Raw genomic sequence first — 72,089 nt, forward strand, 5'->3', positions numbered from 1 at the left:
TTGCCGTCTTGCATGATACGACTTCGGCACGCGACTTGTGCTCAGATGTTCTTGAGGGGGAACTCCGCGCCAAATTTTAAATAAAAAACCGGCATGGGTTCCCCCTCCAAGAGCATACCAGGCCCTTGGGTCTGGTATGGACCTTGAGGGGAACCCCCTACGCCGAAAAAACGGCATGGGGGGTCGCCCCCAATCCATACCAGACCCTTATCCGAGCACGCAGCCCGGCCGGACAGGAATGGGGGTGGGGACGAGCGAGCGCCCCCCCTCCTGAACCGTACCAGGCCGCATGCCCTCAACATGGGGGGTTGGTGCCTTGGGGGAGGGGGCGCGCTGCGGCCCCCCACCCCAAAGCACCTTGTCCCCATGTTGATGAGGACAAGGGCCTCTTCCCGACAACCCTGGCCGTTGGTTGTCGGGGTCTGCGGGCGGAGGACTTATCGGAATCCAGGAGCCCCCTTTAATAAGGGGGCCCCCAGATCCCGGCCCCCCACCCTATGTGAATGAGTATGGGGTACATGGTACCCCTACCCATTCACCTAGGGAAGTGTCAATAAAAAAAACCACAGTACACAGGTTTCAAAATTAATTTATTGGGCAGCTCCGGTATCTTCTTCCGACTTCTCCCGGTGTTCCGCCTCTTCTCCCGGGCCCCGCCGCTATCTTCTTCCAGCTGTATTGCCAGCGAGGGGCCCGGTCTGCTGCCGCTGTCTTGTCGCCGCTGTCTCGCCGCTTCTTCTCTTCATCTCTTCTTCCGATGTTGACACGACGCTCTCCCCGGCTGGAATGCTCTCTGTGCGCTCTGCTCTGACTTATATAGGCGGTGACCCCGCCCCCTTATGCCGTCACAGTCCCTGGGCATGCTGGGACTGTGACGGCATAAGGGGGCGTGGTCATCACCCGATGACCACGCCCCCCTTATGTCGTCACAGTCCCAGCATGCCCAGGGACTGTGACGGCATAAGGGGGCGGGGTCACCGCCTATATAAGTCAGAGCAGAGCGCACAGAGAGCATTCCAGCCGGGGAGAGCGTCGTGTCAACATCGGAAGAAGAGATGAAGAGAAGAAGCGGCGAGACAGCGGCGACAAGACAGCGGCAGCAGACCGGGCCCCTCGCTGGCAATAGAGCTGGAAGAAGATAGCGGCGGGGCCCGGGAGAAGAGGCGGAACACCGGGAGAAGTCGGAAGAAGATACCGGAGCTGCCCAATAAATCAATTTTGAAACCTGTGTACTGTGGTTTTTTTTATTGACACTTTCCTAGGTGAATGGGTAGGGGTACCATGTACCCCATACTCATTCACATAGGGTGGGGGGCCGGGATCTGGGGGCCCCCTTATTAAAGGGGGCTCCTGGATTCCGATAAGCCCTCCGCCCGCAGACCCCGACAACCAACGGCCAGGGTTGTCGGGAAGAGGCCCTTGTCCTCATCAACATGGGGACAAGGTGCTTTGGGGTGGGGGGCCGCAGCGCGCCCCCTCCCCCAAAGCACCAACCCCCCATGTTGAGGGCATGCGGCCTGGTACGGTTCAGGGGTGGGGCGCTCGCTCGTCCCCACCCCCATTCCTGTCCGGCCGGGCTGCGTGCTCGGATAAGGGTCTGGTATGGATTGGGGGGGACCCCCACGCCGTTTTTATCGGCGTAGGGGGTTCCCCTCAAGGTCCATACCAGACCCAAGGGCCTGGTATGCTCTTGGAGGGGGAACCCATGCCGGTTTTTTATTTAAAATTTGGCGCGGAGTTCCCCCTAAAGATTCATACCAAACACAGTGCCGGGCATTGGCGGAGATCCAAGTCGGATCCCCGTTCATTGAAAATCGGACACATGCCGGCTTCATGTCGCAGGGCAAAGTCGGATCCAAAGTAGGACGGCTGTCGTGTCGCACCAGTGTGAACCCAGCCTAAAGGTGCACAGAGAGATCCACCTGGACCTCCCATGGAGGAATCAATTTGTGCACCCTTTGGCTGAATAAGTTTCAGAGCAGCTTTTACAATGGAGTGTGGCTTCCTTCTATCTTCATATTCAGTGTGTTATTGAAGCAGATTGTGGACAGCTGGTGGATCTAGGTCAGAGGTGTTGGGGCATGAAGGTCTGTAGCACAGCTCTGGATCGTTATATTTACCAAACTCTTTAGCTGTTTGAATGTTCTAGCTTTTCATTATAAGAGATGATCTGCAAATAAAGGCAGCACATTCCCAAGAAGAACCTAACAAAACCAAAGGAAAAGTATATATGGGACTTTGACTGTGTGATCTCTCAGTAAAAGTACATAAAATCACAAAATTATATTACATAAGGCAAAAGGGTAAACACCCAATACAATCATTAATTGGCATTCGTACTGCCCCAACTGAGTCTAAACACAACAACCCTGTATTAACCAATTAAAATATAAAAACAACCTCAGCAGCACTCCATCACTTAACATCACTAAATTACATGCATGTAAATACCCTCCAAATATATCCAAAGGATATATACAAGATGACACAGGCAATATTGTATTCACCCTGTGGGGTTATATTGTCCTCATATATCTACCACTAGAAACCAGATAGATTAATAAGCATGAAGCGTCTATATAGACGCTATAAAGCACCTCCAAAGAAATCTGTCATGTCTATCACCAAAATCACCACGAGTGGGTCCCAATCCCCTTAAATTCAACACTCACCACAATTGGGTAAGTATGAAGCATATATCTCTGGTGTCACTCTACAATCTTTCCTTAGGTAGGTCCTCCATACTTTCCAGTGTTATAGCACTCGCCAAATGAAGCACAGCACCATAGCGAAATCCCATACATAAAAGTGTATTGCAGACCATCCCCCCTTTAAAATTGCACTTACAGACACGCAAACAGCGGTAGTGGTAGATATACGAGGACAATATAACCCCATGGGGTGAACACAATAGTACCCCCAGCCGATATTACCAGCATCGTCTGGGGGTACTGGAGTCAAAGTCATCCCACTAAGGGAACCACCGGCGGAAAGGATATAATCAGCACCCATTTAACACACCAGCAAAATGTCCTAAATCTGGGAGTATCAAGATACCTATGGGTGGTCACAGCCAATGCCTGCGTGGTATAGAGCAATCCGGATATATGTGCTGCAGTGTGTAGCCAGCTGACTATGAGATGTAAAATATTGTTTATGAGAGATCACACAGTGAAAGTCACATATATTCACATATATATATATATATATATATATATATATATATATATATATATATATATATATATATATATATATATATATATATATATATATATATATATATATATATATATATATATATATATATATATATATATATATATTTTTTTTTTTTTTTTTTTTTTTTTCTTTGGTTTTGCATGTTCTTGCTTGTTTGCCTCCCTAAAACCTCTTTTACCATTCCCCTTCCTGTCTGTGCATAAAGGTTTTAAGAGCTATCCTATCTAGACTCCACCTGGATGTTTTGCAGCTTGATAATTAAACAGAATTGCCCTCGGAGATTTTTGAACAGTTGGGAATCATTTCCTACTGTGTGCACTTGCGTAACCTTATTTTGGAATGCTCTGCTGTCTTTATTTCCACAGCTGAGGAAATGAAGCCATTGTTTTCACAATTCATTGTTTGTGGAGGTCAAATGTAAATCAGTTGTGTCCAAACTAGACATAATTTTTAGTTGTGTGAACTTAGCTACCAAAGCACAAAATATTTATATACATATGCAAGCAGCATAGCTTGTTTTATATTTTTCAGACATAAAATATTGTCACATAAAAAAGCAACTGAGCTTCAGCACTTTGAATCCAGCATTCCACAGAGAATAACATTACCATGTAGGTTCTGTAGTTCAGCAAAATGACAGAATTGGTCAAGTTTTCAAAAAAACGTTGCACTGCATACCAGTATATTCTTGCAAGTAATCTTGGGGCTCAGCTACCTACGGTTTAATAATTGCTTCTTTTAATCTTAAAACTCACATAAGTGTTAAAATGGTAACATTTTCTTCTTTAGCAGCTACTGAAACTTAATGTGAATAGTTCCCATTTTCTGTAGCTAATGGCTTGGAGTCTCCCATTGTGCTTAGTTTGCAGTATATTATTATACGCCTTCTCAACCAATTTACACTACTTATCAGAACTTGTGCCTACCTCTCTGATGTCAGGCAACAGTATGAAGCAACACTGATTACAATGTTCCTTGATTTTCCTATGTTGTGCCCTTTAAATGGATAATCAAACAAAAAGCAATGCATGCATGTCTGAGCAGGAGGGTAGCCTTAGAAATAGGATGAGGATGATTCGGCAGCAAAGCTCTTGTATCGTGACTTTTAAAAGAAAAGTTATGACAAAGTAGGATATTTAGTAATAATTGAATACATGGTCTTTGCGAAAAAGTCCAAAATACTTTGAATATTTTGTAATAACTTATGACCTCCAGGTTAATTTTTTTAATGATTTGACTGCAGTGTATAGCACAACACTGTAGTACTATATATGACTGCACTTTACATTTAGGACTAAAGTGTGAAGCTAAGGGAAAGTGTGCTGTAGTGAAGTAGGAGAAATTTGGGTTTTCTTCAAATAGCTAATCATGTTTAGGAGAATTTCAGAAAAGAGATTTGACATTTTACATGCAGACAGGTACACTTTCAAGGAGAAATTTAGCTCTGTGATGTTTTCGTTCCACTGCTCCTCACTTGCACCACCATCTTCCATGTGCGGAGATGTACCAAAAGTCTCTGCCAGATTTTTGGGACACGGCTTAGACATACGGCACGTCCGCACATGAGTGGGAGATTTCTGTTCAAGAGCACACTTGTGGCATCTGGGACCTTGACACTTGCAACATCTGCATGCATGCATGGGGATCCCCGCGCTTGTGGTGTGCTGAAGGTCTTTGCCATGCTCCAAAGACCTGCACCACATCTGTGCATGCACATATTCTGCAGCGCGCAGCACTCACTTATCAGTAAAACTGCTTCTTGGGTTGTGTGATGTGGTCATCCCAGCAGGTAGTGGGCAATCTGTTTGAACTTTGTACAATATTTGCGTGGCAATCTGTTTAAATTGTGTGAAATGAAAACTAGTGAAATGGGGCGTAACTCATGACTAGTATGATTCTCTGCAGAATGGATGTATCTGAATAAAATGTGTTTAGGACATAAATAAACATAGCATTCCATGGTCTACTGTAAATATATTTGTAAGTTACTCTTCAGGACAAACAATAGCTATATCTCATCATTTATTTTTTTGCAGCTCATATTAATGAATACGACTGAAGCAACATTTAAACAGGTATTTGTTTCATAAAGGGGAGAAGATAATTCTTATTTACCATTTCTGGCAGATCAAAAGGTGATTTTCAGTATTTGCAGTAGTAGCAGATAAAACATGGAGAAATGTGCATGCATAGAGATGTACTGAACATTTTTTTAGCGCATTTTAAGTACTGTTTTATAAGTGTCCATTATTTTGGCAGAAACAGTGTAGGTTATTTGTGATTATTAAAGAACATGTAGAAAAACATTTACAATTGTGAAAGCCCCCAGAAATTCAGGCCATCAAATCAGATCTATAGTTGCTAGAGAAGTCTAATGCCCCGTACACACGGTCGGATTTTCCGATGGAAAATGTCTGATCGGAGCGTGTTGTCGGAAATTCCGACCGTGTGTGGGCTCCATCGGACATTTTCCATCGGATTTTCCGACACACAAAGTTGGAGAGCAGGAGATAAAATTTTCCGACAACAAAATCCGTTGTCGGAAATTCCGATCGTGTGTACACAAATCCGACGGACAAAGTGCCACGCATGCTCAGAATAAATAAAGAGATGAAAGCTATTGGCCACTGCCCCGTTTATAGTCCCGACATACGTGTTTTACGTCACCGCGTTTAGAACGATTGGATTTTCCGACAACTTTGTGTGACCGTGTGTATGCAAGACAAGTTTGAGCCAACATCCGTCGGAAAAAATCCTAGGATTTTGTTGTCGGAATGTCCGAACAAAGTCCGACCGTGTGTACGGGGCATATAAGTCTATAATTTAAGGTTATTGTGAGCTCTCTTTTTATAATTTTTTTTAAATAACAAACCGTTTTTTTTACCTGCACTGTGCAACAGAATTGTCGCCCCGAGCCTCCTATTCTTGGGTCCCCCAATATTGATTTTTCAGCAACATTTTTCAACATCTCATGATTGTGGTAAAATCTATTTCTCATATCTCAGATATGGATCTCTTAGCCAGCTCTAGAGTTAATGTTGATCTATTGGCTAATTTCTAGGGTAAAACACTTTTTACCTAATAAATGAGTTTTGGTGGATTGGTTTTTCTAGGCACAGGTTTTCCACATTCATACAATTTTTAATATTAGATTTATTGGTACCCCAAAGGATGTTTTAAGTTAGGAACCAACAAAATTCTTGCGGGTGATTTGCCAGAAGGTTACCTCAAGCTTGTTTTGGTAGAACTACTCTACTCTGATTATGCTGTTTGTTTAGGTATGTCCTCTATCAAACATGGGGGCCCTCCAGAAAGAGGTGTATTGAGTTCATGTGAAATTGTTATTGTATGCAAGTGGACTCTAATCAATAAATTATATTACTGAATGCAGTTAGTTGATTTCCCGTATAGTTAAAATGTTTAAGTTGTTAAAACTGGAAGCTGTGCCAAAAAGGACAAAGTGGGCAAAAAAATAGTCACTAGTATTGCCTGTGATCTCCCTGCAGCTGGTCTTTTCCCCATGACCGACTTACCATTCTTTGTTTTGTACATTGCCTCACCATGAAATCAGCCATCTTGGTAGAGGAGAAAGAACTTGCTTCCTCATGCTAGATCTTTCTCCAGTGACTGGTGATCTGAAGACTGGTGGTATATTGATCAAAAAGCAGTAGGAAATGTGGCGGAAGTATATTTCCACAGACTGACTAAAGCAGGAGCAGGGAGATCCTTGTTCCTTGAGTTGGCCCATCCTTTGCAGCTATAACAGCTTCAACTCTTCTGGGAAGGCTTTCCACAAGGTTTAGGAGTTTGTCTATGGGAATGTTTGACCATTCTTCCAAAAGCCCATTTGTGAGGTCAAGCACTGATGTTGGACAAGAAGGCCTGGCTCGCAGTCTCCGCTCTAATTCATCCCAAAGGTGTTCTATCGGGTTGAGGTCAATACTCTATGCAGGCCAGTCAAGTTCCTCCATGTCTTTAAGGACCTTGTTGGTGCACTGGTGTACAGTTATGTTGGAACAAGAAGGGGCCATCCCCAAACTGTTCCCACAAAGTTGGGACCATGGAATTGTCCAAAATGTCTTGCTATGCTGACTCCTTAAAAGTTACCATCACTGGAACTAAGGGGACAAGCCCAACCCCTAAAAAACAACCCCACACAATAATCCCCCCTACACTAATTGATTTGGACAAAACTTGGTGGACATGATATGCACATGTTTAAAGCAGTTCTAGTGTCATAGCACACACTTTAATTTTGTTTACAACATCAGCATTGTCTATTTCAAGAAATTTTTCAATCATATTTTACAAGGTAATCACTTCCCCGATGATATGCTATTAGCTAATTTATCCCTAATCCTAAAACCACATAAGGAACATTCCCTCCCACAAAATTTTCGGCCCCTTTTTGGTCCTCAATAATGAGTTAACCTCCCTGGCGGTATGATTATTTCGGATTTTAGGTGCTGAAAACGGTACAATTATTTTGCATGGAAATTTGGCGTTTTATATTGTAGGTCTGTAATTCTTAACAATAACACACTTAAATCTGTCCAAACAAGAGTCTAGTAGATATCCCGGGTATGATAAAGTTTGAAACACAAAAACATAAATTATAATATAATAAATAAAAATAAATAATAAAAAAAAAAAAATTAATAATAAAATAAATTTCCCCACGATTCACTATCGCTCAATTCTGCAAGTGTTCTAATTTACTATTGCTGTTTTCTAGCTGGTCTAAAGCCACTTTTGATGTAAAGGGACACTTTTTGGTTGCTATGGACAATCTCCAGTTTCCAGGCAGAAAGAATGTACACTTTTTTAAATTTGCCGCCAGGCTCCGCCCCTGTGCGTCGCGCCGCTCGCAGGGAACGGAGCCTGGCACGGCGAGGCTTCGGAGGAGGACGGAGCCCGCAGACACAGCGGGGGACATCGCAGGATCCCGGGGACAAGGTAAGTAAAGCCACACCAGGATCCTGCGATGTAATCCCGAGTGTGGCTCGGGGTTACCGCTAATGGTCCTGAATTTTAACCCCGAGCCACACTCGGGAAAACCGCCAGGGAGGCTACAAATCTTTGGTAGAATACTAGCAGACAGACCTGGGGTTGTGACATCTCTGATCCATACAGACCAAACCAGCTTTATACCGGTAGACAAATAGTAGACAATATCAGGGTGGTCTCAAATATCATTCAAGATACTAACCTGTATTCACGCCCGGTTAGTTTACTAAGCCTCGATATACATAAGGCATTCAATAGCGTAAATTGGTTTTATCTAAATCACCTACTCCCTAAATTTGGAATTTCTGACAAATTTATACATGGGTTCAACTCCCTCAGAGCAAGGGACGTTTGTACACATATTCTGGAGCTGTAAATTTCTGAAACCAATATGGCAAGTTGTGGCTAGCAGAATTAAAGAAGCACCAGGCAAATCAATTGAACTTACACCCAGAATATGTCTTCTGCTTGCTTCTATACCAAATATTCCAACACCATGCAAAAGATTAATACATTCACTGTTTAGCTCCATACAATGGATGATTGCTTATAATTGGAGATCAAACAATCTTATTTGATCACAGGTTCTATCCAGGATGGAAATGATGAAACTTACTGAGAGAATTCACCACACACTTCACGACAATATGTTATTATCTTCAACAAACAATGGTCATTTTGGGACCTGCCTTAATCACTCAGATCTCTCCAACCATCAATTTGCTATTGTAATTTTAATTTCTCGGTTCATATAGTTAACTTTATGTGATATTCCACTGAGTTTATTCACAACATTATTTTAATGTGATTTATTGTACAACATTGTATTACTGTTTATAACGATTCGCTGTGTACCACTTTTTACAGTCAGGTCCATAAATATTGGAACATCGACACAATTCTAAACTTTTTGGCTCTATACACCACCACAATGGATTTGAAATGAAACAAACAAAATGTGCTTTAACTGCAGACTTTCAGCTTTAATTTGAGGGTTTTTACATCCAAATCAGGTGAACGGTGTAGGAATTACAACAGTTTGCATATGTGCCTCCCACTTTTTAAGGGACCAAAAGTATTGAGACAGATTAACAATCTTCCATCAAGCTTTCACTTTTTAATGCTGGGTTGCAAATCCTTTGTAGTCAATTACAGCCTGAAGTCTGGAACGCATAGACATCACCAGACGCTGGGTTTCATCCCTGATGATGCTCTGCCAGGCCTCTACTGCAACTGTCTTCAGTTCCTGCTTGTTCTTGGGGTATTTTCCCTTCAGTTTTATCTTCAGCAAGTGAAATGCATGCTCAATCGGATTCAGGTCAGGTGATTGACTTGGCCATTGCATAACATTCCACTTCTTTCATTTAAAAAAGTCTTTGGTTGCTTTCACAGTATGCTTCGGGTCATTGTCCATTTGCACTGTGAAGCGCCGTCCAATGAGTTCTGAAGCATTTTCCTGAATATGAGCAGATAATATTGCCCGAAATACTTCAGAATTCATCCTGCTGCTTTTGTCAGCAGTCACATCATCAATAAATACAAGAGAACCAGTTCCATTGGCAGCCATTCATGCCCACGCCATGACACTACCACCACCATGCTTCACTGATGAGCTGGTATGCTTTGGATCATGAGCAGTTCCTTTCCTTCTCCATACTCTTCTCTTCCCATCACTCTGGTACTCTGGATCTAAGTTGATCTTGGTCTCATCTGTCCATAGGATGTTGTTCCAGAACTGTGAAGGCTTTTTTAGATGTTGTTTGGCAAACTCTAATCTGGCCTTCCTGTTTTTGAGGCTCACCAATGGTTTACATCTTGTGGGGAACCCTCTGTATTCACTCTGGTGAAGTCTTCTCTTGATTGTTGACTTTTACACACATACACCTACCTCCTGGAGAGTGTTCTTGATCTGGCCAACTGTTGTGAAGGGTGTTTTCTTCACCAGGGAAAAAATTCTTCGGTCATCCACCACAGTTGTTTTCTGTGGTCTTCTGGGTCTTTTGGTGTTGCTGAGTTCACCGGCGCATTCTTTCTTTTAAAGGATGTTCCAAACAGTTGATTTGGCCACACCTAATGTTTTTGCTATCTCTCTGATGGGTTTGTTTTGATTTTTTAGCCTAATGATGGCTTGCTTCACTGATAGTGACACCTCTTTGGATCTCATATTGAGAGTGTACAGTAACAGATTCCAAATGCAAATAGCACACTTGAAATGAACTCTGGACCTTTTATCTGCTCCTTGTAAATGGGATAATGAGGGAATAACACACACCTGGCCATGGAACAGCTGAGCAGCCAATTGTCCCATTACTTTTGGTCCCTTAAAAAGTGGGAGGCACATACATATGTATAGAACCAAAAAGATTAGAATTGTGTCGATGTCCCAATATTTATGGACCTGACTGTATATGATGGATCTTCCAATAAAAAACTTTTGTAAACTATAACATCAGCATTGTAATATAAATATGAACAATAGTTATTTTTATCTATAATCTTTGTTTATTGCAAGTTCCAAATTATTACAAAAGTCAGAAAAAAGTACAAAAACAGTGATATCGCCAATTCAAAAGCGTATAGAACCTGTAAACAAAGTACAACAGATGTGTTTGTATAAAACAGCATGTAATTTAACAGATCAGAGAACATAAGGTTCACACCATATTCAAGAGTAACCAGAAAGCTTGTGGCATATAAGCCCAATAAGGAAAGCGAACCTATAAGGCATCTGGCATCAACATGCAAAACAGCAAGGAAAAATCGTCAAAATGAAACAAAAGAACACTCAAGACTAAATCCCACAGAGACCAAATAACAATCATGCAGGTTTTTATAGCTCAGTGTAGATACACAATTATAGAACAAAAGCAACAAAAGCAAGAAGTTGCATTAGAAGAACAGGATAGGGCAGAGGTAGGCACTACCAGGGACCAGCAAAAAAAGAGGTTTAGGCTTAGGTTTAGACTCATGAGTATAAATGTTCTGTCACTCATGTAATGTTGAAAAGGGAAGAGAGATATAGAAGGGAGAACAAAAAAAGGGGGGTGGAGAGGGGAAGGGGCGAAGAGGGCAGAGCCCCAATATGCGCACCCAAGACTCAGTGGTAGGAAAAGAGACCAGAGGCATGGGGGGGAGCAGAGGACTGGCTCCCATACTTTAGAGATTGTGAGAGAATTTTGCTGAAGCGTGGATGTATTCCCATTGTGTCCACACCATCAGAAATTGTTCCAGTGGGTTGTCTTTGGCATGAATCATCCTCTCAATGGACTGAAGCTAATTGATCTCACATACCCATTCTGCTATACCAATAGTTATTTTGACAATTCAATAAAATTTTACTTTAAAAATCTCCTTTCATGTTGTGAATGCAGCCTATATGCTGGTCATCTCTTTCCAAAACACTGGTTTCCATGAATGCTTTGCAGCTTCTCCTCTGCTGTTTACTTGCAATTTCTAAGGAATACATATCCCATAGTACCTAGCTGCCTGCAAGCAGTGATGCCTGTTCTGACTCCGCCTCCTAAAACTCCTCCTCTCAGCACCTCCGTAGTTCAGAAGGCAGGATCAGTGAAATGTGCGACACAGCAGTGCCTCATCACAGGGCATAGTGAGTATTGTCACAGATATCCAGAAAGTAAATGTGTGACAATCTTCACAAAGAAAGTTTGCAAACTTCAAGATCATTCTGAATATTAGTAGTAGGCTAGAAGTAAATATGAACAGTGATATAATGATTTTACATTTACATGATTTGACCATATAAATGCTTTAAAAACACACCAAAAAAACCCACATACAGTGCCTTGAAAAAGTATTCATACCCCTTGAAATTTTCCAGATTTTGTTAAGTTACAACCAAAAAATGAAAATTTATTTTATTGTGATTTTATGTGATAGACCAACACAAAGTGGCACATAATTGTGAAGTGGAAGGAAAATGATAAACGGTTTTCAAAATTTTTTCACAAATAAATATCTGAAAAGTGTGGCGTGCATTTGTATTCAGCCCCCCTGAGTCAATACTTTGTAGAACCACCTTTCACTGCAATTACAACTGTGAGTCGTTTTGGGTATTTCTCTACTAGCTTTGCATGTCCAGACAGTGACATTTTTACCCATTCTTCTTTGCAAAATAGCACATGCTCTGTCAGATTGGATAAAGAGCATCTGTGAACAGCAATTTTCAAGTCTTGCCACAGATTCCCAATTGGATTTTGGGATGGTCTTTGACTGGGCCATTCTAACACATGAATATGTTTTGATCTAAACCATGCCATTGTAGCTCTGGCTGTATGTTTAGGGTCATTGTCCTGCTGGAAGTTCAACCTCAGCCCCAGTCTCAAGTGCTTTGCGGACACTAACAGGTTTTCCTCTAAGATTGTCCTGTATTTGGCTCCATCCATCTTCCCATCAACTCTGAGCAGCTTCCCTGTCCCTGCTGAAGAAAAGCATCCCCACAACATGATGTTGCCACCACCATGTTTCAGGGTGGGGATGGTGTGTTCAGGTTGATGTGCACTGTTAGTTCTCCGCCACACATAGCGATTTGCTTTAGGCCAAAAAGTTTAATTCTGATCAGAGCACCTTCTTCCACATGTCCCCAACATGGCTTCTCGCAAACTGCAAACGGGACTTTTTATGGCTTTTTTTCAACATTGGCATTCTTCTTGCCACTCTTCCATGAAGGCCAGATTTGTGGAATGCACAACTAGTAATTGTCCTGTGAACAGTTCCTCCCACCTGAGCTGTGGATCTCTGCTAGCTAATCTAGAGTTATCCTGGACTTCTTGGCTGCTTCTCTGATCAATGTTCTCCTTGCTGGGCTTGTCAGTTTAGGTGGACAGACATGTCTTGGTAGGTTTGCAGTTGTGCTATACTGTTTCAATTTTCAGATGATGGATTGAATAGTGTTCCGTGAGATGTTCAAAGCTTGGGATATTTGTTCATAATTTAACCCTGCTTTAAACTTCTCCTCAACTGTATCCCTGACCTGTCTGGTCTGTTCCTTGGTTAGGGGTATCCGAGTAAAGGGGGCTGAATACAAATGCACACCACACTTTTCAGATATTTATTTGTAAAAAAAATGTGAAAACCATTTATCATTTTCCTGCCACTTTACAGTTATCTACCACTTTATGTTGGTCTATTAAATAAAATCCCGATAAAATATATTTACATTTTTGGTTGTAACATGACAAAATGTGGAAAATTTCAGGGGGTATGAATACTTTTTCAAGGCACTATAAAACACATACAATCACTTTTTATTGGTGTATAAGGAAATGGTTTAAAGTTTGTTTTGCTTTTTTGAGTAAAATATTTAGGTTGCTTTCCATGTTAAAGCACCATACTAGGTCTCTGTAAATATATTCTATATTGCTAAAAGTATTGGGACGCCTGCCTTTACACGCACATGAACTTTAATGGCATCCCAGTCTTAGTCCTTAGGGTTCAATATTGAGTTGGCCCACCCTTTGCAGCTATAACAGCTTCAACTCTTCTGAGAAGGCTGTCCACAAGGTTTAGGAGTGTGTCTATGGAAATGTTTGACCATTCTTCCAGAAGCGTATTTATGAGGTCAGGCACTGATGTGAACGAGAAAGCCTGGCTCGCAATCTCTGCTCTAATTCATCCCAAAGGTGTTCCGTCAGGTTGAGATCAGGAATCTGTGCAGGCCAGTCAAATTCCTCCATCCCAACCTCGCTCATCCATGTCTTTATGGACCTTGTTTGTGCACTGGTCCAAATCATTTGATGGAGGGTGGATTATGGTGTAGGGTTGTTTTTCAGGGGTTGGTCTTGACCCCCTGGTTCCAGTGAAGGGAACTCCTAAGGCATCAGCATAGCAAGACATTTCGGACAATTTCATGCTCCCAACATTGTGGGAACAGTTTGGGGATGGCCCCTTCCTGTTCCAACATGACTGGGCACAAAGCAAGGTCCATAAAGACATGGATGAGTGAGTTTGATTTGGAGGAACTTGACTGGTCTGCACAGAGTCCTGATCTCAACCTGACAGAACACCTTTGTGATAACTTAGAGCAGAGACTGTGAGCCAGGCCTTCTTGTCCAACATTAGTGCCTAACCTCACAAATGTGCTTCTGGAAGAATGGTCAAACATTCCCATAGACACACTCCTAAACCTTGTGGACAGCCTTCCCAGAGGAGTTGAAGCCGTTATACCTGCAAAGGGTGGTCCAACTCAATATTGAACCCTACAGACTAAGACTGGAATGTTATTAAAGTTTATGTGCATGTAAAGACATGTCCCAATACTTTTGGTAATATAGTGTACCTCTAAGAGTAAGGAGCCTCATAGGATAACTTTTGCTGCTATTAAAGAATATTTTTAAAGCAAAGGATAAAATAATCTGTATAACTTAGATATCTAAACGCTACCTCTTCTCTTTAGTTTATCACATGTACAATACTAAAGTGCTAAGCAGCGGGGTATTGGATTCCTGAAGGAATCTAAAGTACAGTCTGTGATCTTCCTAACCTCTCCCTAATCATCACCCTCCTCTATCCCGAGTACTAGGAACAGCCAGCTGCAATATCTGTTCCGCCTCCACACTTAGGTGGAAGAACTTCTAAAGCAAGCTCTGCGCTCATGAAAAACACTGGCAGAACTTAAAAAAGGAAAAAGCGACAAGACATCAGCCCAAGGTAAACCTTTCTTTTCAGTGAGTACTGTACTTGGAACAAAATGTTACTTCGGAAATACAGCTGACCATGCTGAGAGACACAAAACTTGAGGTCACCCTCACTGTGAATGAAAGAGCATGTTTGTACCAAACATTGAGTTCTTTGCTCAACTGTTTTTCTTTTTTGGAACATTTTGGAAATATAAATATTGTTTCTTATTTGTTAGCCTGTGTGTATAACAAGCATCATGTGGTGTTCTTCATTTTGTCCTGAAACTGTGGGCCTTGATTGATGAAAGTCACCATAATTACATTTTGAGGACTTTTTATTTTTAAGCTGACCAAATAGCACAAATCCAGAGCAATTTCAAAAACCTATAGCTTAGCTGTGTAGATGAAAAAACCCTGCAGAATATTTAAGTTTCCAACTGTCATACACGTGTAGAGTTAAAATGACATCAAACTTCAATTTATAAAAAAATTATATATAAATATATATATATATATATATATATATATATATATATATATATATATACACAGTATCTCACAAAAGTTAGTACACCCCTTACATTTTTGTAAATATTTTATTCTATCTTTTCATGTGACAACACTGAAGAAATGACACTTTGCTATAATGTAAAGTAGTGAGTGTACAGCTTGTATAACAGTGTACATTTTCTGTCCCCTCAAAATAACTCAACACACAGCCATTAATGTCTAAACCGCTGGCAACAAAAGTGAGTACACCTCTAAGTGAAAATGTCCAAATTGGGCCCAAAGTGTCAATATTTTGTGTGGCCACAATTATTTTCCAGCACTGCCTTAACCCTCTTGGAAACGTTTACCCCCCTTCATGACCAGGCGATACAGCACTGAGTTACCTAAACTGACAATTGCGCGGTCGTGTGACGCTGTACCCAAAAAAAAAGTATATTCTTTTTTTCCCACAAATAGAGCTTTCTTTTGGTGTTATTTGATTACCTCTGTGGTTTTTATTTTTTGCGCTATAAACAAAAAAATACAGACAATTTAAAAAAAAATTTTTATTTTTTACTTTCTTCTATAAAACATATCCAATACATTTTAAAAAAAAAAATCTTCATCAATTTAGGCCAAAATGTATTCTGCTACATATTTGTGGTAAAAAAAAAAAATCTCAATAAGTGTATATTGATTGGTTTGCACAAAAGTTATAGAGTCTACAAACTACGGGATATATTCTTGGGATTTTTATTTATTCATTTTTTTACTACTAATTGCGGCGATCAGCGACTTATGGGACTGCGATATTGCGGTGGCCAAACCTGACACCTAACTGACACTTTTGACACTTTTTGCGGAACCAGTGACGCCAATAGAGTGATCAGTGATAAAGATATGCACTGTCACTGTATTAATGACACTGGCAGGGAAGAGGTTAGCATCTAGGGTGATCAAATGGTTAAATGTGTGGCCAACACATGTTACTGTGTACTGTGTGAGGGGTTTTTACTAAGCCATGTGCTTCTTTACAGGAAGGAAAAAACAGCGCATTTCTGTTTCAGAAGAGAGCCCTGTGTTTGTTTACCTACACTGGGTTTCCTTTAGTAATCTCTGAAGCTGATCGTCGGGTGCCAGCGATAAATCAGCAGCTAGCACCTGCTGATTGGTTCATGCTGCAGCCAATCGCAGCACAGCCTATGTATGCGATCCTGTGCAGGAGAACTGCCTTACCGTCATACATGTACTGTATATGGCCGGCAAGTGGTTAACTCACAAAGTGCCTTCTATTGCTCTCAGCCTACTCGTAATCTGTAAATTCCTTTTTTTTGTTGCTGTGATCTGACTTACTGTTAGAGGGTGGCTATGTTCACTGTCCATGGTCGCACTGTATATATTTAGTTTATTTCTGTCTTTAGTAATTGAGTACACTAATTGGGTGGTTGCAGTGGTTCCATATCATGTTTATATTACATTATATAGCAGCACATGAGTCTATTATAGCTATTTCCTTATGAAGGAACGTAGCTGTCCTCCTCTTTTGCTCACATCTGAGATGGACTAGGGACTATGGACTATGGGATCTGTAGTGTGCATAGAGCAGTGCACGTGACCACAACTAACATGCCCTGCTTGTTCCAAACATGGAGGAGAAAGGAGGGAGGAAACAATTAAGTAAGAAACAATTATATGAAAAATACAGGACCATTAACCATGTGCTGACTGCCCTATAGCAGTTTTACTGCAACAGGGCGGCAGCTGTGCACCGGATCATGTATATATGTGATCCGGCTCTTCTGGGTAGTGGGCGAGAGTGCGCGCCACCGCTGGCTCGCTCCCACTATAATTATACAGAGTGGGAGAGGATCAGAGGGTATCTCGGACTCAATGTCCATCGGCACCCGCCGATCATCCTGCAGAGACACAGAACGCCGCTCCGCGTATGTAAATAAGGCAGATCGCCATTCTGTCAGTAGGGAAGGCATGGATTCTGTGTTTCTGCAAAGCAGGGACTAGGATCCGTGTCTTCCCCTAGTAAAAGCACCTCCCACACTGTAGTAAAACACAGGATAGGCACACAGTTAACCCTTTGATCACCCCTGGTGTTAACCTCTTCCCAGTCAGTGTCATTAGTACAGTGACAGTGTATATTTTTAGCACTGATAACTATATTATTGTCACTGGTCCCCAAAAAGTGTCAGTTAGTGTCCAAAAGTCCGTCGCAATATCGTATTCCCGATATGTCGGTGATCACCACCATTACTAGTAAAAAATAAATAAATAAAAACATTCTATTGTTTGTAGATGCTCTAACTTTTGCACAAGCCATTCTATATACACTTATTGGGATTTTTTTACCAAAAATTTGTAGTATGATACATATTGGCCTAAATTTATGAAGAAACAGATTTTTAAAATTTTTTATTGGATATGTTTTCTTTTTCAAGGATTTTATTAGAATTTTTTCCAAAGAATACAAGTTTACAACATACACTGCCAATGTGGCAATTAATTAAAAATATTCGGTTATATACAGTTAGGAGAACAGAAAACTTCTGGCAAGTAATCAACAATATCAAGATAACTGAGTATTGTCATATCCAAAAATGAAAAGGTGACAAACATATATAGACGTCATGTTACATCTATCTAAAGAGATGTCATAGAGTGTCTCCTTATGGGACAGGGGAGGAGGAGAGTAAGGGGGAGCTTGGTTGTGAAGTACATATGTGCTGGGATTCCGAAAAAAAAAATGGAAAGGGACTGGATATACCAATGATTATGTAAACCTATGAGGATTCAGAGGGTGTGAGGGACGTCTCATTGTTTCGACGTCTCTGGAAATTATGTTTTAGGGAACTTGTCCAGCGTCCAGCGCCGGCCTGGGAGTTGATCGCGAACTATCAACACGTAGCGACTCTTGGAAGTCGAGCCAGCATGCTCACATACGTGTAAATTTAGAGGGATCATCGCGCGCCACACTGATCATCTCCTCCATCTCCACTGTCTGACGGATACAATGATACCATTCTGCATGCGTTGGGGGAGTAATGGAGTTCCAGCGTACAGAAATGCATCGTCTGGCAGCATTTACAAGATGTAAAGCTAGTGACTTGTGATACACAGATTTCGGTAGAGAGGATATTGGATATGTTTTATAGCAGAAAGTAATTCAAAATTGTTGGTCTTTTTTTTGTTCATAGCGCAAAAAATTAAAAATGGAGAGGTGATCAAATAACACCAAACAAAAGCTTAATTTGTGGGAAAAAAGGTGGCGCATGACCGCGCAGTTTCAGTTACAATAAACCAGTGCCGTATCGCAAAAAAAGACGTAGTCATTAAGGGGGTAAATCTTCCAGAGCTGAAGTGGTTAAATAACTATTTTGTTTAGTGTCACTTTAAAAAATAAAGGCGCAACTCTTTCTCTTTGACATGACATTTTTTTTAACATACACAGATAGTGGTAGAGTTTTGAACAGTGTTATGCCCTTTGAACACGACTGGTCTTTCCGATGGAATTCCGCTCAAGCTGTCTTGCATACACACGGTCACACCAAAGTCCGACCGTCCAGAACGCGGTGACATACAACACGTACGACGGGACTAGAAAACGAAAGTTCAATAGCCAGTAGCCAATAGCTTCCGTCTCGTACTTGCTTCAGAGCATGCGTTGTTTTTGGTACGTCGGAACAGCACACAGACAAGTGGTTTTCCTGATAGAAATTGGTTCTGTCTGAAATATTTAGAACATGTTCTCTTTCTAGGTCCATCAGAATTTTCGACGTGAAAAGTCCGATGGGGAATACACGCGATCGGAATATATGAGGAAAAGCTCCCGTCTGACTTTTTCTGTCGGACATTCTGCTTGGGTGTACGCGGCATAAGTCATCAATTAACGTAGAATGCTTGCGAGAAAATTTATAAAGGGTGTTACAGAGTCCCATCAGGACGCAGCACTGAAAGCATTGCAGCATGCAACTGATTCATGTACCTGTCAGTGAAATCATGATTAAGTGTCAGTGGACGTGAAACGCGTTATTCTGGTTCCTCTGTTTAGCTGTGTTGTGATCCGAAGGTTTTAATCACTCTAAAGACGCTGAAGTTCTATTTATTTTTAAGGTGTTTGGTAATTTAAATAATTATCATCATTAATAGAATAAGAACTCATAATTAACCACTTCAGCCCCGGAAGATTTGGCTGCTGAATGACCATGCCATTTTTTGCGATTCGGCACTGCGTCGCTTTAACTGACAATTGTGCGGTCATGCGACGCTACACCCAAACAAAATGAACGTCTTTTTTCCCACAAAGAGAGCTTTCTTTTGGTGGTATTTGATCGCCTCTGCGGTTTTTATTTTTTGCGCTATAAACAAAAAAAGAGCGACAATTTTGAAAAAAACTCATTATTTGTACTTTTTGCTATAATAAATATCCCCATTTTTTTAAAAAATAGCCAGTTTTTTCCCAGTTTAGGCCAATATGTATTCTTCTACATATTTTTGGTAAAAAAAAAAATCGCAATAAGCGTATATTGATTGGTTTGCGCAAAAGATATAGCGTCTACAAAATAAGGGATCGATTTATAGCATTTTTATTATTATTATTTTTTTTTTACTAGTAATGGCGGCAATCTGAGATTTTTATTGTGACTGCAACATTACGGTGGACACATCAGACATTTTGACACATTTTTGGAACCATTGGCATTTATACAGCGATCAGTGCTATAAACATGCATTGATTACTGTAAAAATGTCACTGGCAGTGAAGGGGTTAACACTAGGGGGCGGAGAAGGGGTTAACCCTGGGAGGTGATTCTAATTGAAGGGGAAGGGAACTAACTAGAGGAAGTGAGGGATTGTGGTTCCTAGCTAATAGTAACACACGATCTGTCACTCATCTCAGAACAGAATAGGGAAGTGTGTGTTTACACACACTCGTCCCTGTTCTGTCTCTCATGCTCACGATCGCTCGTGGCCGGCGGTCATCGCGACCTTCGGCCACGAGCATCGCCAACCCCTGCTGAGCATCCTGCTATCCCGACCCCGCTAGCCGACATATAGCTACGACGGTTCGCAGGATCATGCTGACCTGCCGCAGTAAAATGGAGGCGGCTGGTCGGCAAAGGGGTTAATAACTTAATAACATTGATAGAAAGTATTATTGGTCCATATGTGACTTTTATAGCTTCTTAAACCTTGTGGGTGGATCCATAGCTAAAGATTATTATAAAAAATTGAGTCTCCAATTTACAATTCATTTTTGTATCCTTGTACAGTGATCTGTTTACAGTGTAACCAAAGCCATGCCTTTTTTTCCTTAGCTTTGGATAGCATAATAAAGTGTTAAAGTGGTGGTGAAACCACCCAAGTGATTTTTACCTAGATAACCAGAGGTAAGCCTATAATAAGGCTTACCTGTAGGTACAGTAAATATCTTCTAACTGTGGACCGTTTAGGTGATATTTACAGTAGCAGCAGTCAGTGACGTCACCGGTGCATGCACACTGAGCTCTGAATAGACGGTGCCGTCCATTCAAAGCTCTGTGCGGTTGGCCATGACTCTAGTGCGCATGCGTGGGAGTGACCTCACCACGGCTCAGCCAATTTAAATGTCCAGAGCCTGCAAACCTCGAAGGGAGACCAGGTGAAGATGAAAGCCCTGACAGCTTCCTTCATTTTAAGGTAAGTCTCTCATATTGTGCTAGTATGACATTATCTTGCAGGGGCCAATTTATTTATTTTTTCTTGTTTTATTATCGCTTTATAGCCCCTGTCAGGTTTCCCCTCAGGTTTCTTCTTACTTGTGAAGTGAAGGAAAATCTAAACAGGACACAGACGGTAAAACATTTTCAGGGATTCTAACCACTTCTTTCTCTATCAAGCAAAACATGGCCTTAGATATACAGTACTTTCTGGACTGTATTTTGGACAGGAAATGTAGGAAAATCTTAACAGGACACAGACACAGATAAAAATATGTCAGGGGCTCTAACCACTTGTTCTATCAAAAAAAAGAAATAAATCTTCACCATAGCAGAGCAAATGTGGGTTGCCACATTCTTATTAGTGAAATGAATAGATTTCCCACCTATGCGGGACTTTGAATGAATGAATGATTTGTAAAGAGCTGCAAATGCGAACTGAATCACCTCAAGGTGCTAGATCCATTCTCTGACGGAAGAGCTTTCCATAGTCGTGGTCCTTGGACTGCGAATCTTCGTTCTCCCTTTGATTTGTAGCGGTATTTGGTAATGAGGAGGAGGTTTTGGTTAGATGATCGAAGACTGCGATTGGGTGTGTAGTGTTTTATTTTCTCTTGAAGGTATTGAGGAGCGTTTCCTCGTATGCATTTGTGGGTGAGGCAGAGGGTCTTGAATGTGATCCGATTCTTTACAGTTAGCCAATGCAGGCTCCTCAGAGATGGGGAGATGGATTCCCAGAGTTTTTTTCCTGTTAGCAGTCTTGCCGCCGTGTTTTAGATGAGTTGTAAGCGCGCAAGCTGATATTGGGGTAATCCTATGTAGAGGGAATTTGCGTAGTCGAGTCGGGAATTGATGATAGTTCCAACTACTGCTGCTTTGTCCTCTTCTGGGATGAAGGGGATGAATCTACATAGCAGGTGGAGGAGATGTGAGATCCGCTAACTACTGATCTTATTTGTGCATCCATTGACATTTCTGAGTCAAAGATGATTCCGAGAATCTTGGCTTTGGTGCTTGGAGAGATGGTCTGTCCAAAGATGGTGGGAGGTGTCCACGGGATCTTTGTTTTGGAATCTTGGTTAGCGTGTAGGAGAAGAAGTTTTGTTTTTGAACCGTTGAGTTTGAGGGAGCTAGTGCTCATCCAGTCGTCTATCAGAGTGAGGCATTTCTCTAGTTGCTGATGATGGTCTTTTTGTCCGGTGATGCGGAAGTAGAGTTGAGTGTCATCAGCACAAGGGTGGAAGCAGAGGTCCGATTTTCTGATGATTTTGAGGAGTGGTCGGATGTAGATGTTGAAGAGCACTGGTGACAAGGGTGAACCTTAAGGGACTCCACAGGAGATTGTGCAGGTTTCCGAGGTGAATGTTCCTAGTTTCACTGTCTGAGAACGATCAGAATCTGTGGCTCCTGCTACTTCTGTGAGCCGGACGAGCAGAGTATTGCGGTCCACTGTATCAAATGCTGCACTGAGGTCTAACAGTACCAGGAGACATGATTCTCCGTCATCTGCTGCTTCGAGGGCGTCATCCCATATTTTGAGAAGTACCATTTCTGTGCCATGGCCTGGGCAGAAGCCTGATTGTAGAGGGTCCAGGAGTTTGTGTGTGTCCAGGTGGCGTTGTAGCTGTTGTACTACTGCTTTCCCCATAATCTTGGAGATGGTGTTGAAGCTGGTTATCGGTCTGCGGTAGTTAGGGTCCTTAGGGTCGAGGTTGGGTTTCTTTAACAGGGGTTTGACGATGCCTTGCTTGAGGGTGTTTGGAACAATCCCTTCTTTGAATGACTAATTTATGAGGTGTGTTATCGTAGGAGCCAAGATGTTGGAACATTCTTTCAGGAGTTTTGTGGGAATTATGTCGTTTGGTGATGTGCTGTCTCGAAGGCTTCTGATGATGTTTTTGGTGGTGTCAGTGATGACTGGGGTCAGGGAGAAATTCGGTGATTGTGTGATGTTTGTGTTGATATCCTCTTTTTGTTTTGGTTGAGTGAGGTTGGTTGTTTTTTTGTGTTGAATTTTTTCCCAAATGCTGTCAATTTTGTCGATGAAAAAATTTGATAATTCATTGCAAAATTCTTGAGTTTCGTTTGCTGGAGGTTCTAAGCAGGTTGGGTTCATCGACTGGGAGACTAGTTTGAAAAGTTCCCGCGGCCGGTTTAAGGCAGTTGAGATGGTGTTTCGAGAAATGTTCTTTTTTGGCTTTGAAGTTTGCTTTGTGGTATTTCACAGTGAGTGCTTTGTAGTTTGTATGGTTTTCCTTGGTAGGATTTCTTCTCCATGCTCTTTCAGCTCTTCTGCGTTCTTGCTTGAGTAGAGTGAGAGTGCCATTAAACCATCTCGAGTTTTTTTTTGCGGATGAGTGTTCTACGTTTTGGCGCCACTGAGTCTGCTGTTTGTAGTAATGCCTTGTTTAGGGAGTTGAGTGTTTGTTCCGTTAAGAGGTTTAAATTTATCAATGGTATTTTGTTTGATAATGTGGTTTTGAAGAGTTCAGAGTGTAGTTTCTTCTGAGATCTGTTCCAGTGTGTTGTTGTTACATGTTTCCGTTTTTGGAGGACGGTGTTAGCTGTGATTTTAAATTTGATAGCATGGTGGTTCATCCATGGTAGTGGTATGTTTTCGGATATGTTGACGTCCATATTTTGTTTGAAGATGAGGTCCAGAGTGTGTCCTGAACTGTGCGTGGGAGCATTTATCAGCTGCTGAATACCTAATTCTTCCAGTTGGTTAATGCAGGCGGTAGCGATAGGGTCCTGGGTAGAGTTTGGCCAGAGGTTAAAGTCCCCAAGTGCCAGAAAGTTTTTGGTTTTCAAGGTGTGCATTGAAATGAATTCAGTGAGTGGTGTAAGGAGATTGGTCTTTGGTCCTGGCGGTCTGTAGCATAGTAGTATGTGGATGGTGTCTTGGGGCGTTGTTTGAAGATGAAGGGAGAGTGTCTCCATGAAAGGCACTGAGTTCTGTAAAGTTGGTATGGTGAACACAAGGTGCGATTTGAAGATCACTGCTAGGCCTCCTCCTTTTTTTCCTATTGTATGCTCAGTTAGGATACTGTAGTTCTCAGGCACCAATTCAGTTAGGATGGTGTTGCAGTCGGGTGTAAGCCAGCTTTCTGTGATGTAGAGGCAATCTATGTTGTTTTTAATGAAGTCGTGGATTTCCAGTCTGTGCTTGACTGCAGATCTGGTGTTGATCAGGGAGCATGCTAGTTGTTGTGGTTGGATTGGTGTCTCCCTGTATTTGATGGTTGATTGTAGGTTGGTCCTTAGTAATTGCTCTTCTTTTTAGTCTTTTTTGAATGGTGGTCGGTAAAGTTGAGGCAGTGTTTCTCAGCCTGTGGAGGGCATCCGCTGAGTATTTGAAGTTGCACATTGTAAGAACGACAAAGTTGCTGAAGGAAGGGTGATCTGATGATGGTATTGATGTAGCGATGACGAGCTTGCTGGGGATGGAGGGATCAGATGGCTGCCACTGCTACGGGGGTGGTGTTGTTGACGGTCCGGATGATGGTGTGGAAAATTTTGGAGGATGTGATGAAGGGGGCGTCTGCTGACCTACCGCCCTCCTGTTGATCCAGAGGAAGGCGAAAAACCTCTAGCTGAGCTTGCCAATTGCTGCAGCGGAGGAAAAAATTCCTTCCTGACCCCCCCGAGGGGCCGTCGGACTCGAGGACCCTGGATCAACTGCTGGGTACCCTGGTGGGCTTATCTGATCCAGGACGATCCAGAATAAAAGGACGGGGGAGGAGAGATGGGGGTGGGGGCTGTGGAAGGGGTGAAGGGGGATCAGGGCACTGCTTACTGGTTCTGGTACTGGTGCTGCGGCTGTGTCTGAGAGGGTCTAAAGATGGACGCCGGGCAGGGCCAGAGCCGTGGATATCCTGGCCTTTGGAGTCAACCTGTGCCCCTGCAGTGAGATCCAGTAGCAAGGAGGGGGTGTTCCAGGCGTAGGGGGCATGGGGGCCCGCTGAAACAAGGTATGGGAGGGATAAGAGGTGGCCAGCTGGCCGGAGCTAGGCCGCAGCCGCGGTCTGCCCCCGAGTCTAGCGGCTAGAGACGGGGCGATTGGATGGCGGCTGTGGTGGGTGCCCTGGTGGGGGCTGTAGTGGGTGGTTCCGGGACTGTGAACAGTGAGGGGGGTCCGTGGGATGATGGGTCCTGCCTGGAGGTGATGGGATGCTCTCCGAGGGCTGGTGGAGTGCTGTGTCCTCAGGAGGGAGGACCAAGATGGCCGCTGGATAGGCCTGAGCCGCAGGCTGTCCGGATGCTAGGGAGGACCAAGATGGCCACCGGCTAGGCCCGAGCCACGGGCTATCCGGGTGCTATGTTCCGGTGCTATGTTCCTGGTCCGGCTGACGATGGATGGTGATAGAGGATGGAACCGGTCAGAGGGGTCTGGCTGCCGATCGGCTGTGGGAGGTGAGGCTGCGGTTCGGCCCTGGCCGGAGCTAGGCCGGAGCCGCGGAGTCTCCTGCGGGATGTGCAGCCGGCAGGCTGGAACGCGGCGTCCGGATGGTGTGGATGGCGCGATGGATAGGTGGGGGGTCCCGGTACAGTTCTGCTGGGGGAGTCCAGGATGAGTCCTAGGTGGCCGGATGGCTGGAGCTGCTGCACAGAGGTCTGCTCTCTGCAGCGTCAGCACTCAGACTGCAACCAATTGATTAATTGGCAACCAATAGACTCATAAGTAAAAATTTATATTTATTGAAAAATGGATAAAAATTCATCAATGACAAATATGGTGATTATTAAAAACACAACACAAATAAACAATAGACATATTTTCTTGCAAAATAGAGTGGAGGTGTATGTATCAAGAAGTTACTCTCCAATGCCCGAGAAGGATTCTTCAGCGCTCTCGGTACCCGACGTGTTTCAGGCTCAAAGCCCTTTCATCAGGAGTATTTATATGGAAGAATTTGTATTCTAATAGATAACAAGAAATAAAACATAACAGTATATACAGTGCTCAGTTTGAAGCTGTGGAGCTTGGTGTAAGTGGAGCTGGATTAAGTGGGAGTTATAAACAAGTGTTAGAGTATACAAGTCTTGCTGTCTGTTGGTGTTTGCTGTCTGCTGGTGTGTGTATTGCTGCTGTCTGTTGGTGTGTGTATTGCTGCTGTCTGTTGGTGTGTGTATTGCTGCTGTCTGTTGGTGTGTGTATTGCTGCTGTCTGTTGGTGTGTGTATTGCTGCTGTCTGTTGGTGTGTGTATTGCTGCTGTCTGTTGGTGTTTGCTGGGTTGCATTGTGGGGACTTTTTCCTTTTAGTTTTTAACTTGCCTTTTGCTGTCACTTTTTAAATAGCTTTTTTTTTTTTTTTTTTTTTTTTTTTCTGTTTCATCAGTCTATCAATTAAGGGGTGTGGTTAATTGCTCCCAGGTGCCTATTTAACTTGTTGTAGGACTCAGTTGAGCGTGCTCAGTTTGAAGCTGTGGAGCTTGGTGTAAGTGGAGCTGGATTAAGTGGGAGTTATAAACAAGTGTTAGAGTATACAAGTCTTGCTGTCTGTTGGTGTTTGCTGTCTGCTGGTGTGTGTATTGCTGCTGTCTGTTGGTGTGTGTATTGCTGCTGTCTGTTGGTGTTTGCTGGGTTGCATTTTGGGGACTTTTCCTTTTAGTTTTTAACTTGCCTTTTGCTGTCACTTTTTAAATAGCTTTTTTTTTTTTTTTTTTGTTTTTTTTTTTTTGTTTCATCAGTCTATCAATTAAGGGGTGTGGTTAATTGCTCCCAGGTGCCTATTTAACTTGTTGTAGGACTCAGTTGAGCGTGCTCAGTTTGAAGCTGTGGAGCTTGGTGTAAGTGGAGCTGGATTAAGTGGGAGTTATAAACAAGTGTTAGAGTATACAAGTCTTGCTGTCTGTTGGTGTTTGCTGTCTGCTGGTGTGTGTATTGCTGCTGTCTGTTGGTGTGTGTATTGCTGCTGTCTGTTGGTGTGTGTATTGCTGCTGTCTGTTGGTGTGTGTATTGCTGCTGTCTGTTGGTGTTTGCTGGGTTGCATTTTGGGGACTTTTTCCTTTTAGTTTTTAACTTGCCTTTTGCGGTCACTTTTTAAATAGCTTTTTTTTTTTTTTTTTTTTTTTTTTTTTCTGTTTCATCAGTCTATCAATTAAGGGGTGTGGTTAATTGCTCCCAGGTGCCTATTTAACTTGTTGTAGGACTCAGTTGAGCGTGCTCAGTTTGAAGCTGTGGAGCTTGGTGTAAGTGGGAGTTATAAACAAGAGTTTAAAACAGGAGGTTATAACAGGGGTCATAGTACCTGTGTAGTGTGAGTATCTGAGTGTTGTCTGAGTAGTGTGTGTGGATCGTTAGTACTTGTGTATTGTGTACCTGTGTATTGTCTTGTCGTGTACCTGTGTATTGTCTTGAGTGTTAGTGCCAGGAAGCTAGTTGTTAGGTAATTTGGACAGGGTAAAATCCCCAAATCCTCACTAAATTTAATAGGTACGATGCCCGGCGGGTGTGGAGAGGCGACTCTTTGTACATCTTGCCGCATGTATGCGTTCCTTGATCATCCGATCGAGGGCGAATACTGCTGTGCAAAATGTAAGCACATTGTTTCCCTGGAAGCCCAGGTTCTGAATCTGGGGAAGCAACTGTCAGCACTGAGAAGTCCCTCCATACTAAAGGTGAGCCAGGAACGTACACGGCAGGTGCCGGCAGGGGCCAGCACAGAGGCGGGTGGAGACAAAGAGGTGCAGGCACTAGCAAAGAGTAGATGGGTGACAGTCAGGAGGGGTAGAGGGGGAAGTGCCAGGGAGGCCGATCCAGGACTGGAGCATCCCAATAAGTACGCTCCATTGAGTGACATTGGTGTAACCAGTCAGGGACCAGCACTGCTGGAGTTGAGGGACTCTCCTAGCTGCCAGGGGAAGAACTCCTCCGGTGAGAGTGGGGGGGCAGCAAAGGGAAAGGAAAGACAGATTCTGGTGGTAGGGGACTCAATTCTTAGAAGGACAGAGAGGGCAATCTGTAACCAAGACCTGAAGCGCCGAACAGTATGTTGTCTACCGGGCGCTCGGGTTCGGCACATCACGGATCTTGTGGACAGATTACTGGGAGGGGCTGGGGAAGACCCGGCTGTCATGGTGCACGTTGGCACCAATGACAAAGTCAGAGGCAGATGGAGTGTCCTAAAGAACGATTTTAGGGACTTAGGAGCTAAATTGAGGAAAAGGACCTCCAAGGTAGTGTTCTCAGGAATACTACCGGTACATCGAGCCACACCAGAGAGGCAGAGGGAGATTAGGGAAGTAAACAAGTGGCTGAAGAGCTGGTGTAGTAAGGAGGGGTTTGGGTTCCTGGAGGACTGGGCCGACTTCTCAGTCGGTGACCGGTACTATAGAAGGGACGGACTGCACCTAAATGAGGAGGGTGCAGATCTGCTGGGAATGAAGATGGCCAAAAAGTTAGAGGGGTTTTTAAACTAGGAGATGGGGGGGAGGGTCCAGAGACAGTGATAGCCAGCGCGGAAGATACTCCAGAGGGTAATATTGGGGGCATTAGTGGTAGGTTAACCAAAGCACAAAAACGCAAGGTGAGTATAGTAGCAAGTCCAAGTTGCAATCTTGAAACACCCAATACGAGGACAATATGCGACCGGTCTAAACTATGTGGCATGTTCACCAATGTCAGGAGCCTGGCGGACAAGATGGGTGAACTAGAGATACTGTTGTACAAGGAGGATTTGGATTTTGTGGGAATTTCAGAGACCTGGTTCAACAGCTCTCATGATTGGCTGGCAAACATTCAAGGGTATACCCTATACCGCAAGGATAGAGAGGGTAAAAAAGGGGGAGGGGTATGCCTATATATCAAGAATAATGTACAAGTGAATGTGAGAGATGACATCACTGAGGGGGCTAGGGAGGAGGTGGAATCTTTATGGGTAGAGCTTCAAAGGGATGAAGCTAAGGGGAAAATAATACTGGGAGTATGCTGTAGGCCCCCTAACCTGAGGGAGGAAGTGGAGACGGATCTCCTATCACAAATTGGATTAGCAGCAAGGATGGGAAGTGTTATCATAATGGGGGATTTTAATTATCCAGACATAGACTGGGCGGAGGGAACCGCGCATTCATTTAAGGCTCGCCAGTTCCTTAATGTCTTGCAGGACACTTTTATGGGTCAGATGGTAGACGCACCAACTAGAAATAAAACATTACTAGATCTACTGATTACCAACAATACAGACCTGATAACAGATGTGGAAATACGGGGCAATTTAGGTAACAGCGATCACAGGTCAATTAGTTTCAGTATAAATCACACAAATATGAGACATGAAGGGAACACAAAGACACTGAATTTCAAAAGAGCCAACTTCCCTAAACTACAAACCTGGCTAAAAGGCATAAATTGGGATAAAATATTAGGAACAAAGAATACAGAGGAGAGATGGGTTTGCTTTAAGAGCATATTAAATAAGGACATTAGCCAATGTATCCCATTGGATAATAAATTTAAAAGAGCGAACAAACATCCTGGATGGCTTAACTCCAATGTAAAAATGCATATAAAAGCAAAGGAGAAGGCCTTCAAAAAATACAAGGTTGAGGGATCATCCACAGCATTCAGAATTTATAAAGAATGCAATAAGAAATGTAAGGGTGCAATTAGGATGGCTAAGATAGAACATGAAAGACACATAGCGGAGGAGAGCAAAAAAAATCCCAAGAAATTCTTTAAGTATGTAAACAGTAAAAAAGGGAGGACAGACCATATTGGCCCCATGAAGAATGAGGAAGGACATCTGGTTACAAAGGATGGGGAGATGGCAGAGGTATTGAATTTATTCTTCTCCTCAGTCTTTACGAGTGAATCGGGGGGCTTCAGTAACCAAAACTGCAGTGTTTATCCTCATGACACAACACAGGAAGCACCTACATGGTTAACAGAGGACGGAATTAAAATTAGACTTGAGAAACTTAACATTAATAAATCACCGGGACCAGATGGCTTGCATCCGAGGGTACTTAGGGAACTCAGTCAGGTAATTGCCAGACCATTGTTCCTAATTTTTACAGACAGTCTATTGACTGGAATGGTACCAGCTGATTGGAGAAAAGCCAACGTAGCACCAATATTTAAAAAGGGCCCAAAAAACATCCCTGGGAATTACAGACCAGTTAGCCTAACATCAATAGTATGTAAACTCTTGGAGGGGATGATAAGGGACTATATACAAGATTTTAGTAATAAGAATGATATCATTAGCAGTAATCAGCATGGATTCATGAAGAATCGTTCTTGCCAAACCAATCTATTAACCTTCTATGAGGAGGTGAGTTGCCATCTAGATAAAGGAAGGCCCGTAGACGTGGTGTATCTGGATTTTGCAAAAGCATTTGACACAGTTCCCCATAAACGTTTACTGTACAAAATAAGGTGCGTTGGCATGGACCATTGGGGGTGAGTAAATGGATTGAAAACTGGCTACAAGGGCGTGTTCAGAGGGTGGTGATAAATGGGGAGTACTCAGAATGGTCAGGGGTGGGTAGTGGGGTCCCCCAGGGTTCTGTGCTGGGACCAATCCTATTTAATTTGTTCATAAACGACCTGGAGGATGGGATAAACAGTTCCATCTCTGTATTTGCAGACGATACTAAGCTAAGCAGGGCAATAACTTCTCCGCAGGATGTGGAAATCTTGCAAAAAGACCTGAACAAATTACTGGGGTGGGCGACTACATGGCAAATGAGGTTCAATGTAGAAAAATGTAAAATAATGCATTTGGGTGTCAAAAATATGAATGCAATCTATACACTGGGGGGAGAACCTCTGGGGGAATCTAGGATGGAAAAGGACTTGGGGGTCCTAGTGGATGATAGGCTCAGCAATGGCATGCAATGCCAAGCTGCTGCTAATAAAGCAAACAGAATATTGGCATGCATTAAAAGGGGGATCAACTGCAGAGATAAAACGATAATTCTCCCACTCTACAAGGCTCTGGTCCGGCCGCACCTGGAGTATGCTGTCCAGTTCTGGGCACCAGTCCTCAGGAGGGACGTACTGGAAATGGAGCGAGTACAAAGAAGGGCAACAAAGCTAATAAAGGGTCTGGAGGATCTTAGTTATGAGGAAAGGTTGCGAGCACTGAACTTATTCTCTCTGGAGAAGAGACGCTTGAGAGGGGATATGATTTCAATTTACAAATACTGTACTGGTGACCCCACAATAGGGATAAAACTTTTTCGCAGAAGAGAGTTTAATAAGACTCGTGGCCACTCATTACAATTAGAAGAAAAGAGGTTTAACCTTAAACTACGTAGAGGGTTCTTTACTGTAAGAGCGGCAAGGATGTGGAATTCCCTTCCACAGGCGGTGGTCTCAGCGGGGAGCATTGATAGCTTCAAGAAACTATTAGATAATCACCTGAATGACCGCAATATACAGGGATATGTAATGTAATACTGACACATAATCACACACATAGGTTGGACTTGATGGACTTGTGTCTTTTTTCAACCTCACCTACTATGTAACTATGTAACTATGTAACTATACGGTAATTCAAGAGAAACATTGGCATAGCATAATGAATAGGGTACATCCCAAACTCAGGAATAACCTACCACTCTACAGTGAATGCCGCAGCACCCAGATGCAGAGATGTTCAAGAAAAATATATAGAAAAATGGAGTTATCACTGTCGATGGATGGCGCATTAGGAGGTCTGATCTAGCCTTCATTGCAGTCTCTCAACCTACAGATAATGTCGAGGCAATCTCCCCCAAAGTGAAAAGTATTGATAGGTGACAGGAGCTATAAGTATAATAGACAAAGGCAAAGACAGAGGTGAAATCTATCTAAAATATCTTCCCATCAGCCATTTTATATGAGTATAGCATTGTGTAGGATTGTGCAAAAGTTTTTGCAGTCCATGACGCAGTGGTTTTTCCAATAATACAGTCCTATGTTTTTCATATACTAGGATCGCATATTACCTGGGAAGCTAAGACAAAAGAATCTCTCAGCAAGGGCCGGGCCTTTCCGTGATCCTTCATTGTAGAGGGAAATAGGGGTTATGCTGAATATTGTTTTCACTCCCTGTACTGCAGGAATAAAAAGACATTCTATTGGTCTTTTGAATATCATTACCTATAGATATAGGCATTTGCAGATCCTATATAGACAGTGCCTCAGTATAAGAGAACAAAAGTTAGAAGGGGAAGTGAACCAATACCTGTGTTAGGGTTCCGTAGATTCACCACTGCACACAGGAAGTATGGCGCCGACCGCCCACGCATGCGCACAGCGATGTGGTTACCACGCATGCGCGGGAACTATCCAGTAGATCGCCGCCCTGTGGAAAGCATGGCACATCCCCCCATAGCTGGGGGGGCGTTGCAGACACTGCTAGGACGGATGGTGGGACCTACGGACCCCTAACACAGGTATTGGCTCACTTCCCCTGCTAACTTTTGTTCCATACAGACCACTCTTATACTGAGGATTTTTGAGGGACGCCCACACAAATTTTTTTTTTTTAATTTGGTTCGGGGTTCCCCTTAATATTCCTACCAGACCCAAAGGGCCTGGTAATGGACTGGGGGGGACGGGGGGGGACCCATGCCATTTTTTTCAATGAGTTTTATCTATATTGCCGAGACCCGACAATTCATTACAGCCGCGATGTTAAATTACAATTTTTCCTTTCGAAATGTCATTTTGCTGTGGTACTGTTCTAAACACGGGAAAAATTCGCCACTTTACAGGCAAACTATAGACACCCCCCAGGCACGATATTTAAAGGAATATTTCATTTATATTGTCTCACTTTAAGCATTATTAAAATCACTGCTGCGGAAAAAACGGCCATTTTAAAAACATTTTTTTGCATTGATCCATGTCCCCTGGGGCAGGACCCGGGTCCCCAAACACTTTTTATGAAAATAACTTGCATATAAGCCTTTAAAATCAGCACTTTTGATTTTTCATGTTCGTGTCCCATAGACTTTAATGGTGTTCGTCCAAATTTTTTGCCTGTTCGCAAGTTCTGGTGCAAACCGAACCGGGAGGGGGGTGTTTGGCTCATCCTTAATTATGACACTGATAATCAGTGCCCTGATTATCAGTGCTGATGTCCCTTTTGTTGTAGAAGCCGGTTATCAGCTCTCTTCTTCTCTCCTCATGCTGTCAGCATGTTGAAAGGACTGCCAATAACCAGTTTCTGTTCATGTCTCTGATTGGACACAGCTGATCACGTGGTAAAGAGACATTGATTGGCTCTTTAGCGGGTGTGCATTGGGTGCGATCATGGGACGCTGTCATATGACGGCATCCCAGAACTAGTCAGCCACGCTGTAGCCCTAATTCAGCTATAGTGTAGTCAGCAATGGGTTAATATCAGTGATTCGTTTAAAGACTTGGAACATACACCTTCACAAACAAGGATGCATTGGAAGTTTTCAGAATCTCACAGATTATTATTAACATAAAAATTATGAAATTATAATTGCTATTTTTTATTTCTGATAAGCTAGAATTCACTTTCATTTCATTCTTTTACAGAAAAGTATGGAGAGAAAAATACTGTGGGCATGCATTGGTATATTGTTGTTTCACACAGCATGTCTTTTTCCTATGACGTCGCATTCAGACCATGGCAATGATTTTGGATCGGCTCAGTTTAATGCAGAAGATCCCCATTTTGTAATAGTTGGTAAGTAAAGTGCCATATCTTAATATTACCATTCGTATAGGTTTAGGTTTACACCATTGTAAGATGAACCCATGGTATGACTATATGCATTTAAGTTTTTGCATACCCTAAACAGTAAACAAGCAATAAATGAGCTTTTGAAAATCCACTCCTTCATTCACCTCTGTAATTGTATGTACTGCGGAGCAATACATCCTTAAAGTTCATGCAGAAGCACTGACACAGTAGTGACTTAAGAGCAGGTGGGAAAAACCACACCTCCCAGTGGGGAACACACTATTTGACACACCCAGTAGTACCCTATTGCTGCAGCATCCGGAACTCAAGAAGACAGCAAAGATTTACTCAGCAAAGATAGAACACAACTGAACTCATTCAGCTATGCCCCAAAGAAAGCACAAATCAGTAGTCAGCAATATTGCCTGTGGTCACTGTGCAGCTGATATCTCTCTATTTATGATTTGCTGAGGGAGATTTACTAATTCTGGTGCACACAGAATCTGGTGCACCTGTACATAATAACCAATCAGCTTCTAACTTCAGCTTGTTCAATTAAGCTTTGACAATAAAACCTGGTTTCTATGCACAGCTGCACTATATTCTATGTGCACCTGTTTTAGTAAATCTCCCCAACTGTGCCTTGTTCTGCAAAATTTTTCTCTGTGTGAAGGCAACCATAATGGTGGAGACAGGACTCTACTTCCTTTGCTGGTAAAGAGACAGTGAGAGGCAAATCAGTGAAATCACTAAATCTCACACATCTGTTAAAGGAGTTGTAACAGATTTTTTTTTAAAAATAAAAAACATGTTATACTTACCTCCTCTGTGCAACGGTGGTCCTGATCCTCCTCTTCTGGAGTACCCCAACAGGGAGCCACTTTGCATGGGGGCACTCATGCGGGCGCCCTCCCGAGTACTGCTGCAGAGTCCTTTGACACAAACAGCAAGACTCGGCCCCGCCCCCATCTCCCAAATCACTGGATTTGATTGACAGCAGCAGGAGCCAATGGCTACCGCTGCTATCAATCTATCCAATGAGAACCCGAGACAGCAGTTGGAGCTGCTGTGCTTGTCCCTGTTGATGAAACGATCGGGTTCAGGTAAGTAAAAGGGGGATCTGTGGGGGTGCTGCACTAGAATGCATTAAGGTGAAAAACCTTGAGGGTGTACAACCCCTTTAAGACTAGCAGTAAGAAGCAGTAGTGCCTGAGACCTTACATTGCAGAAATAAGATGCTACAGGTACAGAAGTGCCCAGGCACGCTCACATACCAGGAATAGGGATGAGCTTCGTGTTCGAGTCGAACCCATGTTCGACTCGAACATCGGCTGTTCGATCGTTCGCCGAATTGCGAACGTTATGGGCCGTTCGCGCTAAATTCGTGTGGCGCGTCACGGCCCATAATTCACTGCGGCATCGCAGTGCATTGCTGGCTGATGATTGGCCAAGCATGCACTATGACCCGCATGCTTGGCCAATCACAGCGCTGTCAGTAGAGAGAGCTGTAATTGGCCAAAGCCAGGGTGGCTTTGGCCAATTACGGCTCAGGGCATTTAGTACACACCCCACACTATATAAGGCCGCCTGCACGGCGGCCCTGTGTAGTGTGTGTTCCGGTGTGCTGAGAGATAGAGAGAGAGAGAGACAGTGTCATTTGATTTGAGTTAGATAGATTAGGCAGAACAGTCAGTCAGTTAGCTGCACTTACAGTGTATTGTGTATATATATGCATCCCAGGTGTTGCATATATATATATACACTGTATTCAGTTTAGCTAGATCCGTTCCTGTTATCTTCTATCTAGACTATTTACATTTAATGCAGTGCGTCCTGCTCACAGTGTTCAGCTAGATCCGTTCCTGTTATCTTCTAGACTATTTACATTTAGTGCAGTGCGTCCTGCTCACAGTGTTCAGCTAGATCCGTTCCTGCTATTTACATTTAGTGCAGTGCGTCCTGCTCACAGTGTTCAGCTAGATCCGTTCCTGTTAAATTCCTACTGACCGGCAGGCTTGTCTGGTTACAGTATATAAAGCTACCTGAAGAAAATTACAGGTGTTCTATTTGATCCTATTAGTACCACGGTCAGGCAGCTAGACTATTTACATTTAGTACAGTGCGTCCTGCTCACAGTGTACAGCTAGATCCGTTCCTGTTATCTTCCTACTGACAGGCAGGCTTGTCTGGTTACAGTATATAAAGCTACTTGAAGAAAATTACAGGTGTTCTATCCCAGCTTAGTGCAGCTACAGGCCATTAGTATGTCTGGAAGGCCAAGAAGGAGAGGGACAAAAAAGTGAGGTGAAATCTTCTGAAGAGGAGGAAAGACAGCAAAACAAATGTCACAGGGGTGATAACCCTTCCCTATGTTTTCCAAAAAGCTTAGAAAAGATTTTTTGGCTGGAGCTAAACACGTTAAAAATGTTCAAAATTACAAACAGATTCTACTTAACAACAAACCTACAGTCCCTGTCTTGTTTGCACCGCCTGTATACTGCTGTTCAGAGTATATAGGGCCTGGTGGCCCCACACCTTTCCTTATTTTAATTTGGGTGCGGGGTTCCCCTTAATATCCATACAAGACCCAAAGGGCCTGGTAATGGACTGGGGGGTACCCATGCCGTTTGTCTCACTGATTTTCATCCATATTGCCATGACCCGACATGACATTAAACCCGCAAGCAGTTTTAAATGAGATTTTTTCCTTTAAAAATGACATTTGGTGCAGGGACTGTTCTAAACATGGGAAACACGCGTCACTTTACAGGCATACTATAGACACCCCCCAGGTACGATATTTAAAGGAATATTTCACTTTTTTTTTTTTACTTTAAGCATCATTAAAATCACTGCTCCCGAAAAAACGGCCGTTTTTAAAAGTTTTTTTTGCATTGATACATGTCCCCTGGGGTAGGACCCGGGTCCCCAAACCCTTTTTAGGACAATACCATGCAAATTAGCCTTTAAAATGAGCACTTTTGATTTCGAACGTTCGAGTCCCATAGACGTCAATGGGGTTCTAACGTTCGTGCGAACTTTCGGTCCGTTCGCGGGTTCTGGTGCGAACCGAACCGGGGGGTGTTCGGCTCATCCCTAACCAGGAAGTGCACTGCTCTTATATTAGGGGAAATTCTAAACAAAAGGTACATTTTATGACACTACTTAGGCACAATTAACATTTCCAGATGTTCACTAAAAATAGCATATATTCACTTTTTGAGTTTAGCACTTGCAGATGGGTAAGCATAAACCTTTTTACAGGGTTAGTCTAGTCTCCTTTCGGCTAGCTAGGGATAGGGTTGATTTTACTGGCTTGTAAGTAGAACTGTTACAGGCTGGAAGTGAGCAGTTGTGAGCAAGGCAGCCATCAGAAATTTTTTGGGCCCCTTACACAGCTTTAGGCCTGGGCCCCCGCACCCCCCCCCCCCCAAGCCCTGACCACCAACATTCCCCAGGGCTTGCCTATGGGCCATCCTACCGAATCCGCACACCGGCCACCTCACCTGTACGAACTCAGCCCCCCCTCACCCAATCCTGTATATATATCAGCCCCTTACACACACCTGTATATATATCAGCCCCTCACACACACCTGCATATATGTCAGCCCCCCCACATGCACACACCTGTATATATGTCAGCCCCCGCCACACACACACACCTGTATATATGTCAGCCCCCGCCACACACACACACCTGTATATATGTCAGCCCCCCCACACACACACACCTGTATATATGTCAGCCCCCCCCCACACACCTGTATATATGTAAGCCCCCCACACACACCTGTATATTCTTCAGGAACCCCCCACACACACCTGTATATATGTCAGCCCCCCCCACACACACACACACCTGTATATATGTCAGCCCCCCACACACACCTGTATATATGTCAGCCCCCCCACACACACCTGTATATATGTCAGCCCCCCCCACACACCTGTATATATGTAAGCCCCCCACACACACCTGTATATTCTTCAGGAACCCCCCACACACACCTGTATATATGTCAGCCCCCCCCACACACACACACACACCTGTATATATGTCAGCCCCCCCACACACACCTGTATATATGTCAGCCCCCCACACACACCTGTATATATGTCAGCCCCCCCCCCACACACACACACACACCTGTATATATGTTAGCGCCCCCCCCCCCACACACACACCTGCATATATATGTCAGCGCCCCCACCCACCCACACACACACACACACACACCTGTATATATGTCAGCACCCCCCACACACACACACCTGCATATATATGTCAGCGCCCCCACCCCCACACACACACCTGTATATATGTTAGCGCCCCCCCACACACACACCTGCATATATATGTCAGCGCCCCCACCCCCCCACACACACATACGCCTGTATATATGTCAGCACCCCCCACACACACACGCCTGTATATATGTCAGCGCTCCCCCACGCACACACCTGTATATATATGTCAGCGCCCCCACACACACACCTGTATATATATGTCAGCGCCCCCACACACACACCTGTATATATGTCAGTTCCCCCCACGCACACACCTGTATATACATGTCAGCCCCCCCACACACATCCTACCGAATCCGCACACCAGCCACCTCACCTGTACGCACTCAGCCCCCCCAATCCTGTATATTTGTCAGCCGCACCCAAACCTGTATATTTGTCAGCCCCCATCACACCTGTATATATGTCAGCGCCCCCACACACACACACACACACACACACCTGTATATATGTCAACCCCCCCCACACACACACACCTGTATATATGTCAGTGCCCCCCACGCACACACCTGTATATATGTCAGCGCCCCCACACACACACCTGTATATATGTCAGCGCCCCCATACACACCTGTATATATGTCAGCGCCCCCACACACACATCTGTATATATGTCAGCGCCCCCACACATACACGCCTGTATATACGTGTCAGCCCCCCCCACACACATCCTACCGAATCCGCACACCAGCCACCTCACCTGTACGCACTCAGCCCCCCCAATCCTGTATATTTGTCAGCCGCCCCCAAACCTGTATATTTGTCAGCCCCCATCACACCTGTATATATGTCGCCCCCCCCACACACACACCTGTATATATATGTCAGCCCTCCTTACACACACACACCTGTATAAGGCAGCCCCCACTCACACACACCTGTATATATGTCAGCCCCCCACACACATGCCTGTATATATGTCAGCCCCCCACACACATGCCTGTATATATGTCAGCTCCCCCCACACACACACCTGTATATATGTCAGCCCCCCCCCACACACACCTGTATATATGTCAACCCCCTCCCCACACACACCTGTATATATGTCAGCCCCCCACACACACCTGTATATATGTCAGCCCCCCACACACACCTGTATATATGTCAGCCCCCCCACACACACCTGTATATATGTCAGCCCCCCTCACACACCTGTATATATGTCAGCCCCCCTCACACACCTGTATATATGTCAGCCCCCCCACACACACACACCTGTATATATATGTCAGCGCCCCCACCCCCCCACACACACACCTGTATATATGTCAGCCCCCCCACACACATGCCTGTATATATATCAGTGCCCCCCACGCACACACCAGTATATGTCAGCGCCCCCCACGCACACACCTGTATATATGTCAGCGCCCCCACACACACACCTGTATATATATGTCAGCGCCCCCACACACACACACCTGTATATATGTCAGCGCCCCCACACACACACCTGTATATATATGTCAGCGCCCCCACACACACACCTGTATATATGTCAGCGCCCTCCACGCACACACCTGTATATATGTCAGCGCCCCACACACACACACCTGTATATATGTCAGCCCCCACACACACACCTGTATATATGTCAGCACCCACACACACACACCTGTATATATGTCAGCCCCCCCCACACACACCTGTATTTACGTCACCCCCCCCACATACCTGTATATATGTCAGCCCCCCCATACACACACACCTGTATATATATGTCAGCGCCCCCATCCCCACACACATACACTTGTATATATGTCAGCCCCCCCACACACGCCTGTATATATGTCATCGCCCTCCACACACACAGGCCTGTATATATGTCATCGCCCCCCACACACACGCCTTTTATATATGTCATCGCCCCCCACACACATGCCTGTATATATGTCAACGCCCCCCACACAAACACCTGTATATATGTCAGCCCCCCTCACACACCGGTATATATGTCAGCCCCCTCACACACCTGTATATATGTCAGCCCCCCACACACACACCTGTATATATATGTCAGCGCCCCCACCCCCCCACACACACACCTGTATATATATGTCAGCGCCCCCCCCACACACACCTGTATATATATGTCAGCGCCCCTACCCCCACACACACACACCTGTATATATGTCAGCCCCCACACACACACACCTGTATATATGTCAGCGCCCCATACACACACCTGTATATATGTCAGCGCTCCCCACGCACACACCTGTATATATGTCAGCGCCCCCACACACACACCTGTATATATATATGTCAGCGCCCCACACACACCTGTATATATGTCAGCGCCCCCACACACACCCCTGTATATATGTCAGTGCCCCCCACGCACACACTTGTATATATGTCAGCACCCCCCCCACACACACCTGTATATATATGTCAGCACCCCCCACGCACACACCTGTATATATGTCAGCGCCCCCCACACACACACCTGTATATATATGTCAGCGCCCCCACACACACACCTGTATATATGTCAGCCCACCCACACACACCTGTATTTACATCACCCCCCCACACACCTGTATATATGTCAGCCCCCCCACACACACACACACCTGTATATCTGTCAGCGCCCCCACACACACACACCTGTATATATATGTCAGCGCCCCCATCCCCACACACATACACTTGTATATATGTCAGCCCCCCCACACACACGCCTGTATATATGTCAGCGCCCCCCATACACACACACGCCTGTATATATGTCATCGCCCCCCACACACATGCCTGTATATATGTCATCGCCCCCCACACACACGCCTGTATATATGTCAATGCCCCCCACACACACACCTGTATATATGTCAGCGCCCCCACACACACACACCTGTATATATTTTAGCGCCCCCACACACATCTGTATATATGTCAGCGCCCCCCACACACTCCTGTATATATGTCAGCGCCCCCCCCACACACAATGTAGATACTTGCCAGCACACCAAGGATCAGCACAGGATGGTGTCCAAACGATTTAGTTTATTGCAACGTTTCAGAGTCACGCAGATCCCCTTCGACAGGCACATGCCTGATGAAGGGGTCCTGCGTGACTCCAAAACGTTGCACCTCTTTGTGTTGTGATCATGCAATAAACTAAATTGTTTGGACGCCATCCTGTGCTGATCCTTGGTGTGCTGGCAAGTATCTACATTGTGACTTGAACCAGTATCCAGCTGGTTGTTGCTGCAGCACCCAACCTTTAGAGCTTATACCAGGAACGTGTGCGATGGGAATATGAAACATTACCCCCCCACACACACACACCTGTATATATGGTAGCCCTACACAAATCTGTACACACACAAGCCTCTGGCCCCTCCCTGTACACAAACAGCCCCCATCCCTTACCTTCACAGCCCCTACTTGTAACTTCCTACCTGGTCCCAACTCGTTTTCACAAAGCTGACATGTTACTGAGAAACATAGTACAGGCAGAACACTATCACATGAGGGGTGCACATGCGCATAGTAGTCAAGTCACAGGTGGCAGTAAAGAGCTCGATGTCTGAGTCAATGACACAAGAACAGCAGAAACTGTGAGATCGTTTCTGTAATGCACAGCATGGATCCCCTTCACTCGTCCTGCCTTCTTTGGCCCAGGCGGGCCCCTCGGGCCGGGGGCCCTTACAGTTGTAACGGCTGTACCCCCCTGATGGTGGCCCTGGTTGTGACCACACTAAACAAAATAGGAAAGTACAGTATGTATAATGATCAAATAAAAACTTGCTAGCCCAGATAAACTGTTTTCCCTAGAAGAAGCCAAATGAGTAGACAGATATCTACCTTTTCATTTCCTATTAACCTAAAATGTATTTAAATCTAAAGTACCCCCACCCTCCAAAGTTTGGCATATTTGATATTCAAAACTCAAGTCTGGAAATTCACGTTATCACTTAATAAGGGAAAATGTTAAAAAGTACATTATAAAAATTGGGCCAGTTTTAATGACCTACAGTAAAGGTGATTAACTAAAATAGAGTTAACCCACAAAAATAATTGTGATATTAGCCATATTAGTAAAATAATAAACCTTTTAGGATAATTGGCCCTGTATTTTCTATACAGAATAGATTGTCAAAGTGGCAAACTGGAAACAATATTAACTGCTTCCGGACCACCACTATACATATACTGCGGCAGGGCGGCCGGGCTGCGCGAAACAAGGTACCTGTATGTTGTTACCTGTCGCACATGCGCCAATGGAGCCACTCTTCCACTGTGATTGGCAATAGCAACCAGGACCCACCTATCATTCGTAGGGGAGGCAGGACTGCAGTCTGCCTATGTAAACAAGGCAGACTGTCGTTCTGTCACAGAGGAAGACAAAGATCTTGTGTTCCTACTAATTGGGAACATAGATGTCTCGGTTCCTCCAGTCAGACCACCCCCCCCCCACAGTTAGAAAGCATTCCCTAGGAGCACGCTTAACCCCCTGATGTTAACCCCTTCCATGCCAGTGTCTTTTATACAGCGACAGTGCCTTTTTTTAGGTCATTGTCATGTCACTGGTCCCCAAAAAGTGTCACTTAGTGTCCAATCCGTCCACCGCAATGTCGTAGTCCCACTAAAAATCGCTGATTGCCACCATTACTAGTAAAAATAAAAATGCCATAAAAATATCACATAGTTTATAGACGCAATAACATTTGCCCAAACCAATCAATATACGCTTATTGTGATTTTTTTTTTTACCAAAAATATGTAGCAGAAAACATATTGGCCTAAATTGATGAAGAAATTTGATTTTTTAAATTTTTTTATTGGATATGTTTTATAGCAAAAAAGTAAAAAATATTGTTATTTTTTCCAAATTTTTGGTCTTTTTTTTTGTTGATAGCACAAAAGTTAAAAACCGCAGAGATGATCAAATACCACCAAAAGAAAGCTCTATTTGTAGGAAAAAAAGGACATTAATTTTGTTTGGGTACAACGTCGCATAAACGTGCAATTGTCAGGTAAAGTAACACAGTGACATATCGCAAAAAATGACCTGGTCTTCAAGGGGGTAAAACCTTCCAGGGCTGAAGTGGAAATGACCAATTTGCCCCATAATCTCCATTTTATTTATGGAATTTCCCCATGTCCTCAAAATTGTTTCCTGACCAGAATTTCCCTTATTCTTCGGCATGGAGGTTGGAGAAATCTGAGCCAGCTCAGCTATACTACCTTCTTAGACAGGAAGTCTGTTTTTGGTTTGTACTATTCTATTATGGGAGAAAAAGTTCCACAATCCACTAGCTTCAAATGACAAACATTATTTTGAAAACTGCTTGAAGACCGGACTGTTTCATCCCCTACCTACCCAGGTAATTTTTTCAGTTTTCAGCACTGTCACACTTTGAATGACACTTACTTCAATGGACAACACTATACCTACACAAATTTTTAATGTTTTTTTTTTAAGACAGATGGAGCTTTATTTGAGTGGTATTTAATCGCCAGTGGGGCTTTTATTTTGAGCTATAACAAGGAAAAAAAGACTAAAATGCAAAAAAAATATTTTTTTCTTAGTTTCTGTTTTAAAAAATAATCTTTCTTTATTAATTGAGACCAAAATGCGTTTTGCTACATTTCTTTGATAAAAAAAAGAAAAACAAATGGGTGTATATTATTTAGTCTACAAACGGTATATACTGTATATTTCAAAATGTATCAATCCTGATGTACTGACAGCCTATCTCATTTCTTGAGGTCCCAAATTGTCAGGACAGTACAAATAGCCCCTTTTTGAAAAGTAGATAGTCCAAGGTACTAAGTAAGAGGCATGGTGGGTTTTTTGAAGTTGTAATGTTTTTGTCACAAATTTTAGGAAAATGAAGAAATGCAAATACTTTCAATTATACCCCAAAACAAATTCTGCTAATCCTCCCGAGTATTGCAATAACACACGAGTGGGACTTTTTTACAGTCTAAACGTAGATATTTGCCAGCACACCAAAGGATCAGCACAAAGTGGCGTTCAAACAGTTTAATTTATTGCATGATCACAACACAAGAAGGTGCAATGTTTCGGAGTCACGCAGTCATCACACGCCTGACGAAGGGGTCCTGCGTGACTCCGAAACATTGCACCTTCTTGTGTTGTGATCATGCAATAAATTAAAACGTTTGGACGCCACTTTGTGCTGATCCTTGGTGTGCTGGCAAATATCTACGTTGTGACTTGAACCAGTATCCAGCTGGTTGTTGCTACAGCACCCAAACATTTAGAGCTTATACCAGGATTGTGTGCGATGGGAATATGAAGTATTATTTTTTACAGCCTAGACACATAGAGGGGCCCAAACTCCAAGGAGCGTTCTAGGGGCATACATTTTATATCTAACTTCCTGACTACCTATCACATTTTTGGAGCACCTGGGGCTATAGGACAGTGGAAAAATCCACAAAATCACCACATTGTTTAGAGTAAACACCTCAAGGTATTTTTAATAGGCATGGTGAGTTTTTTGAAGACCTACCTTTTTTGCTACAAGTTTTTGGGCAATGCAGAAAAAGAATATTTTTTTTTTTTTTACACAAAGTTGTCAATTTAATAAAACATTTTTCCCACACAGCATAGGCATACTTAGAATGTCACCCCAAAACACATTCTGCCACTCCCCCTGAATATGGGGATACCAAACGTGTGAGACTTTTTCAGTGTTCAAACTGATTATCTACTGAACATTGCATCACAAAAATCAACCAATTGTATCAAAAAAAGTGTACTGTGTACCATTCTATATGTGTCAATGAATCTTCCAATAAAAACTTTGTAAACAAAAAAAAAAAAAAGTGTACTGTAATGGTCACCTTTGTATAAATGGTCAGGTAATATAGATTGGTGTAGCATCACGTATAGCAGTCCTCATTCCTATAAGCTATGCAAGCTTAGCCTACTGCTATGTGGCTGCCCCCTAGGAATGCCATGTTCACTGGCCAGGAAGTACAGAAGACTGAAGAAAGGAGGAACAGAACAATTTCTTGTGGTTCCAGGAGTGCAGTTGTCCTTAGGGGATGGCTGGGATGGTGTCTCATCGGAATATAGTTAGTGGGATATGGGACCTGTGTGATGTTATCAGGAACACTGTTGTTGGAATACACAGGTCTGAAGACACGGACTAGTGTGGTGGTGATCAGGAAAACTGTTGTTAGCAACACTAGTCTTGTGTGGTGGTGTAAGGAACTCTGGGGTTGATTTACTAAAACTGGAGCATGCAAAAATTTGGTGCACTCCTGCTTAGAAACCAATCAGCTTCCAGGTTTTATTAAACAAGCTAAAGCTAGAAGCTGATTGACTACTATGTACAGCTGCACAAGATTTTGCACTCTTCAGTTTCAGTAAATCAACTCCATTCTTTCTAGCTACACTGGTCTGAGGACACTGCGACTTGCTACAGTATTAAGGCTTGTCCACACATGAAGTTAGGGGGAGTTAAAACACGGCGTTTGAGCAGAGGTTTTACCACACCCCCTTCAACTGCTACCCCTTTTAGCTGCAGAAGCTGACGATATGGATGTAAATACGCCATGGCTGCAGTGTTTTGCTTTGCAGCCATAGCAAGAATCTATATCGAAAAACAACAAAAACAAGAGAAGGGCGCACTGACCTAGTGCAATTCCATTATAAACATTTATTAAAAGATAAAAAGTGACACACATGCAGTAATACTCACAAATGCATGATGTATACATGCATATTAAAGCTTGACTGGCACGTTTCAAGGGGGAACCCCCTTCCTCAGAGCCACTCTGGCTCCGAGGAAGAGGGTTCTCCCTCGAAATGTGTCAGTAAAGCCATCACTGACTCCATCTGGTCTCCTTGCACTATTGGAGCCTTCAAGCAGTCCTGGAGACGACTTGTCTTCATTTTGCTTTGATATGTGTGTATACATCTTGCGTTTTTGAGTATTATGTGTGTCACTTTTTATCTTTTAATAAATGTTAATAATGGATTTGCACTAGGTTGGTGTGCCCTTCTCTTTTTTTCGTTGTTTTTCAGTATATTTGGATAACCATGGTCCTGAGAGGGCGGCAAGACCCTAGGCTTTGACAATAAGGACTAGACACACTTCCTTCCCTTAAGCATTATACCTAAGTGCAGGAGGGTTACTTTCTTGGATTTACAGGAATTTATACCCTCTGTTGCTTTCGGCAGGTGTAGTGCCCACCAATCATGACTCATTTAAGTGAATGGTGGTGTTTGGTCCTAGGGGTTAAAGCAGGCAGGAAGCAGGCAATACACCACCTCACCACCTGTCAAATGCTCTATGAAGAGTGATCCAAACACATATCACTCTTCAGAGAGCCCCACATATGTGAACAATGCCTTATGATGGCATTAGGACTTATGTGGTGGTGATTGGGAACACTGAGACTGGCTGCACTGACATTTACTGCTGTGGCGGTGATCACCTACAATGGCTGGCTGCACTGACAGTGATATCAGAGCAGCTAGCTATTGTAGGTGATCACCGCCAAAGCAGCACAACATCACCATAGTGATTCTTCACTACTCCGGTGATAGTATGTAAAAAAAAAATTGACAAACATTGTTTTGTTTACATTCAGCTTGCCTGTGGCCTACCTCGTAACTGTAGACAATAAGTACTAACAAAGAAGGCATCTGCTCTTCAAGCTATGGTAGCTGTATGAACCAGGCCCAAGGACTTAGGGTTTGACATGTCAGGATAAGAAATTTACATAAACTTCTATTTGTTCTGTTAACCGATGTTTTAATTTACAACGCCTTGAAAAAGTACAAAAATAATAATTTTAATTATACATCTCTAGCAGACTAATGAGAACAGTAATATAGAAAGGAGTAGCTGGACCATTGCATATTCTTCTTAAGGATTAGAGTAATTTATAAAAATTATTTTTTATATTATTTTAGCTCTACCTTTCAACTTTGATTTTTATGATATGAACAAGGATGGTGTTATAACGCTGGCTGAACTGTCAAATGTCACAGAAACTCAGATAGATGATGCAAATGAACCATTTAAAAGTGCTGACAGAAACGGTAAGATTATTTACTAATTAACACGTAAAGCTAATGTATTTTCTATTATTTATACCCTTTCTTCAAAGGCCAGTTAACACTAATATGGCCAGAGATTACTGATACCTAAATGCTAGGCCCAATTTTGCAGTGTCACCATATATCAGTTAAAGCCCCATACACACTATCAGATTTTCTGCTGATTTTTTCCTTCAGATTTACCAAAACCATATAATATGAGGTCAAACCTTAGGAGTTTCAATTTGTATGCAATCAGGCAGGCTCTTGCACTACATGGTTTTTGGTAAATCTGAAGACAAAAATCAGCAGAAAATCTGATAGTGTGTATGGGGCTTTAACTTGACAATAACACTGTAACTAATTGTAACACCTACAGTACAGTGGCTTGCGAAAGTATTCGGCCCCCTTGAACTTTTCAACCTTTTGCCACATTTCAGGCTTCAAACATTAGGATATAAAATTTTAATTTTTTGTGAAGAATCACCAACAAGTGGGACACAATTGTGAAGTGGAACGAAATCTATTGGATATTTTAAACTTTTTTAGCAATTAAAAAACTGAAAAGTGGTGCGTGCAAAATGATTCGGCCCCTTTACTTTCAGTGCAGCAAACTCACTCCAGAAGTTCAGCGAGGATCTCTGAATGATCCAATGTTGTCCTAAATGACTGATGGTGATAAATAGAATCCACCTGTGTGTAATCAAGTCTCTGTATAAATGCACCTGCTCTGTGATAGTCTCAGGGTTCTGTTGAAAGCGCAGAGAGCATCATGAAGACCAAGGAACACACCAGGCAGGTCCGTAATACTGTTGTGGAGAAGTTTAAAGCCGGATTTGGATACAAAAAGATTTCCCAAGCTTTAAACATCCCAAGGAGCACTGTGCAAGCGATCATTTTGAAATGGAAGGAGTATCAGACCACTGCAAATCTACCAAGACCTGGCTGTCCCTCTAAACTTTCAGTTCAGACAAGGAGAAGACTGATCAGAGATGCAGCCAAGAGGCCCGTGATCACTCTGGATGAACTGCAGAGAACTACAGCTGAGGTGGGAGAGTCTGTCCATAGGACAACAATCAGTCGTACACTGCACAAATCTGGCCTTTATGGAAGAGTGCCAAGAAGAAAGCCATTTCTCAAAGATATCCATAAAAAGTCTCGTCTAAAGTTTGCCACAAGCCACCTGGGAGACACACCAAACATGTGGAAGAAGGTGCTCTGGTCCGATGAAACCAAAATCGAACTTTTTGGCCACAATGCAAAACGATATGTTTGGCGTAAAAGCAACACAGCTCATCACACTCAACACACCATCCCCACTGTCAAACATGGTGGTGGCAGCATCATGGTTTGGGCCTGCTTTTCTTCAGCAGGGACAGGGAAGATGGTTAAAATTGAGGGGAAGATGGATGCAGCCAAATACAGGACCATTCTGGATGAAAACCTGTTGGAGTCTGCAAAAGACCTGAAACTGGGACGGAGATTTATCTTCCAACAAGACAATGATCCCAAACATACAGCAAAATCTACAAAGGAATGGTTCACAAATAAACGTATCCAGGTGCTAGAATGGCCAAGTCAAAGTCCAGACCTGAATCCAATCGAGAATCTGTGGAAAGAGCTGATAACTGCTGTTCACAAACGCTCTCCATCCAACCTCACTGAGCTCGAGCTGATTTGCAAGGAAGAATGGGCAAGAATTTCAGTCTCTCGATGTGCAAAACTGATAGAGACATACCCCAAGCGACTTGCAGCTGTAATCGCAGCAAAAGGTGGCTCTACAAAGTATTAACGCAAGGGGGCCGAATAATTTTGCACGCCCCACTTTTTATTTTTTTATTAGTTAAAAAAAGTTTCAAAAATCCAAAAGATTTCGTTCCACTTCATAATTGTGTCCCACTTGTTGGTGATTCTTCACAAAAAATAAAATTTTTATATCTTTATGTTTGAAGCCTGAAATGTGGCAAAAGGTTGAAAAGTTCAACGGGCTGAATACTTTCGCAAGCCACTGTATATGTTTAAGGACATATACGACTTTTTTTTGGTACACTGTTTTAATAAAAACCCATCTATGCTTTATTATAGCAGACGAATTCCCTAAAAATATTTAGTTTTGTTTCAAGGTAAGGTATTTTTATTGCTGTAATTGCATCTGACAATTACAGTATAAAAAGAGAAGTACGGTCAAAGCTTTTTTTGGCCATACTTCTTTTTTGGGTCATGGGAGTGCACTTAATTTTGCTTTCCTGTGACCCAGAATCAGCTGACAGCAGGCTAAAGCCCGTTGTACACTGACGTCACAGAGTTTCTCCAGGCTTTAGAAGGATCCCAATCATGTTTTCAGGAACCACCCGAATATCTGTTTGACATTTGGCTCAGCATCTGAGAGTTGGAGCCAGCTGTTCCTGCCCCCTCCCTAACCCAGCACTCCAATAAGCGCTGGAGGGCAGTCCGAGCGGACCAAGAACTGAGTGATCAGCAGCCATGTGATTGTTCAGTTCTTGGGCTTAGAGCCAGCAGGAGACAGCTGCAGCATTAGACTGATGCTGCACCATGGAGGTGAGTATTGATGTCATACGCCTCCTTTAAATAAATTAACATTGACATTTTCAAGCTGCAATGGCATCTTCAATGCCATGTGCAGACTTTGAGGTTTTTTTTGCAATTGAAGCCTCCAGCCTACATGTGATAGCTGGCGTAGAAATTACATGATCAGGAACCACTTTCCCGATCTCTGTGCAGGTTGGTGTGAACAAGCCCTAACTTTTAATGTTTGTACTGTACATGTTTGTCCATGTATGTATAACGTTGCCTATATTTTCTTTTCTAGGGGATCATCTTCTATCAGAAAAAGAATTTCAAGATGCCCCTTGGGTATTTGTTATTCCTTAGGCTAGTATAAACTTCAGAGGATCGTTACTAAGGAAAAACAGAGGCCTTTTAAAGTAAAACACTAGTGCAAATGTTTTACAACTTTTGGATAGATTAGAGAATTGTTTGAAACTCCATACTGCTATACCCACTTGGGAGATTGGCCACCACTTCCTGTCCCAAAGGCACAGCAGGAATGAGAAGAAATCTCAATAAAGTGAAAGGAAGAAATGCTCCCCTAGGCACCAGGTGGTTTGGAATCCCCAAGCAAGGACTCGGATATCAGTATAAACCAGAAATAAAATTGTCAAGAGTTATTTGTTAAGGCACCTCTGTCACTTGCAAAAATCATTAAAATATGGGCTGCCAATAAAGAAAAAACTATGCCCTCGCTACTAACCTTTGCTGTCTTGAAGACCTTTAGTGGCTAAAGGATCTTTTATATCCAACACACTTTTGGGTGTGTTGGATCCCAATTCTCCATGAAATACTGAAGTTTGATCCATTAGCATCTACCTCACTATTGTGTCCTGTAGTGACTTAGCATATTAAACCACTGTGCTTAGTGGAGGACTAGACATCGAACACACCCAGATGTGTCAGATGCTAACTATTTTTCAGCAAACCTAGCTCTTCAAGAGATGGAAGATTGTCAACAAGAAAGGCAAGACTTTCCTTTACAGTGCTATTTCCTTTCCAGCTGTTATTTTCACATTTTCATTTTAGCGGCAGAGTTGCTAAATGCCTCTCAATGAATTGGGGTTCAAAATTATTTGGCAATCAATTTGCTATAAGCAAATTGATTAACAATGCATTTTAACTGATAATTTCAGGCTGTTATTTAGAAAAAATGAGGGAAAAAATTCCTTCCTGATCCCCCAGGAGGCATATTCTCTGAATCAACTACCCCTGGTGTTAACTTTTATTATCCAGTTATATTTTATGCTGTTAAGAATGCATTCAGCTCTTTTTTTTAAACAATCTACTGAGGTGGACAGAACTAGTTCTTGAGGGAGGCCTATTCCGCATTTTCACTGCTCTCACTGTGAAGAAGCCTTTCCGTATGTGAAGGTTAGATCTCTTTTCCTCCAGATATAAGGAGCAGTGGTGGACCAGAATGCAGGGCGCAGGGGCACAGCCCCCATATCCATGCGTCCAACCCTCTAATCTACATGCAGGCGCCTGACGCATAGATTATAATGGGTTTATTTATTTTAAGCATGTGAATAGAGCCAGAGGCTCTAATAGTCTTAAAAAAAGGATGGGATCGGGGCCGCGAGCCCACACAGTTGTGTGACAATAGCGAATGAATATTCGCTATTGTCACACTAATTCTCCTCCTGGCCAATCAGGAAGCAGGTCTTGAGACCCGTTACCTGATTGGCCGAAAGGAGGAGCAAACCTATTGGCCTAGGAGGAAGAGGGAGGAGACACACAGCCGCCGTGATGCTAAGGAGGAGACGCAGGGGAAGCCATCGCCCGGAGGGAATCACTGCCTGCGCCAAAGATGGAGTAAGTGCAGCCACCACTGATAAGGCGTGCCCCCTTATTCTCTGTTATGACCTCAAAGTGAATAACTCTACACTAAGTTCACTATTTGGACCCCTTATGTATTTATACATGTTGATCATATCCTCCTTTAATCTCCTCTTCTCTAAAGAGAATAAATTCAATTCAGCTAATCTTTCCTCATAGCTGAGCTCCTCCCAGAGTCTAGTCTTGGGAGGGGCACTGCCAGAAAATATGTTTTTTTGCAAGCAATTTATTGGGGAAATGGCTGGTGTTGGCGCTTCAATCATCCTGGCACCATGGTTGTTATGGTGTCAGGATGATTGAACCGCATTATTTTATTATTACATTGTTGTAAAACATGAAATAGTTCAACTCACCATAATGCAGAATCAGTGGGAGCCCTGAGCGTGTCACTTGCCACTGTCGCCTGTCACCAGATGTGGATTGTCACTTGCCATGTCACCTGCCACATGTTGCGGATTGTCACTTGCCAAGTCACCTGCCACATGTTGCGGATTGTCACTTGCCACGTCACCTGCCACACGTTGCTGGCTGTCACTTGCCTACCGCCAGATGCAGATTGTCACTTGCCACGTCACCTGCCACATGTTGCGGACTGTCACTTACCATGTCACCTGCCACATGTTGCAGATTGTCACTTGCCACGTCACCTGCCACATGTTGCGGATTGTCACTTGCCACGTCACCTGCCACACGTTGCTGGTTGTCACTTGCCTGCCACCAGATGCGGATTGTCACTTGCCACGTCGCCTGCCACAAGTTGCGGACTGTCACCTGCTGCTAAGGTGGGGATTGTCTTTTGCTGTGTCCCAGAGTCAGGCAGCAGAGAGATGATCTAATCTCTCTGCTGCCCACAGCTGCCTGCACAGTGAGGGTGGGTGGTGAGAGATGATGTCGGTTTCCCCTACAAAATCTGTCTCCCCTGGCTCTCGGCTGAGATCGGAACTCTGCGCCCCCAGCCCTCTGCACCAATGCTCCTCTTACTCTGCCCCGAATGCACGGGGGAGGGGGCGGTAGAAAGATGATTAGAATTCGGGGAGAGTAGGAGGAGCAGAGGTGCATAGGGCTGGAGAGGCGGAGTTCGGATCTCAGCCGAGACTGAGAGCCAGGGGAAACAGATTTTGTTAGGGAAACCGATCTCGGCACAACACCGGACCGCCCACTCTCTCACCCACCCGCTCTCTCACCCGCATCTAATTTCTCGGGGGGAGGGCAATTGCCGTGTTGCCCCCCCCCCTGGACCCACCCCTGGATCCTCCATGCCTCTTATCAGTTTGATTGCCCTTATCTGCACTTTCTCTTTGATGTCCTTTTTGTAAACTGGTGCCAAAACTGCATATTATAGATGAGGTCTTACTAATGATTTGTACAGGGGCAAAATGTTCTCTCTCTCTCTCTCTCTCTCTCTCTCTCTCTCTCTGCCTGCCTATTTTTAGCCCCGAAGTGCATAACTTTACACGTATCCACAAAAGTTGATATCAAAGTTTTTTTTTTGTTTTTTTTTTTAAATATCAAACATCTTATAGTTACCTGCTCTGTGTAATGGTTTTGCACAGAGCGGCTCCAATCCTCCTCTTCTCAGGTTCCCCGCCTGCGCTCCTTGATCCTCCTCTTCTTTGAGTGCCCCTATAGCAAGCTGCATGGGATGTGGGGCTGAGCCCCGTTCTGTGTATCTTATGGACAATGAGCAAACAAGATATTTGGGGAGCACATCCTAAAAGATGCATTAAAGATGGTGCAGCCATAAGTCCATAAAACAGAACAAAATATTACAGCACACACATGCAAAAAAGACATTTACCTCCTGCAAGGCTATTTAAAACACCTAAACATTTTCAAAAAAATATGGGGATTTGGTCACACCATATTGCTATATGGTGCTTAAGCCCACTTACTGCGACAAAGTACCCCATAGTTAGTTCCCACTAACTATGGGGGAACTTTGTCGCAGTAAGTGGGCTTAAGCACTATATAGCAATGTGGTGTGACCAAATCCCCACATTTTTTGAAAATGTTTAGGTGTTTTAAATAGCCTTGCAGGAGGTAAATGTCTTTTTTGCATGTGTGCACTGTAATATTTTTTTTTTATGGACAATGAGGAGGCAGAGACCTGGGAGATCAGCCGCTCTCGTGCACATTGCTGGATCATGATCTGGCTTGGGAGAGTATTGGGGGTGTGGGGGGAGGTATATACAGAAGGTTCTTTACCTTCATGCATAGAATGCATGAAGGTAAAAAAACCTTCATCCTTTAGAATCACTTTAAACCTCATTTGCCACATAGTTAACCAATTAAATAGTGCATAGAGTTCGGATTGTGGGTTGGAGACATCCTGTAAGGACATAATTCCACTGCATAGCTTGGAGTCATCTGCAAACTTTGAAACACTGACCTTTTTAAAAGCAAGGGTCCCAACTCTGAACCTTGGGGTACACCACTAATAACCAAAGACCATTCAGAGTATGAGTCATTAATCAATTATAATAATAATAATCATGAATACATTTTTTAAGCCGGTAGAATTTAATTTGGACATTGGAAGGGGGGAACTGTGTCAAATGCTTTGGCTAAATTCATGTATACTATGTCCACAGCCACTCCTTTGTCAACTTTGACAACTTTGGTCTTTCATGATATCATGCTGTTGCTTGCTGTTATTTTCTAGCAAAAACTCCTCTATGTGTTCTTTTAATAAAGTCTCCAGTATCTTACCAGCTATAGAAGTAAAACTAACCTTTCTGTAGTGACTTGGTAAACACTGTGATGCCTTTTTAAATAGAGGCGCCGCATTTGCCTTGTGCCATTCCAGTGGTACCATGCCAGTCATTAAAGAATCTCTAAAAATTAGAAACATTTGCTTAGATATAACATAGCTCAAGCTCTTTGAGGACCCCTGGATGTAAACCATTTGGTCCAGGTGCTTTAGTCACCTTTATTTTTTATTGTTTTTGGGCCATGTCAGTATTGAGCCATTGTGGGTCATTTGGGGCTATGACAATATTATCCCCATTAAGGACTTGAACCTTGTCATTTCCTTTATATACACAGCTGAAGAAGGTATTTAATAAATTTGCCTTCTCTATGTCCCCCAGAAAGCAACTTAAAATTATCTAGTAAAGGGTCAACATGCTCAGATCTTACCTTTTTGCAGGTAATATATTTGAAGATTTTATGGGGGGTTTGTCCTACTCTCTTTTGCAACATTTTTTTACATATTCTGTTATATTCTTTGTAACTTTTAAATGATGATAGTGTTCCTTCATTTTTATATTTTTTAAAAGCTCTTATCTTATTTAACCATTTAACCATTGTTCCTGCAGTAGAAAATTTTGAATGCTTTCTGCAATGCAAGTTCGAAGTCTTTTTAAGCAATATGCCCCTAGCACAATCTGCATATCCTACACATTTCCTAGCGTGTCAGATGCCTGTTGCATCACTGCAGTCAATAGTTTCTCCTGCAGGCCCCTTTGACACTACTCTGTGCTGTGGCAGTGTAGGGGCTGGCAAGAAAATCCACAGCGAACAGTTGTGGGTGCAAGTATTCTAAACTCCATCTTTAGAAGTTTTCTGATAACTCTGTGGTAGTAGGATGTATCAGTGATTGGAAATAGACTTCGTATAGGACTGTTGTGGAGAACTTTGTCACAAAGTGTGAGGATAATCAACTGTATCTAAATCAAAGGAGGTTGTTGTGGATTTTGATAAGGAAGGAACTCCTGTTTCCATCCGAGAAGTTGGTGTGGATGTAGTGTCTGGGGGTGCACATAGTTAATAAACTAGACTGGAGTAAGAAAACTGAAGTGCTGTATAAGAAGGGCCAGAGCTGCCTCTATTTTCTAAGGAGACTGAGCTCTTCTAACATCTCCCGGACAATGCTGAAGATGATTTATGAGTCTGTGGTGGCTAATGCTCTCCTGTATGCAGTGGAATGCTGGGGAAGCAGGCTTAGAGTAGCTAATACCAACAGACTCAATAGGCTGATTCGCAAGGCCAGTGATGTTGGATTGGAGTTGGAATCTTTAAAAACATTGTCAGAGAGGAGGATGTTGTCCAAGGTACGTTTAGTCTTGGACAACTCCTTCCACCAGCTTCACAATACACTGGTCAGTCTGCGGAGTACTTTCAGTGATAGATTGTTACAACCAGAGCGACAGAGGAAATCTTTTTTGCCTGTGGCCCTAAAATTAATCCCCTTTTACACTGGGCAGACTCTGCTTGCTCAGCAGGACACCTGTCCGCTGATCCCCCGCCGGACAGAGCAGAACTGGAGGGTGATAGGTCTATGTCTGCTCCACTTCTATATGGACGGTCGGATGAAAATGGACCGGCTGTCCATTCACACCCCATTGTCGTTCGATACATCCATGCTTCATAGAGGAGGATGAACCAAACACGTCTGCCTGAAAAACGGACAAGCAGACCTGATCCGATTGCTCATGTGAAAGGAGCCTTATATAATTCTCTGTGAGTGCTGGATGTGAGGATTTTAATCTTCTTTATGAATACTATTTTTATGTAGCTTTGAAAATTATGTTGGTATCAGGTTATTTATGCGTAATCATTTTAGGGCACTGTTTTACCACTTGCCGACCGGGCCATAGTCGAAAGACGGCTGCAGCGCGGTCGGCTAGTTCTGGGTGGACGTCCGTGGGACGTCCTCCCAGAATACTGCTCTCGCGCGCCCCCTGGGGCGCGCACCCGAGAACTTCCGTGACCGCCGGGTCCAGAGGACCCGGCGCATCACGGATCACGGTAAACGGCCGCTCATCGCGGCCGTTTACCATGTGATCGCTTCGTCAAATGACGGAGCGATCACATGTCAACAGACCGGCGTCATGTCATGACGCCGGTTCCTCCCTCCCCTCTCTGTACCGATCGGTACAGTGTGAGGGGAGAGGGGGAGGAATCAGATGGCAGCACCGCTGTGGGCTGCATGTGTAGTGCCCACAGCGGTGCTCAGTGACAATTGTAGTCACATCCCTCCATGCTCAGCCATCCCTGCAATACTCTGCATAATACCCCGCAATACTCTGCATAATACCCCGCAATACTCTGCGTAATACCCCGCAATACTCTGCGTAATACCCCGCACTACTCTGCATAATACCCCGCACTACTCTGCATAATACCCCGCACTACTTTGCGTAATACCCCGCAATACTCTGCATAAATACCCCGCAATACTCTGCATAATACCCCGCAATACTCTGCATAATACCCCACAATACTCTGCATAAATACCCCGCACTACTCTGCATAATACCCCGCACTACTCTGCGTAATACCCCGCAATACTCTGCGTAATACCCCGCAATACTCTGCATAAATACCCCGCAATACTCTGCATAAATACCCCGCAATACTCTGCATAATACTCCGCAATACTCTGCATAAATACCCCTCAATACTCTGCATAATACCCCACAATACTCTGCATAATACCCCGCAATACTCTGCATAATACCCCGCAATACTCCTGCATTATACCCCGCAATACTCTGCATTATACCCCGCAATACTCTGCATAAATACCCCGAAATACTCTGCATAATACCCCGCAATACTCTGCATAATACCCCGCAATACTCTGCATTATACCCCGCAATACTCTGCATAATACCCCGCAATACTCTGCATTATACCCCGCAATACTCTGCATAATACCCCGCAATACTCTGCATAATACCCCGCAATACTCTGCATAATACCCCGCAATACTCTGCAATATACCCCACAATACTCTGCAATATGCCCAGCAATACTCTGCAATATGCCCAGCAATATACCCTGCACTACTCCGCAATACTCTGCAATACCCCGCAATTTTTAACCAGTTCCCGCCCACAATCATATGACGTCCTTGACTTTGTGCGGGGATATCTGAATGATGGGTGCAGCTACAGGCATCATTCAGATATCAGCTTTTTCAGCCGGCGATTCCCTACACCATAAGAATGATCATAGTGGCTGTTACACTGCTTGATCATTCTTACGGGAGGCGAGAGGGGACGCCCCCCCCCCCTTCCTGCCACCCTCCGGTGCTTCTACCGACTCACCGCTACGATCGAAGCCAAGATCGTTTTTTTTTTTTTTTTTTATTTCAGGCTTCCCAGCCTAGAGGTGAGATGTGGGGTCTTATTGACCCCATATGTCACTGTAAAGAGGACCTGTCATGCCATATTCCTATTACAAGGATGTTTACATTCCTTGTAATAGAAATAAAAGTGATCAAAAATTTTTTGGGGGGGGAAAAAGTGTCAAACTAAAATAAATAAAGTAAAATAAACAATAAAAAAAAAAAAAAAAAATGTTTAAAGCGCCCACATTCGTGTGCTCGCATGCAGAAGCGAACACATACGTAAGTCCCGCCCACATATGAAAACGGTGTTCAAACCACACATGTGAGGTATCACTGCGAATGTTAGAGCGAGAGCAATAATTTTGGCCCTAGACTTCCTCTGTAACTCAAAACATGTAACCAGTAAAAAATTTTAAAGCGTCACCTATGGAGATTTTTAAGTAGCGATGTTTGGCACCATTCCACAAGAGTGTGCAATTTTGAAGGGTGACATGTTAGGTATCTATTTACTCGGCGTAACTTCATCTTTCACATTATGCAAAAACATTGGGCTAACTTTACTGTTTTATTTTTTTTTAAAGCACAAAACTGTTTTTTTTCCAAAAAAAAGCGTTCAAAAAATTGCTGCGCAAATACTGTGTGAGATAAAAAGTTGCAACAACCGCCATTGTATTCTCTAGGGTCTTTGCTAAAAAAATATATATAATGTTTTGGGGTTCTATGTAATTTTCTAGCAAATAAATTATTATTTTTACATGTAGGAGAGAAATATAAGAATTGGCCTGGGTGCTCCAGAACGCCTGGAAGTGCTCCGTGCATGTTGGGCCTCTGTATGTGGCCACGCTGTGTAAAAGTCTCACACATGTGGTATCGCCATACTCGGGAGTAATAGCAGAATGTGTTTTGGGGTGTAATTTGTGGTATGCATATGCTGTGTGTGAGAAATAACCTTCTAATATGACAATTTTGTGAAAAAAAAAAAAGAAAAAAAAAAATCTTGATTTTGCAAAGAATTGTGGGAAAAGATGACAATTTCAAAAAAACTCACCATGCATCTTTCTAAATACCTTGGAATGTCTTCTTTCCAAATAGGGGTCATTTGGGGGGTATTTGTACTTTTCTGGAATGTTAGGGTCTCAAGAAATTAGATAGGCCGTCAGTACTTCAGGTGTGATCAATTTTCAGATATTGGCACCATAGCATTTGGACTCTCTAACATTCACAAAGACCAAATAATATACACCAAGTTGTACTTATTTTTACCAAAGATATGTAGCAGTATAAATTTTGGCCAAAATTTACAAAGAAAAATTACTAATTTGCTAAATTTTATAACAGAAACAAAGAAAAATTCATTTTTTTACCAAATTTTCAGTCTTTTTTCTTTTATAGCGCAAAAAATAAAAAACCCAACGGTGATTAAATACCACCAAAAGAAAGCTCTATTTGTGTGAAAAAAAGGACAAAAAATTCATATGGGTACAGTGTTGTATGACTGAGTAATTGTCATTCAAAGTGTGAGAGCACCGAAAGCTGAAAATTGGTCTGGTTAGGAAGGGGGTTTAAGTGCCCAGTGGTCAAGTGGTTAAAGAAAGTGGTGTAAGTTTTGCATTTTGTTAGTTTTCTTTTTTTTAATAGATGTTATTTATTCAATGTAGTCTTTTAATGGGATGGTATGGTTTATTACAGTATAATATTAATTTGGTTTTAATTTGTTTTATTAATTAATATTAACTTGTTGTTAATGGTAATTTTATTGTTTATTGTGTCTGGTTTTCGTTTGTCATTTTAATTTTGTGTCTTTGTTGAATGTACCCGTATCTTAATAATTTGCCTTGGGATTACTAAGGTAATCTGAATCTGAATCTTAATCTGAAACTTCCTGAAGTGTTGAATGCTGAAGACTTTGTTGGAGGCTTTAGTTTTAACAGAGTGTGGAGTCTGGACTCGTCTTCTGTCAGGGAGGTAAGGATAAAGAGTTTTATATTGCAGGAACAATGTTTTAGAATTTTTTTGTTAGTAAGCAACAGGTTCACGTCAATTTTTTTTTCCTATTTTCCATCCTTTGCTAAGTGAACATTTTCAACTCCTTTAGTAAATTAACCCATTTAAATAAAAACTAACAATGGTAGTTTAAAGCGGTATAGATAAAAATCTAATATTTTGCAGCTTGCCAATAGTTAAATGTGGTGACTCCATTATTTTCCTTTTCTTTTTTTTTTTTTACTTTTTTCCTTTATTTTGACCTGGTGATCCAGGCAGGCAAACAAAATAAATGTGTGTTGTTCTACAGTGATTGATATTAAAATTACTGAAAAAAAAATATAAATAAACAGTCCAGAAAAAATCAGTCTCTCAAATGGACCATAATGGTCAAGAGGCAAACTCCATTATTCAACTGTGGATAAGGTTATCCAATCCCTTCACCAAGTGAACACGCCACCACCACAATATTTTGGACTCTTACCAGACAGCCTGTTTTTCAGCATCAAAGGTGTGACGCTCTTTCCGACAACTTTCGAACGACCGGACTTGCCCACGCACTAAAGTCCGTTCGAAAGTCCGTTGGTTTGAACATGATGATGTACGAAGGGATTAGAATAAGGAAGTTCATAGCCAGTAGCCAATAGCTGCTCTTGCGTCCTTTTTTGTCCATCAGACTAGCATACAGACGAACGGATTTTTCGACCGGACTCGAGTCCATCGGAAAGTTTTAAAACATGTTCCAAATCTAAAATCCGTCTGATTTTCGACAGAAAAAGTCCGCTGAAGGTCTGATGAAGCCCACACACGGTCGGATTGTCCGACGAATTTGTTGCGTCGGACCGGTCCGGTCGAAAAGTCCAGTCATATGTACATGGCTTTACAGACCAAGCTGTCCAGTACATTGTTGTATTTACAAGGTTGCATTAAACCATTTAACACTAACTGGGGTTCTTACAATGGTCATATTTTCTTTATTTATGTAAAACCTTTATCCCAAAATGAAAAAGATTATTGCCTGCAACTGCTTAAAATGTGTTAGCTGGAGTTCAGCTTTAAAGTGGTTGTAAACACTAAAGGTTTTTACCCTAATGCATTCCGTGCATTAAGGTAAAATCCTTGCACTGCCTGTTTACTACTAGATCTCTCCGTTACAAACTGACAGATGACTTCCTCTGTACTGTACAGAGCTCTGTGTTGTTTACCAACAGAGTTCTGAGCTGTGATTGCACACAGCCGATCAGTATGTCCCAGATGCTGAAAGGCTCCCACTGTGTATAATCAAAGCGGGTGCCTAAACCCGGAAGTATGCAGTGCTGTACGGTGCCTTGGCAGTTGCCAAGTGGTTAATTTGTTAGTAAAATACATCTAAATCTGGTAGTGCATCTAACAATGCCCTCCCCTGAGACTGACAATGCTGATTTCCAAAGCTGTCTCCATTGCAACTCCATCCAGAGTGGAAATGTAGATATTTGCCAGCACACCAAGGATCAGCACACGGGGGTGTCCAAGCGGTTTAATTTATTGCATGATCACAACACAAAAGGTGCAACGTTTCGGAGTCGCGCAGGACCCCTTCGTCAGGCATGTGGCAGCATCACCAGATGAAAATATGTGAAAAAACGCCTAAAAAATATAACGAATGCAACCACCATATTTGAGGAGTTGATTTTTGTTTTTGGGTTTAATCTCACTTTAACTCTTCAATGCTGTATATAAGAAAAAATAAAATGTATACCAAAATGTACATATCTTTTTAAACAATCATTTATCAAATAAAAGTCATGATTGAGACACTGAATCAGCAAAATCAGATGCTCTTGTAACCTATTTAAGAACAAAACATATTCACAAATATGCATAAAAATACCTAAAATTGTAACAACCGTTACATTTTGATTAAAGTTTGTTGACAAACCTACCGCATGTGGCATGTGATCTATCCATATAATCCTACATATATCCCTAATGTGCATTTTGTTAAAGTAATACCAATTTCACAGCACAGTGCACACATGTAAGTTATTTTTTTTCTTAGCCCCTGTGTCTTTCATGTCCTTGGGCTGCAGTAACATATATCACCATAGAAACAACTTGTTTTTATTGCAAAGTAGTAATGACTTTTAAAAAATGGACTGTAATGTTCTCTACAGAGTAAAAAGGTAAAACAGTAACATTTATGCAAATCATAGTTTTGGTTACCCAAACATATATGATTAGCACAAGGGTTTTGCTTCATCTTAGTTTAACACTATCATCATCCTATGTTGGAATACTTTATGGTTCTCTTTAGGTAGGTTCATGTTTGCAATTTCGATTTCTATATATATTTTTTGTGCCGACAATTCCCAGCACTGGTCCTGTATTTATTGTTACATCATGTACCCTGTGACTTCATCAGCCCCTGAGGAAGTCATGTGGTGCATGACGTAATGCGTATGGCGGAGTTTGAGGGATTGCGAACCGGAAGAACGTCTTATACCTTTTTAATGAATTTAAGCCCATTTTTAATTGTAATAAAGCATTCTTTTACAATACTACACTATTGGGGGCACCCTCTCTATTTTTAACATGGCATGAGAGTAACCATACATCGCAAGGGTAAGACGCTCTTAAAGGGACCCTGGAGGAACACCTGACGGGATACAAGCACACTGGTTAGTGGGAGGCCACACTACAGGTTCACAATGGATACTAAGGCTGGGTTCACACTATTGGGAATTGGATACAGGTTTCCCTGCATCCAATTCGCATAGCAGGAGATTGTGACCAACTCTCTATGGAGCCGGTTCACACATCTCCACAGCGGCTCCAGTGCGAATTGCAGAGGAGTCCTGTGCATCTTTTGGTCTGTTTCAGGTCCAAATTCAGTCCAAAATTTGGTCTGAAATTGGACCTGAAATGGTGAATGGAGACGTACCAGACTCCTGCTGTGAGCTGTATGCTTCTTAGATGTGAACCCAGCCTGATACATGATACTAACTGGAGAGAACCAAGCTGGATGTGATTTTACATGCGTTGTAAGTCACACCAATAAGATGAGGGCACTGAGAGCACAGTGGTGATCAGGAAGAGGTGCTTTAGATATTAATTAATATTTTTTGTATTTGAATCTCACAACACTTGGTTTTGATGAACTGTCATTTTTTATGAACTGATACAGTATAAACTGTATGTGCAGGAAGTACACTATTTTTATTGCATTGGAATTTAGTTGTTTTGTATGTTATTTCACATGTATAATTTTGAGATTGGTAACTCAGCACAACTATATTTGACTTCTGTGAGAGTGGTAAAACAAGCTGAAGACATTGGTGGAGATTTGATACCGGATGGGGTTTATAATCGTGCTTACCATGACCACTCTGTAATCGGGGGTCATGGATATCTGGTAAGTGCTCTCCCTTATGATTCACATTTAAGGAAGTGGTGGCACTTATCCGGGTTTTGTGTCTTTCAAAGATGTTCTTTACTTGTGACACTGGATTTTTTGATGTTTGCACTTTGTTTTGAACTGTTTGGGATTGTATATACAGTATATGGATTAGGGATGAGCCGAACACCCCCCCGGTTCGGTTCGCATCAGAACATGTAAACAGGCAAAAAATTTGTGCGAACATGCGAACACTGTTAAAGTCTATGGGACACGTACATGAAAAATCAAAAGTGCTAATTAAAGGCTTATATGCAAGTTATAAGCCACAAAAAGTGTATGGGGACCCGGGTATTGCCCCAGGGGACATGTATCAATGCAAAAAAAAAGTTTTAAAAACTACAGTTTTTTCAGGAGCAGTGATTTTAATAATGCTTAAAGTGAAACAATAAAAATGAAACATTCCTTTAAATATTGTGCTTGGGGGGTCCCCTTATTCTGCCTGTAAAGTAGCGCATCTGTGTGATGTGTTTTACAGACCCACAGCAAAATGACATTTCTAAAGGAAAAAATGTAATTTAAACTTGCTCACGGCTGTAATGTATTGCTGGCTCCTGATAATATAGATAAAAATCAAGGAGAAAGAAACGGAGTGGGCCCCCCAGGCCCTTTGGGTCTGGTATGGATATTAAGGGGAACTTCACACCAATTTTTTTTAAATAACAGCGTGGGGTCACCCTAAAAATCGATAATAGACCCTTCGGGTCTGGTATCAATTTTAAGGGGAACTCCACACCAATATTTAAAAAACAATTGACATGGGGTCCCCCCAAAACCCATATCACATCCTTACCTGAGCATGCAGTCTGGAGGACAGGATGGGGGGCCAGCGCCCCCCTCCTGAACTATACCAGGGCACATGCCCTCAACATAGGGAGGACAAGGGCCTCATCGCCTCAACTCTGGCCCTGTGGTTTTGGGGGTCTGCGGGCTGGGGGCTTATCAGAATATGGAAGCCCCTCTTAACAAGGGGGTCTCCAGATTCCACCCCTCCATGTACCCATTCGCCCAAAAAAGTGTCAAAAAGTAAAAAACACAAAAGAGTTTTTGACAATTCCTTTTAAAAAAAAAAGTGTCCCCACGATGTCCATCCTTCTTCAATCACAGCGCCGACAGACCCAAAAATAGAAGAAAAAAAAAAGCTCTGCCTTGATGGGAAGTGTCTCGCCGACTACTGTCTTTTCGTGGTGACAGCTGTTATAAAGGTAAGGGCGGGGCCACCCGTTGACGTAACCGGATGGCCCCGCCCCCCTTTGACAGCACATGATGTCAGAAGGGGAGGGGCCACTTGGTTATGTCACCGGGGGGCAGGATCTGAGGGCCCCCTTGTTAAACGGGGCTTCCAGATTCTGATAATCCCCCTGCCCGCAGACCCCCACAACCACCGGAGGACCCCGAAGCACCCTCCATATGTTGAGGGCTAATGGCATGGTATGGTTCGGGAGGGTCACCCCCCTGATCGTGACCTGCCAGGTTGCATGCTCGGATAAGAGTCTGGTATAGATTATGGGGGACCCCCACACCATTTTTTTTCAGTTTTGGCATGGGGTTCCCCTTAAAATCTATACCAGACCTGAAGGGCCTGGTATGGATTTTGGTGAGGACCCCCATGCCATTTTTTTTTACATTTTGGCATGGGGTTCCCCTTAACCACTTTAATACACTGTGTTATATATACTACACTGCCTGCACTGACTGAATATCTAGTCTACACTAAATGCAGAATATATTTATATTATATATATATATATATATATATATATATATATATATATATATATATATATATATATATATATAATATATAATATATACAGTCAGGTCCATAAATATTGGAACATCGACACAATTATAATCTTTTTGGCTCTATACACCACCACAATGGATTTGAATTGAAACGAACAAGATGTGCTTTAACTGCAGACTTTCAGCTTTAATCTGAGGGTATTTACATCCAAATTAGGTGAACGGTGTAGGAATTACAAAAGTTTGTATATGTGCCTCCCACTTTTTAAGGGAACAAAAGTAATGGGACAGATTAACAATCATCCATCAAACTTTCACTTTTTAATACTTGGTTGCAAATCTTTTGCAGTCAATTACAGCCTGAAGTCTGGAACGCATAGACATCACCAGACGCTGAGTTTCATCCCTGGTGATGCTTCACTGGTCTTCAGTTCCTGCTTGTTCTTGGGGCATTTTCCCTTCAGTTTTGTCTTCAGCAATTGAAATGAACTATGTAAGCAGCCTTATATAGTGTGGGGCAAGGACTTAGCACTCCTCCCCCGAGCCATGATTGGCCAAAGGCACCCTGCCTTTGGCCAATTATGGCTCTTGCAGCAGAGCACACTGTGATTGGCCAAAGCATTCAGGTCAGGTGCATGCTTTGGCCAATCATCAGACGTCAATCTCGCAGTGCATGATGAGGCGTTCCGCAGTGCTCAAATTTCCCGCGAACGCCCCATATGTTAGTTTGCAAGCAAACGAACACCCGATGTTCGAATTGAACTTACATATTTATAAATATAAATATATAAAAATGAATACAACAATATGTTGCTTTATATCACTTTTTGCATATTTTGAATAGGATTATATAATTTTATTTATAACATTTTTAATAATTAGCATTTCACATTGGGGGATTCAGCGATATCTTTAATTTCATAGAGTTGTTAAATATGTCTATTTACCAGGGCATAAGTTTGGCTGCATTTTTCCCTATTTTTTATATAGATTTTTTTTCTCACAAGCACAGTCTTTTATAGGTATTTTAGTCTTTTGTGGTTGCAAGTGGCAGTGGGTCTCTCAGGGGGGCTGGAATGCAGAACCCTCCCTGCACTATCCCACAACAGTGGAGGAGGTAGGGGATTTACACAGCTGCACCAGTTCCACGGCCTTATCTCCTCCTGCAGCCCTTGTCCCCGAGCCAGCAGCCAATGCTGAGGGCTTCTCCTTCACAACTGTAGAATTCTCATCTGTATACTTAGGGCAGAAAGCTGGGGGTTATTCTGTACCACCTCCTTCCTGTCATCCACCATTGCCGCTATACTTACAATGTCAAAGAGCACCTGCCCCTCCTGTAATGAGTACTAGCTGCTCTTCCACAGTAGCCCCTCAATTTGTACTCCTGAACCCTGCACCCTGTTTGATATGTGCATCTGAGAATTGCATCCTGTGCAGAATGCATCCCTGAGCCCTGCACCCAGTCTGTTACGCACTCCTGAGCCCTGTCCTGCATGTACACTTTATGGTGGATTTGTTGTACTCCTGACCATTGCACTCTTAATGCTATATTTTATATTACATGCTGACCAAAGTGCTTATTGTCGTATTAGTTGAAGATTGCTAAGTAGCATTAGTTCATGGTTGCTAAGTAGTCACTGACTGTTTATATTGTACTTCCTTAAAGCAGAGCTCCACTCATTATTGTGTTTACTAATAGTCAGCAGCTACAAAAAGTGTAACTGCTGACGTTTAATAAACACACTTTCACCTGTCCCAGGATCCAGTGATGTGGTCACCCCAGCCATCGCTTCTCTCCCTTTCCTCTCCCCAGAGCCAGCATTTCAACTGTGGGCACCCGTCTGTGACAGCTTGCAGCTTCAAAGCTGGGTGAGCACTGCGGGTGCCTCTTGAATGGTCCGGCAGTCTTCTGGGACCTGTGACATGAACGTGGACTTTAAATTGGTAGCAAGCAGTAGACCCACATGAAAGAGAGTGCACTCAATTGAATAAAAATCCAAATTCATTTAAACATCATGATAAAAACCATTTAAAATCAGAAATTGAATCAAGTAATTTCAAATATTTACCTATGATTGTCCCAGACAGGTGTGGGCTATATGAACACAAATTAACCTGTATGTATGCCCATAGATATGGTAGACCCTGTGGCTGGTGTTTAGAGAAGGTCTTTCATATCAGGGCCCCACAGGAAATCAGAGTACCGAGGGATCGGTACACATTTCGCTTACAGCTTTCTCAGGGGGAACCTATTGGAACCAGATTGCAATCGAGAAATATGGAATGCCCAGCCTGACGCCACAAGGAGAGACAGGAGAGCAGCACATAGACAGCCTCAGTACATGAGTGCATCAGAGGTATTTCAGCCAAATAAGGCAGCTTGCCATAAGGTAAAAGCATATACCATACATTAGATTTATCCAAAGAAGCATGTCCAAAAAAACCAGGACCTGGAGAGGTCAGACGTTTTTGTAGAATGTTATGAATCCATCCTTTATGGGTAAAAAATATTCCAAATATTATGTATCCGCTTGCATTTGATACACTCTCCTAGTGCTTGTGCCGATCCTGGCTGCAACCAGACCTCTCTAGTGGATGTCCCGTTCTTACCCAAGCAGAGGGGTCTGGTTATATGGTTTAATTATTCTACGCATGCCAAACTAATAATGTGATCAATATTGTATGTAATACAATATTATATGTGATACCAAAAAAATAAACACATAACCATGCGAGTGAATCAATCAAGGTAAATCAATTATTATTGTGTTAAAAAGTCCCAAACTTGAAGCGATAATAAATGCAACTTTAAAGTGAAGTAATGAATGCAACTTCTGATGCAGCACCCAAAAATCTGTAATGGCAACTGGTCGGTACATTATATCTAAGCGGAGAGGTAAAGTAAAAAGCCAGATGGCCTGTTACCAGACAGGATGGACCCCAAATTATAGGGATCAAGCTCGCCTGATATGCACAGTAATCAGCTGTGGTGTTCCACCTGGTCCGCTCCAAACACTAGCCACTCCTCCACCAAATACAAGCCATCTAATAAGTTTCCAACCTTCCAGTCAATCTGTCTGATACTCCTCCAGTAGGTATAAAGGATTTAGAAAAAGAGGAGCTTCATGGTGCAGTAAAAAGTGGTAATTTATTCCAATCGACTGGGAACAGAGACCAGAGGGGTCTGGTTGGAGCCAGGATCGGCACAGCACTTGGAGAGTGTTTCACTATCAAATGCAAGCGGATACATAATATTTGGAGTATTTTTTACCCATAAAGGATGGCTTCATAACATTCTACATAAATGTATGACATCTATCCAGGTCCTGCTTCTTTTGGACATGCTTCGTTGGATAAATCTTATGTATGGTATATGCTTTTATCTTATGGCAAGCTCCCTTATTTGGCTGAAATACATCTGATGCACTCTCGTTCTGGGGCTATGTGCTGCTCTCATGTCTCTCCTTGTGGCATCAGACTGGGCATTCCATGTTTCCCGATTGCAATCTGGTACCAATAGGATCCCCTGAGGAAGCTGTAAGCGAAACGTAGAGATCCCTCGGTACTCTGATTTCCTGCGGGGCCCTGATATGAAAGACCTTTTCTAAACACCAGTCACAGAGTCCACCATATCTATGGGCATACATACAGGCTAATTTGTATTCATATAGGCCACACCTGTCTGGGACAATCATATGTACATATATGAAGTTATTTGATTCAATTTCTGATTTTAAATGTTTTTTTATCATGATGTTTAAATAAATTTGGATTTTTATTCAACTGAGTGTTCTCTCTTTCATTTGGGTCTACTGGTGGCTACCAATTTATAGTCCATGTTCATCCTTGGTATTTCTTTTCTGTATCTATATTTGGATGTGGTGCCTCTACCTGGGACCTGTGACATGTCCCAGAAGGATGCATGGAGGGAGGGGGAGAGGAGAACTTCCACTCGGATCGCCTGTCAAAACTAGGTACCCGCACCCCCCCCAAAAAAAAAATACATGCCAAAAGTGGTGGGGGGAGGGGTGGTTAAAGTGGAACTTTGCCTTTTGGGTGAATCTCCACTTTAAAGTAGACTGAAAAGCATATGTCATAGAAAAAGTTTTATAACCTGAAAGATATCTCATCTCAATCTGGCAACCTTGGTTTGAGTACCCCCCACTAAATACACCATGTCTCCTGCAGCTGTGATTGGATGGACAGTCTCCATAAATTCCCACGGGTGGCCTCCATGGTTCCTCTCTTCTCTTCCACTACCCCATGTCATATTTTTCATGCCCCCCCTCTTTTTCTCTTTAATCTTCTTCTCTCATCCAATATCCTCAATGTTCTTGAATGTAGGGTTTGTAATACATAGTGAAAATCTGGCCTATCCTATTTTTTCACCTTCCAGTTTCCATATTGTATACCACTTTCAGGGCTTATTGGGTACCTCCATGCCACATGTGGCTGGAACAATGAATGTCTTTTTCCCTGTTTAAAAACTACCAAATTGATCCTGATCTGTAGGCTTACTCATCCACACTAATTGCATCTGCTCATTCTTGAATGTAAACTACTTTTTAATTTGTATTGCTATACGAACATATGCTTCTTTTTCATTGTGCACCATTCAGTGGATATAAAAAGTCTACACACTGTTAAAATGTCAGGTTTCTGTGATGTAAAGAAATGAGACAAAGATAAATCATTTTAGATTTTTTACACCTTTAATGTGACTAAATCATTTTTGATTTTTTTTTACACCTTTAACGTGACCTATAAACTGTACAACTCAGTTGAACAACAAACTGAAATCTTTTAGGTTGAGGGAAGTAAAAATAAAAAACTAAAATAATATGGTTGCATAAGTGTGCACTAATACTTTGTTGAAGCACCTTTTGATTTTATCACAGCACTCAGTCTTTTTGGGTATGAGTCTATCAGCATGGCACATCTTGACTCGGCAATATTTGCCCACTCGTCTTTGCAAAAACATTCCAAATCTGTCAGATTGCAAGGGCATCTCCTGTGCACAGCCCTCTTCAGATCACCCCACAGATTTGCAATGGGATTTAGGTCTGGGCTCTGGCTGGACCATTCCAAAACTTGAATCGTCTACTGGGGAAGCCATGCCTTTGTTGATTTGAATGTATGTTTTGGGTCGTTCTAATGCTGGAAGGTGAAGTTCCCCTTCATGTTCAGCTTTCTAGCAGAAGCCTAAAGGTTTTGTGCCAATATTGACTGTTATTTGGCACTGGTCATAATTCCCTCTACCTTGACTAAGGCCCCTGTTCCAGCTGAATAAAAACAGCCCCAAAGCATGATGCTGACACCACCATGCTTCACTGTGGTTATGGTGTTCTTTTGGTGATGTGCAGTGTTGTTTTTGCTCCAAACCTATCTTTTGTAATTATAGCCAAAAAAGTTCAACCTTGGTTTCATCAGACCATAACATATTTTCCCACATACTTTTGGGAGACTTCAGATGTGTTTTTGCAAAATTTAGTCAGGCTTGGATGTTTTTCTTCGTAAGAAAACTCTTCTGTCTTGCCACTCCTACCCCATAGCTCAGATATATGAAGAATATGGGAGATTGTTGTCACATGTACCACACAACCAGTACTTGCCAGATATTCCTGCAGCTCCTTTAATGTTGCTGTAGGCCTCTTGGCAGCCTCCCTGACCAGTTTTCTTCTTGTCTTTTCATCAATTTTGGAGGGACATCCAGTTCTTTGTAATGTCACTGTTGTGCCATATTTTCTCCACTTGATGATGACTGTCTTCACTGTGTTCCATGTATATCTACTGCCTTGGAAATTCTTTTGTACCTCCTGACTGATACCTTTTAACAATGATATCCCTCTGGTGCTTTGGAAGCGCTCTGCAGACCATGGGTTTTGCTGTCAGGAAAGACCTACTAGAACAGCTGAACTTTATTTGGGGTTAATCAGAGACACTCTAAATGATGGCAGGTGTGCACTGATTCCTATTTAACATCAGTTTGAATGTGGTTGCTTAATTCTGAACATAGCTACAACCCCAGTTGTAGGAGGGTGTGCAACCACATTATTTTAGTTTTTTACTTTTACTTCCCCTTTCTAAAAGATTTCAGTTTGTTTTTCAACTGAGTTGTACAGTTTCTAGGTTACATTAAAGGTGGAAAAAGTTCTGAAATGATTTATCTTTGTCTCATTTTTTTACATCACAGAAACCTGACATTTTAACAGGGGTGTGTAGACTTTTTATATCCACTGTACCTTGCCCTTTATTGTTGTGAACCTGAGCAGTCCATACAGTACATGCAACAATATACATTTTGTTATTAAAAACTTTTGGTACCAGACGTAGGTAAATTTTTAAAAATTATTGTGCTGAGTGTTGTATGCCTGACTCAGGCTTGATTTAACCACTTAACTCTGCTCTTATTCGCTGAAAAAAGCCCTATACTTACATTCATATATGAATGTATGTAAATATAGTGTGGATACATGCAACTAAATATATCAAATATATACACATATTCAAATATAAGAAACATTTAAAATATAAATGTTACATAAAAGCAAGTGAATAGTTCTTGTTTCTTATCTGAGATTGCTAAACTCCCTGATATACAACGTTGGGCCCATTTAGGCCTCAAATATGCACATCAGCTATTTTCCTCCAGCACATTTAAATCTTTAAAGCTTTGAGGACTGAGTTTGGAGCTTACAATACACAACACTATCTCTACCTCCACCATGCAGTTGCAGATGTTCATCTTGGGCCCTCTGAGCTTGAAACTGTGCTGATAGAAGACAACAACCGTAAGCAGGGCAATAACTTCACCTCAGGATATATACATTTTACAGAATGACCTGAATTAAATAATGGGGTGGGCAACTACATGGCAAATGAGGTTTAATATAGAGAAATGTAAAGTGATGCACTTGGGGGGTAAAAACATAAATGCCAACTACTCACTAGGGGGAGAACCGCTGGGGGAATCAAGGATGGAGAAAGATCTGGGGGTCCTAGTAGAAGACAGACTGAGCAATAGCATGCAATGCCAAGCTGCAGCTACCAAATAGAATATTAGCATGCATTAAAAAGGATATATACTCCAGAGATAAAACTATAATTCTGCCAATTTATAAAACTCTGGTTAGGCCACATCTGAAGTATTCTGTCCAGTTTTGGTCACTAGTCCTCAGAAGAGATGTGCTGGAGCTAGAGAGAGTCCAGAGAAGGGCAACAAAATAATAAGGGACCCGGAGGACCTCAATTATGAGCAATGACTACAAGCACTACATTTATTCTCGCTAGAGAGGAGATGCTTAAGAGGGGATATGATAGCGATTTACAAATAACTCAATTGTGATCCCAGGGTAGGAAAAAACTATTCAGTCTCAGGGAGTGTAA

The 72,089-nt window shown here is 42.7% G+C and overlaps 1 protein-coding gene across 1 annotated transcript; it reads left to right on the forward strand.

Annotated features, from left to right (window-relative positions):
- Window positions 1–14,743: 14,743 nt before the first annotated feature.
- Window positions 14,744–50,298, forward strand: LOC141102431 (EF-hand calcium-binding domain-containing protein 1-like). The gene is made up of 4 exons (XM_073591382.1): window positions 14,744–14,895; window positions 33,567–33,717; window positions 46,933–47,061; window positions 49,889–50,298. The coding sequence occupies exons 2-4, from the start codon at window positions 33,573–33,575 to the stop codon at window positions 49,948–49,950; spliced, it is 336 nt and encodes a 111-aa protein (XP_073447483.1). The 5' UTR covers window positions 14,744–14,895; window positions 33,567–33,572; the 3' UTR covers window positions 49,951–50,298.
- The last annotated feature ends 21,791 nt before the right edge of the window (window positions 50,299–72,089 follow it).

Source organism: Aquarana catesbeiana, linkage group LG07 (assembly GCF_042186555.1).
Source record: "Aquarana catesbeiana isolate 2022-GZ linkage group LG07, ASM4218655v1, whole genome shotgun sequence".
Lineage (NCBI taxonomy): Eukaryota > Metazoa > Chordata > Amphibia > Anura > Ranidae > Aquarana > Aquarana catesbeiana.

Bases quoted from the DNA above. Each gene is read 5' to 3' on its own strand.
- LOC141102431 (XM_073591382.1), top strand. From the start codon at position 33,573: ATGGAGAGAAAAATACTGTGGGCATGCATTGGTATATTGTTGTTTCAC. The intron at 33,718-46,932 runs GTAAGTAAAGTG...ATATTATTTTAG, and splicing joins TCCCCATTTTGTAATAGTTG to CTCTACCTTTCAACTTTGAT. The intron at 47,062-49,888 runs GTAAGATTATTT...TTTCTTTTCTAG, and splicing joins TAAAAGTGCTGACAGAAACG to GGGATCATCTTCTATCAGAA.